Source organism: Ochotona princeps, chromosome Y, assembly GCF_030435755.1.
Source record: "Ochotona princeps isolate mOchPri1 chromosome Y, mOchPri1.hap1, whole genome shotgun sequence".
NCBI lineage: Eukaryota > Metazoa > Chordata > Mammalia > Lagomorpha > Ochotonidae > Ochotona > Ochotona princeps.
The window spans coordinates 33,435,101-33,505,956 of NC_080866.1; positions in this window are offsets into that span (position 1 = coordinate 33,435,101).

Sequence of the window (70,856 nt, forward strand, 5' to 3'; positions counted from 1 at the left end):
TGTGAGTGCCGAGTTCTGAATTTTGAGGTCTGAATCTTGAGTACTGTATTCTGAGTTCTGAGTTCAAATTTTTCAATTGCGTTCAGAATTCTGAGTTACAAATTCTGAGTTCACAGTTTCTAGTTCTGACTACTGAGTTCTGAATTTTGTGTTCTGCGTTCTGCGTTCTGAGTTCTGATAACTGAGTTCTGAATTCTTCGCTGTGAAATCTGAGTTCTGAGTTCTCATTTCCCAGTTCTGAATACTGAGTTATGAATTCTCAACTCTTAGCTCTTAGATCTGAGTTCGGAGTCTAAATTCTACAGTCTGTATTCTGATTTCAGAGTTGTGAATTCTGTGACCAGAATTCAGAGTGGTGATTTCTGAGTTCTGAGTACTGAGTACTGAATTTTGAGTTCTGAGTCCCGAATTCTGTGTTCCGGTTCTGAATTCGGACTTGTGAATTCTGAATTTTGAATTCTGAGATCTGTATCTCAGTTCTGATTTCTGAGTCGCCGATTCTGAGTTAGTATTGTGAGGAATTTATTCTGAGTTCTGACTTCAAAGTTCTCAAATGCGTTCTGAATTCTGAGTTGTGATTTCACAATTCTGAGTTACAGTTCTGATTTCTGCGTTTTGAGTTCTGAATTGTGTGTTCTGAATTCTGAGTGCTGAGAACTGAGTTCTTTGTTATGAGTCTTGAGTTCTGATGTCTGAGTTCTTTGTTCTGAATTCTAAGTTATGAAGTCCGTATTCTAAGTTCCAAATACTCATTTCCCAGTTCTGATATTCGAGTTTGAATTCTGAGTTCAGAATTCGAAGGTGAGAATTCTGGGTTATGAATTCTGGGTTCTGAATACTGAGTTGTGATTTCTGAGTTCTGAATTCCAAGTTCTGAGTCATCATTTCTGAATTCTGAGTTCTGAGTTATGAATTCTCAACTCTTAGTTCTGAGATCTGAGTTCGGAGTTGTAAACTGCAGCCTGTATTCTGAATTCAGAGTTGTGGATTCTGAGATCAGAATTCAGAGTTGTGAGTTCTGAATTCTGAGTACTGAATTTTGAGTTCTGAGTTCCGAATTCTGTGTTCTGGGTTCTGAATTTGGATTTCTGAATTCTGATTTGTGAATTTTGAGAACTGAGCCTCATTTATGAATTCCTAGTCACAAATTCTGTGTTGCGAATTGTGACTTCTGAGTTCTGAAATTTCAACTCTGACTTCTTTGTCTGAGTTAGGAGTCCGAATATCTGAGTGCTCTATTTTGAAGTCTAAATATCGAGTTCTGAGTTCTGAGTTTTGAGTTCTGAATTCTGAGTTCTGACTTCTGAGTCTTGTGTTCTGAGTTATGAAATTGAGTTCTGAAATTAGAGTTCTGAATTCAGGGTTGTAAACTCTGAGTTCTGGTTCCTGAGGTCTGCATTCTGAGTTCTGAGTGCTGAGTTCTGAATTGTGAGTTTGAGTTCTGCGTGCTGAATTCTGAATACTGATCACTGTATTGTGTGTTCTGATTTCTAAGTTGTCAATTCTGTGTGCTGAACTGCGAGATCTGAATACTGAGTTGTCATGCTGAGTTCTCAACTCTGAGTTCTGAATTCTGAGTTCGGAGTTCTGAGATATGAATCTAATTTCTGAATTCTGAGTTCTGAGTCCTGCGTTCTGAGGAATGAGTTCTCAATCCAAGGTGCTATACTCTGAGATCTGAATTTGAATTCCGAGTGGTTAGTTCTATTTTCTGAGTTTTGAATTCTGAGATTTGAGATTTTGTTGTGAATTACATTTTGTGAGTGCCGAGTTCTGAATTTTGAGGTCTGAATCTTGAGTACTGTATTCTGAGTTCTGAGTTCAAATTTTTCAATTGCGTTCAGAATTCTGAGTTACAAATTCTGAGTTCACAGTTTCTAGTTCTGACTACTGAGTTCTGAATTTTGTGTTCTGCGTTCTGCGTTCTGAGTTCTGATAACTGAGTTCTGAATTCTTCGCTGTGAAATCTGAGTTCTGAGTTCTCATTTCCCAGTTCTGAATACTGAGTTATGAATTCTCAACTCTTAGCTCTTAGATCTGAGTTCGGAGTCTAAATTCTACAGTCTGTATTCTGATTTCAGAGTTGTGAATTCTGTGACCAGAATTCAGAGTGGTGATTTCTGAGTTCTGAGTACTGAGTACTGAATTTTGAGTTCTGAGTCCCGAATTCTGTGTTCCGGTTCTGAATTCGGACTTGTGAATTCTGAATTTTGAATTCTGAGATCTGTATCTCAGTTCTGATTTCTGAGTCGCCGATTCTGAGTTAGTATTGTGAGGAATTTATTCTGAGTTCTGACTTCAAAGTTCTCAAATGCGTTCTGAATTCTGAGTTGTGATTTCACAATTCTGAGTTACAGTTCTGATTTCTGCGTTTTGAGTTCTGAATTGTGTGTTCTGAATTCTGAGTGCTGAGAACTGAGTTCTTTGTTATGAGTCTTGAGTTCTGATGTCTGAGTTCTTTGTTCTGAATTCTAAGTTATGAAGTCCGTATTCTAAGTTCCAAATACTCATTTCCCAGTTCTGATATTCGAGTTTGAATTCTGAGTTCAGAATTCGAAGGTGAGAATTCTGGGTTATGAATTCTGGGTTCTGAATACTGAGTTGTGATTTCTGAGTTCTGAATTCCAAGTTCTGAGTCATCATTTCTGAATTCTGAGTTCTGAGTTATGAATTCTCAACTCTTAGTTCTGAGATCTGAGTTCGGAGTTGTAAACTGCAGCCTGTATTCTGAATTCAGAGTTGTGGATTCTGAGATCAGAATTCAGAGTTGTGAGTTGTGAGTTCTGAATTCTGAGTACTGAATTTTGAGTTCTGAGTTCCGAATTCTGTGTTCTGGGTTCTGAATTTGGATTTCTGAATTCTGATTTGTGAATTTTGAGAACTGAGCCTCATTTATGAATTCCTAGTCACAAATTCTGTGTTGCGAATTGTGACTTCTGAGTTCTGAAATTTCAACTCTGACTTCTTTGTCTGAGTTAGGAGTCCGAATATCTGAGTGCTCTATTTTGAAGTCTAAATATCGAGTTCTGAGTTCTGAGTTTTGAGTTCTGAATTCTGAGTTCTGACTTCTGAGTCTTGTGTTCTGAGTTATGAAATTGAGTTCTGAAATTAGAGTTCTGAATTCAGGGTTGTAAACTCTGAGTTCTGGTTCCTGAGGTCTGCATTCTGAGTTCTGAGTGCTGAGTTCTGAATTGTGAGTTTGAGTTCTGCGTGCTGAATTCTGAATACTGATCACTGTATTGTGTGTTCTGATTTCTAAGTTGTCAGTTCTGTGTGCTGAACTGCGAGATCTGAATACTGAGTTGTCATGCTGAGTTCTCAACTCTGAGTTCTGAATTCTGAGTTCTGAGTTCTGAGATATGAATCTAATTTCTGAATTCTGAGTTCTGAGTCCTGCGTTCTGAGGAATGAGTTCTCAATCCAAGGTGCTATACTCTGAGATCTGAATTTGAATTCCGAGTGGTTAGTTCTATTTTCTGAGTTTTGAATTCTGAGATTTGAGATTTTGTTGTGAATTACATTTTGTGAGTGCCGAGTTCTGAATTTTGAGGTCTGAATCTTGAGTACTGTATTCTGAGTTCTGAGTTCAAATTTTTCAATTGCGTTCAGAATTCTGAGTTACAAATTCTGAGTTCACAGTTTCTAGTTCTGACTACTGAGTTCTGAATTTTGTGTTCTGCGTTCTGCGTTCTGAGTTCTGATAACTGAGTTCTGAATTCTTCGCTGTGAAATCTGAGTTCTGAGTTCTCATTTCCCAGTTCTGAATACTGAGTTATGAATTCTCAACTCTTAGCTCTTAGATCTGAGTTCGGAGTCTAAATTCTACAGTCTGTATTCTGATTTCAGAGTTGTGAATTCTGTGACCAGAATTCAGAGTGGTGATTTCTGAGTTCTGAGTACTGAGTACTGAATTTTGAGTTCTGAGTCCCGAATTCTGTGTTCCGGTTCTGAATTCGGACTTGTGAATTCTGAATTTTGAATTCTGAGATCTGTATCTCAGTTCTGATTTCTGAGTCGCCGATTCTGAGTTAGTATTGTGAGGAATTTATTCTGAGTTCTGACTTCAAAGTTCTCAAATGCGTTCTGAATTCTGAGTTCTGATTTCACAATTCTGAGTTACAGTTCTGATTCCTGCGTTTTGAGTTCTGAATTGTGTGTTCTGAATTCTGAGTGCTGAAAACTGAGTTCTTTGTTATGAGTCTTGAGTTCTGATGTCTGAGTTCTTTGTTCTGAATTGTAAGTTATGAAGTCCGTATTCTGAGTTCCAAATACTCATTTCCCAGTTCTGATATTCGAGTTTGAATTCTGAGTTCAGAATTCGAAGGTGAGAATTCTGGGTTATGAATTCTGGGTTCTGAATACTGAGTTGTGATTTCTGAGTTCTGAATTCCAAGTTCTGAGTCATCATTTCTGAATTCTGAGTTCTGAGTTATGAATTCTCAACTCTTAGTTCTGAGATCTGAGTTCGGAGTTGTAAACTGCAGCCTGTATTCTGAATTCAGAGTTGTGGATTCTGAGATCAGAATTCAGAGTTGTGAGTTCTGAATTCTGAGTACTGAATTTTGAGTTCTGAGTTCCGAATTCTGTGTTCTGGGTTCTGAATTTGGATTTCTGAATTCTGATTTGTGAATTTTGAGAACTGAGCCTCATTTATGAATTCCTAGTCACAAATTCTGTGTTGCGAATTGTGACTTCTGAGTTCTGAAATTTCAACTCTGACTTCTTTGTCTGAGTTAGGAGTCCGAATATCTGAGTGCTCTATTTTGAAGTCTAAATATCGAGTTCTGAGTTCTGAGTTTTGAGTTCTGAATTCTGAGTTCTGACTTCTGAGTCTTGTGTTCTGAGTTATGAAATTGAGTTCTGAAATTAGAGTTCTGAATTCAGGGTTGTAAACTCTGAGTTCTGGTTCCTGAGGTCTGCATTCTGAGTTCTGAGTGCTGAGTTCTGAATTGTGAGTTTGAGTTCTGCGTGCTGAATTCTGAATACTGATCACTGTATTGTGTGTTCTGATTTCTAAGTTGTCAATTCTGTGTGCTGAACTGCGAGATCTGAATACTGAGTTGTCATGCTGAGTTCTCAACTCTGAGTTCTGAATTCTGAGTTCGGAGTTCTGAGATATGAATCTAATTTCTGAATTCTGAGTTCTGAGTCCTGCGTTCTGAGGAATGAGTTCTCAATCCAAGGTGCTATACTCTGAGATCTGAATTTGAATTCCGAGTGGTTAGTTCTATTTTCTGAGTTTTGAATTCTGAGATTTGAGATTTTGTTGTGAATTACATTTTGTGAGTGCCGAGTTCTGAATTTTGAGGTCTGAATCTTGAGTACTGTATTCTGAGTTCTGAGTTCAAATTTTTCAATTGCGTTCAGAATTCTGAGTTACAAATTCTGAGTTCACAGTTTCTAGTTCTGACTACTGAGTTCTGAATTTTGTGTTCTGCGTTCTGCGTTCTGAGTTCTGATAACTGAGTTCTGAATTCTTCGCTGTGAAATCTGAGTTCTGAGTTCTCATTTCCCAGTTCTGAATACTGAGTTATGAATTCTCAACTCTTAGCTCTTAGATCTGAGTTCGGAGTCTAAATTCTACAGTCTGTATTCTGATTTCAGAGTTGTGAATTCTGTGACCAGAATTCAGAGTGGTGATTTCTGAGTTCTGAGTACTGAGTACTGAATTTTGAGTTCTGAGTCCCGAATTCTGTGTTCCGGTTCTGAATTCGGACTTGTGAATTCTGAATTTTGAATTCTGAGATCTGTATCTCAGTTCTGATTTCTGAGTCGCCGATTCTGAGTTAGTATTGTGAGGAATTTATTCTGAGTTCTGACTTCAAAGTTCTCAAATGCGTTCTGAATTCTGAGTTCTGATTTCACAATTCTGAGTTACAGTTCTGATTCCTGCGTTTTGAGTTCTGAATTGTGTGTTCTGAATTCTGAGTGCTGAGAACTGAGTTCTTTGTTATGAGTCTTGAGTTCTGATGTCTGAGTTCTTTGTTCTGAATTCTAAGTTATGAAGTCCGTATTCTGAGTTCCAAATACTCATTTCCCAGTTCTGATATTCGAGTTTGAATTCTGAGTTCAGAATTCGAAGGTGAGAATTCTGCGTTATGAATTCTGGGTTCTGAATACTGAGTTGTGATTTCTGAGTTCTGAATTCCAAGTTCTGAGTCATCATTTCTGAATTCTGAGTTCTGAGTTATGAATTCTCAACTCTTAGTTCTGAGATCTGAGTTCGGAGTTGTAAACTGCAGCCTGTATTCTGAATTCAGAGTTGTGGATTCTGAGATCAGAATTCAGAGTTGTGAGTTCTGAATTCTGAGTACTGAATTTTGAGTTCTGAGTTCCGAATTCTGTGTTCTGGGTTCTGAATTTGGATTTCTGAATTCTGATTTGTGAATTTTGAGAACTGAGCCTCATTTATGAATTCCTAGTCACAAATTCTGTGTTGCGAATTGTGACTTCTGAGTTCTGAAATTTCAACTCTGACTTCTTTGTCTGAGTTAGGAGTCCGAATATCTGAGTGCTCTATTTTGAAGTCTAAATATCGAGTTCTGAGTTCTGAGTTTTGAGTTCTGAATTCTGAGTTCTGACTTCTGAGTCTTGTGTTCTGAGTTATGAAATTGAGTTCTGAAATTAGAGTTCTGAATTCAGGGTTGTAAACTCTGAGTTCTGGTTCCTGAGGTCTGCATTCTGAGTTCTGAGTGCTGAGTTCTGAATTGTGAGTTTGAGTTCTGCGTGCTGAATTCTGAATACTGATCACTGTATTGTGTGTTCTGATTTCTAAGTTGTCAATTCTGTGTGCTGAACTGCGAGATCTGAATACTGAGTTGTCATGCTGAGTTCTCAACTCTGAGTTCTGAATTCTGAGTTCTGAGTTCTGAGATATGAATCTAATTTCTGAATTCTGAGTTCTGAGTCCTGCGTTCTGAGGAATGAGTTCTCAATCCAAAGTGCTACACTCTGAGATCTGAATTTGAATTCCGAGTGGTTAGTTCTATTTTCTGAGTTTTGAATTCTGAGATTTGAGATTTTGTTGTGAATTACATTTTGTGAGTGCCGAGTTCTGAATTTTGAGGTCTGAATCTTGAGTACTGTATTCTGAGTTCTGAGTTCAAATTTTTCAATTGCGTTCAGAATTCTGAGTTACAAATTCTGAGTTCACAGTTTCTAGTTCTGACTACTGAGTTCTGAATTTTGTGTTCTGCGTTCTGAGTTCTGAATTCTGAATTCTGAGTTCTGATAACTGAGTTCTGAATTCTTAGCTGTGAAATCTGAGTTCTGAGTTCTCATTTCCCAGTTCTGAATACTGAGTTATGAATTCTCAACTCTTAGCTCTTAGATCTGAGTTCGGAGTCTAAATTCTACAGTCTGTATTCTGATTTCAGAGTTGTGAATTCTGTGACCAGAATTCAGAGTGGTGATTTCTGAGTTCTGAGTACTGAGTACTGAATTTTGAGTTCTGAGTCCCGAATTCTGTGTTCCGGTTCTGAATTCGGACTTGTGAATTCTGAATTTTGAATTCTGAGATCTGTATCTCAGTTCTGATTTCTGAGTCGCCGATTCTGAGTTAGTATTGTGAGGAATTTATTCTGAGTTCTGACTTCAAAGTTCTCAAATGCGTTCTGAATTCTGAGTTGTGATTTCACAATTCTGAGTTACAGTTCTGATTCCTGCGTTTTGAGTTCTGAATTGTGTGTTCTGAATTCTGAGTGCTGAGAACTGAGTTCTTTGTTATGAGTCTTGAGTTCTGATGTCTGAGTTCTTTGTTCTGAATTCTAAGTTATGAAGTCCGTATTCTGAGTTCCAAATACTCATTTCCCAGTTCTGATATTCGAGTTTGAATTCTGAGTTCAGAATTCGAAGGTGAGAATTCTGCGTTATGAATTCTGGGTTCTGAATACTGAGTTGTGATTTCTGAGTTCTGAATTCCAAGTTCTGAGTCATCATTTCTGAATTCTGAGTTCTGAGTTATGAATTCTCAACTCTTAGTTCTGAGATCTGAGTTCGGAGTTGTAAACTGCAGCCTGTATTCTGAATTCAGAGTTGTGGATTCTGAGATCAGAATTCAGAGTTGTGAGTTCTGAAATCTGAGTACTGAATTTTGAGTTCTGAGTTCCGAATTCTGTGTTCTGGGTTCTGAATTTGGATTTCTGAATTCTGATTTGTGAATTTTGAGAACTGAGCCTCATTTATGAATTCCTAGTCACAAATTCTGTGTTGCGAATTGTGACTTCTGAGTTCTGAAATTTCAACTCTGACTTCTTTGTCTGAGTTAGGAGTCCGAATATCTGAGTGCTCTATTTTGAAGTCTAAATATCGAGTTCTGAGTTCTGAGTTTTGAGTTCTGAATTCTGAGTTCTGACTTCTGAGTCTTGTGTTCTGAGTTATGAAATTGAGTTCTGAAATTAGAGTTCTGAATTCAGGGTTGTAAACTCTGAGTTCTGGTTCCTGAGGTCTGCATTCTGAGTTCTGAGTGCTGAGTTCTGAATTGTGAGTTTGAGTTCTGCGTGCTGAATTCTGAATACTGATCACTGTATTGTGTGTTCTGATTTCTAAGTTGTCAATTCTGTGTGCTGAACTGCGAGATCTGAATACTGAGTTGTCATGCTGAGTTCTCAACTCTGAGTTCTGAATTCTGAGTTCGGAGTTCTGAGATATGAATCTAATTTCTGAATTCTGAGTTCTGAGTCCTGCGTTCTGAGGAATGAGTTCTCAATCCAAGGTGCTATACTCTGAGATCTGAATTTGAATTCCGAGTGGTTAGTTCTATTTTCTGAGTTTTGAATTCTGAGATTTGAGATTTTGTTGTGAATTACATTTTGTGAGTGCCGAGTTCTGAATTTTGAGGTCTGAATCTTGAGTACTGTATTCTGAGTTCTGAGTTCAAATTTTTCAATTGCGTTCAGAATTCTGAGTTACAAATTCTGAGTTCACAGTTTCTAGTTCTGACTACTGAGTTCTGAATTTTGTGTTCTGCGTTCTGCGTTCTGAGTTCTGATAACTGAGTTCTGAATTCTTCGCTGTGAAATCTGAGTTCTGAGTTCTCATTTCCCAGTTCTGAATACTGAGTTATGAATTCTCAACTCTTAGCTCTTAGATCTGAGTTCGGAGTCTAAATTCTACAGTCTGTATTCTGATTTCAGAGTTGTGAATTCTGTGACCAGAATTCAGAGTGGTGATTTCTGAGTTCTGAGTACTGAGTACTGAATTTTGAGTTCTGAGTCCCGAATTCTGTGTTCCGGTTCTGAATTCGGACTTGTGAATTCTGAATTTTGAATTCTGAGATCTGTATCTCAGTTCTGATTTCTGAGTCGCCGATTCTGAGTTAGTATTGTGAGGAATTTATTCTGAGTTCTGACTTCAAAGTTCTCAATTGCGTTCTGAATTCTGAGTTGTGATTTCACAATTCTGAGTTACAGTTCTGATTTCTGCGTTTTGAGTTCTGAATTGTGTGTTCTGAATTCTGAGTGCTGAGAACTGAGTTCTTTGTTATGAGTCTTGAGTTCTGATGTCTGAGTTCTTTGTTCTGAATTCTAAGTTATGAAGTCCGTATTCTAAGTTCCAAATACTCATTTCCCAGTTCTGATATTCGAGTTTGAATTCTGAGTTCAGAATTCGAAGGTGAGAATTCTGGGTTATGAATTCTGGGTTCTGAATACTGAGTTGTGATTTCTGAGTTCTGAATTCCAAGTTCTGAGTCATCATTTCTGAATTCTGAGTTCTGAGTTATGAATTCTCAACTCTTAGTTCTGAGATCTGAGTTCGGAGTTGTAAACTGCAGCCTGTATTCTGAATTCAGAGTTGTGGATTCTGAGATCAGAATTCAGAGTTGTGAGTTGTGAGTTCTGAATTCTGAGTACTGAATTTTGAGTTCTGAGTTCCGAATTCTGTTTTCTGGGTTCTGAATTTGGATTTCTGAATTCTGATTTGTGAATTTTGAGAACTGAGCCTCATTTATGAATTCCTAGTCACAAATTCTGTGTTGCGAATTGTGACTTCTGAGTTCTGAAATTTCAACTCTGACTTCTTTGTCTGAGTTAGGAGTCCGAATATCTGAGTGCTCTATTTTGAAGTCTAAATATCGAGTTCTGAGTTCTGAGTTTTGAGTTCTGAATTCTGAGTTCTGACTTCTGAGTCTTGTGTTCTGAGTTATGAAATTGAGTTCTGAAATTAGAGTTCTGAATTCAGGGTTGTAAACTCTGAGTTCTGGTTCCTGAGGTCTGCATTCTGAGTTCTGAGTGCTGAGTTCTGAATTGTGAGTTTGAGTTCTGCGTGCTGAATTCTGAATACTGATCACTGTATTGTGTGTTCTGATTTCTAAGTTGTCAGTTCTGTGTGCTGAACTGCGAGATCTGAATACTGAGTTGTCATGCTGAGTTCTCAACTCTGAGTTCTGAATTCTGAGTTCTGAGTTCTGAGATATGAATCTAATTTCTGAATTCTGAGTTCTGAGTCCTGCGTTCTGAGGAATGAGTTCTCAATCCAAGGTGCTATACTCTGAGATCTGAATTTGAATTCCGAGTGGTTAGTTCTATTTTCTGAGTTTTGAATTCTGAGATTTGAGATTTTGTTGTGAATTACATTTTGTGAGTGCCGAGTTCTGAATTTTGAGGTCTGAATCTTGAGTACTGTATTCTGAGTTCTGAGTTCAAATTTTTCAATTGCGTTCAGAATTCTGAGTTACAAATTCTGAGTTCACAGTTTCTAGTTCTGACTACTGAGTTCTGAATTTTGTGTTCTGCGTTCTGCGTTCTGAGTTCTGATAACTGAGTTCTGAATTCTTCGCTGTGAAATCTGAGTTCTGAGTTCTCATTTCCCAGTTCTGAATACTGAGTTATGAATTCTCAACTCTTAGCTCTTAGATCTGAGTTCGGAGTCTAAATTCTACAGTCTGTATTCTGATTTCAGAGTTGTGAATTCTGTGACCAGAATTCAGAGTGGTGATTTCTGAGTTCTGAGTACTGAGTACTGAATTTTGAGTTCTGAGTCCCGAATTCTGTGTTCCGGTTCTGAATTCGGACTTGTGAATTCTGAATTTTGAATTCTGAGATCTGTATCTCAGTTCTGATTTCTGAGTCGCCGATTCTGAGTTAGTATTGTGAGGAATTTATTCTGAGTTCTGACTTCAAAGTTCTCAAATGCGTTCTGAATTCTGAGTTCTGATTTCACAATTCTGAGTTACAGTTCTGATTCCTGCGTTTTGAGTTCTGAATTGTGTGTTCTGAATTCTGAGTGCTGAAAACTGAGTTCTTTGTTATGAGTCTTGAGTTCTGATGTCTGAGTTCTTTGTTCTGAATTCTAAGTTATGAAGTCCGTATTCTGAGTTCCAAATACTCATTTCCCAGTTCTGATATTCGAGTTTGAATTCTGAGTTCAGAATTCGAAGGTGAGAATTCTGGGTTATGAATTCTGGGTTCTGAATACTGAGTTGTGATTTCTGAGTTCTGAATTCCAAGTTCTGAGTCATCATTTCTGAATTCTGAGTTCTGAGTTATGAATTCTCAACTCTTAGTTCTGAGATCTGAGTTCGGAGTTGTAAACTGCAGCCTGTATTCTGAATTCAGAGTTGTGGATTCTGAGATCAGAATTCAGAGTTGTGAGTTGTGAGTTCTGAATTCTGAGTACTGAATTTTGAGTTCTGAGTTCCGAATTCTGTGTTCTGGGTTCTGAATTTGGATTTCTGAATTCTGATTTGTGAATTTTGAGAACTGAGCCTCATTTATGAATTCCTAGTCACAAATTCTGTGTTGCGAATTGTGACTTCTGAGTTCTGAAATTTCAACTCTGACTTCTTTGTCTGAGTTAGGAGTCCGAATATCTGAGTGCTCTATTTTGAAGTCTAAATATCGAGTTCTGAGTTCTGAGTTTTGAGTTCTGAATTCTGAGTTCTGACTTCTGAGTCTTGTGTTCTGAGTTATGAAATTGAGTTCTGAAATTAGAGTTCTGAATTCAGGGTTGTAAACTCTGAGTTCTGGTTCCTGAGGTCTGCATTCTGAGTTCTGAGTGCTGAGTTCTGAATTGTGAGTTTGAGTTCTGCGTGCTGAATTCTGAATACTGATCACTGTATTGTGTGTTCTGATTTCTAAGTTGTCAATTCTGTGTGCTGAACTGCGAGATCTGAATACTGAGTTGTCATGCTGAGTTCTCAACTCTGAGTTCTGAATTCTGAGTTCGGAGTTCTGAGATATGAATCTAATTTCTGAATTCTGAGTTCTGAGTCCTGCGTTCTGAGGAATGAGTTCTCAATCCAAGGTGCTATACTCTGAGATCTGAATTTGAATTCCGAGTGGTTAGTTCTATTTTCTGAGTTTTGAATTCTGAGATTTGAGATTTTGTTGTGAATTACATTTTGTGAGTGCCGAGTTCTGAATTTTGAGGTCTGAATCTTGAGTACTGTATTCTGAGTTCTGAGTTCAAATTTTTCAATTGCGTTCAGAATTCTGAGTTACAAATTCTGAGTTCACAGTTTCTAGTTCTGACTACTGAGTTCTGAATTTTGTGTTCTGCGTTCTGCGTTCTGAGTTCTGATAACTGAGTTCTGAATTCTTAGCTGTGAAATCTGAGTTCTGAGTTCTCATTTCCCAGTTCTGAATACTGAGTTATGAATTCTCAACTCTTAGCTCTTAGATCTGAGTTCGGAGTCTAAATTCTACAGTCTGTATTCTGATTTCAGAGTTGTGAATTCTGTGACCAGAATTCAGAGTGGTGATTTCTGAGTTCTGAGTACTGAGTACTGAATTTTGAGTTCTGAGTCCCGAATTCTGTGTTCCGGTTCTGAATTCGGACTTCTGAATTCTGAATTTTGAATTCTGAGATCTGTATCTCAGTTCTGATTTCTGAGTCGCCGATTCTGAGTTAGTATTGTGAGGAATTTATTCTGAGTTCTGACTTCAAAGTTCTCAAATGCGTTCTGAATTCTGAGTTGTGATTTCACAATTCTGAGTTACAGTTCTGATTCCTGCGTTTTGAGTTCTGAATTGTGTGTTCTGAATTCTGAGTGCTGAGAACTGAGTTCTTTGTTATGAGTCTTGAGTTCTGATGTCTGAGTTCTTTGTTCTGAATTCTAAGTTATGAAGTCCGTATTCTGAGTTCCAAATACTCATTTCCCAGTTCTGATATTCGAGTTTGAATTCTGAGTTCAGAATTCGAAGGTGAGAATTCTGGGTTATGAATTCTGGGTTCTGAATACTGAGTTGTGATTTCTGAGTTCTGAATTCCAAGTTCTGAGTCATCATTTCTGAATTCTGAGTTCTGAGTTATGAATTCTCAACTCTTAGTTCTGAGATCTGAGTTCGGAGTTGTAAACTGCAGCCTGTATTCTGAATTCAGAGTTGTGGATTCTGAGATCAGAATTCAGACTTGTGAGTTGTGAGTTCTGAATTCTGAGTACTGAATTTTGAGTTCTGAGTTCCGAATTCTGTGTTCTGGGTTCTGAATTTGGATTTCTGAATTCTGATTTGTGAATTTTGAGAACTGAGCCTCATTTATGAATTCCTAGTCACAAATTCTGTGTTGCGAATTGTGACTTCTGAGTTCTGAAATTTCAACTCTGACTTCTTTGTCTGAGTTAGGAGTCCGAATATCTGAGTGCTCTATTTTGAAGTCTAAATATCGAGTTCTGAGTTCTGAGTTTTGAGTTCTGAATTCTGAGTTCTGACTTCTGAGTCTTGTGTTCTGAGTTATGAAATTGAGTTCTGAAATTAGAGTTCTGAATTCAGGGTTGTAAACTCTGAGTTCTGGTTCCTGAGGTCTGCATTCTGAGTTCTGAGTGCTGAGTTCTGAATTGTGAGTTTGAGTTCTGCGTGCTGAATTCTGAATACTGATCACTGTATTGTGTGTTCTGATTTCTAAGTTGTCAATTCTGTGTGCTGAACTGCGAGATCTGAATACTGAGTTGTCATGCTGAGTTCTCAACTCTGAGTTCTGAATTCTGAGTTCGGAGTTCTGAGATATGAATCTAATTTCTGAATTCTGAGTTCTGAGTCCTGCGTTCTGAGGAATGAGTTCTCAATCCAAAGTGCTACACTCTGAGATCTGAATTTGAATTCCGAGTGGTTAGTTCTATTTTCTGAGTTTTGAATTCTGAGATTTGAGATTTTGTTGTGAATTACATTTTGTGAGTGCCGAGTTCTGAATTTTGAGGTCTGAATCTTGAGTACTGTATTCTGAGTTCTGAGTTCAAATTTTTCAATTGCGTTCAGAATTCTGAGTTACAAATTCTGAGTTCACAGTTTCTAGTTCTGACTACTGAGTTCTGAATTTTGTGTTCTGCGTTCTGAGTTCTGAATTCTGAATTCTGAGTTCTGATAACTGAGTTCTGAATTCTTAGCTGTGAAATCTGAGTTCTGAGTTCTCATTTCCCAGTTCTGAATACTGAGTTATGAATTCTCAACTCTTAGCTCTTAGATCTGAGTTCGGAGTCTAAATTCTACAGTCTGTATTCTGATTTCAGAGTTGTGAATTCTGTGACCAGAATTCAGAGTGGTGATTTCTGAGTTCTGAGTACTGAGTACTGAATTTTGAGTTCTGAGTCCCGAATTCTGTGTTCCGGTTCTGAATTCGGACTTCTGAATTCTGAATTTTGAATTCTGAGATCTGTATCTCAGTTCTGATTTCTGAGTCGCCGATTCTGAGTTAGTATTGTGAGGAATTTATTCTGAGTTCTGACTTCAAAGTTCTCAATTGCGTTCTGAATTCTGAGTTCTGATTTCACAATTCTGAGTTACAGTTCTGATTCCTGCGTTTTGAGTTCTGAATTGTGTGTTCTGAATTCTGAGTGCTGAGAACTGAGTTCTTTGTTATGAGTCTTGAGTTCTGATGTCTGAGTTCTTTGTTCTGAATTCTAAGTTATGAAGTCCGTATTCTGAGTTCCAAATACTCATTTCCCAGTTCTGATATTCGAGTTTGAATTCTGAGTTCAGAATTCGAAGGTGAGAATTCTGGGTTATGAATTCTGGGTTCTGAATACTGAGTTGTGATTTCTGAGTTCTGAATTCCAAGTTCTGAGTCATCATTTCTGAATTCTGAGTTCTGAGTTATGAATTCTCAACTCTTAGTTCTGAGATCTGAGTTCGGAGTTGTAAACTGCAGCCTGTATTCTGAATTCAGAGTTGTGGATTCTGAGATCAGAATTCAGAGTTGTGAGTTCTGAATTCTGAGTACTGAATTTTGAGTTCTGAGTTCCGAATTCTGTGTTCTGGGTTCTGAATTTGGATTTCTGAATTCTGATTTGTGAATTTTGAGAACTGAGCCTCATTTATGAATTCCTAGTCACAAATTCTGTGTTGCGAATTGTGATTTCTGAGTTCTGAAATTTCAACTCTGACTTCTTTGTCTGAGTTAGGAGTCCGAATATCTGAGTGCTCTATTTTGAAGTCTAAATATCGAGTTCTGAGTTCTGAGTTTTGAGTTCTGAATTCTGAGTTCTGACTTCTGAGTCTTGTGTTCTGAGTTATGAAATTGAGTTCTGAAATTAGAGTTCTGAATTCAGGGTTGTAAACTCTGAGCTCTGGTTCCTGAGGTCTGCATTCTGAGTTCTGAGTGCTGAGTTCTGAATTGTGAGTTTGAGTTCTGCGTGCTGAATTCTGAATACTGATCACTGTATTGTGTGTTCTGATTTCTAAGTTGTCAATTCTGTGTGCTGAACTGCGAGATCTGAATACTGAGTTGTCATGCTGAGTTCTCAACTCTGAGTTCTGAATTCTGAGTTCGGAGTTCTGAGATATGAATCTAATTTCTGAATTCTGAGTTCTGAGTCCTGCGTTCTGAGGAATGAGTTCTCAATCCAAAGTGCTACACTCTGAGATCTGAATTTGAATTCCGAGTGGTTAGTTCTATTTTCTGAGTTTTGAATTCTGAGATTTGAGATTTTGTTGTGAATTACATTTTGTGAGTGCCGAGTTCTGAATTTTGAGGTCTGAATCTTGAGTACTGTATTCTGAATTCTGAGTTCAAATTTTTCAATTGCGTTCAGAATTCTGAGTTACAAATTCTGAGTTCACAGTTTCTAGTTCTGGCTACTGAGTTCTGAATTTTGTGTTCTGCGTTCTGAGTTCTGCGTTCTGAATTCTGAGTTCTGATAAGTGAGTTCTGAATTCTTCGCTATGAAATCTGAGTTCTGAGTTCTCATTTCCCAGTTCTGAATACTGAGTTATGAATTCTCAACTCTTAGCTCTTAGATCTGAGTTCGGAGTCTAAATTCTACAGTCTGTATTCTGATTTCAGAGTTGTGAATTCTGTGACCAGAATTCAGAGTGGTGATTTCTGAGTTCTGAGTACTGAGTACTGAATTTTGAGTTCTGAGTCCCGAATTCTGTGTTCCGGTACTGAATTCGAACTTCTGAATTCTGAATTTTGAATTCTGAGATCTGTATCTCAGTTCTGATTTATGAGTCGCCGATTCTGAGTTAGTATTGTGAGGAATTTATTCTGAGTTCTGACTTCAAAGTTCTCAATTGCGTTCTGAATTCTGAGTTCTGATTTCACAATTCTGAGTTACAGTTCTGATTCCTGCGTTTTGAGTTCTGAATTGTGTGTTCTGAATTCTGAGTGCTGAGAACTGAGTTCTTTGTTATGAGTCTTGAGTTCTGATGTCTGAGTTCTTTGTTCTGAATTCTAAGTTATGAAGTCCGTATTCTGAGTTCCAAATACTCATTTCCCAGTTCTGATATTCGAGTTTGAATTCTGAGTTCAGAATTCGAAGGTGAGAATTCTGGGTTATGAATTCTGGGTTCTGAATACTGAGTTGTGATTTCTGAGTTCTGAATTCCAAGTTCTGAGTCATCATTTCTGAATTCTGAGTTCTGAGTTATGAATTCTCAACTCTTAGTTCTGAGATCTGAGTTCGGAGTTGTAAACTGCAGCCTGTATTCTGAATTCAGAGTTGTGGATTCTGAGATCAGAATTCAGAGTTGTGAGTTGTGAGTTCTGAATTCTGAGTACTGAATTTTGAGTTCTGAGTTCCGAATTCTGTGTTCTGGGTTCTGAATTTGGATTTCTGAATTCTGATTTGTGAATTTTGAGAACTGAGCCTCATTTATGAATTCCTAGTCACAAATTCTGTGTTGCGAATTGTGACTTCTGAGTTCTGAAATTTCAACTCTGACTTCTTTGTCTGAGTTAGGAGTCCGAATATCTGAGTGCTCTATTTTGAAGTCTAAATATCGAGTTCTGAGTTCTGAGTTTTGAGTTCTGAATTCTGAGTTCTGACTTCTGAGTCTTGTGTTCTGAGTTATGAAATTGAGTTCTGAAATTAGAGTTCTGAATTCAGGGTTGTAAACTCTGAGTTCTGGTTCCTGAGGTCTGCATTCTGAGTTCTGAGTGCTGAGTTCTGAATTGTGAGTTTGAGTTCTGCGTGCTGAATTCTGAATACTGATCACTGTATTGTGTGTTCTGATTTCTAAGTTGTCAATTCTGTGTGCTGAACTGCGAGATCTGAATACTGAGTTGTCATGCTGAGTTCTCAACTCTGAGTTCTGAATTCTGAGTTCGGAGTTCTGAGATATGAATCTAATTTCTGAATTCTGAGTTCTGAGTCCTGCGTTCTGAGGAATGAGTTCTCAATCCAAAGTGCTACACTCTGAGATCTGAATTTGAATTCCGAGTGGTTAGTTCTATTTTCTGAGTTTTGAATTCTGAGATTTGAGATTTTGTTGTGAATTACATTTTGTGAGTGCCGAGTTCTGAATTTTGAGGTCTGAATCTTGAGTACTGTATTCTGAGTTCTGAGTTCAAATTTTTCAATTGCGTTCAGAATTCTGAGTTACAAATTCTGAGTTCACAGTTTCTAGTTCTGACTACTGAGTTCTGAATTTTGTGTTCTGCGTTCTGAGTTCTGAATTCTGAATTCTGAGTTCTGATAACTGAGTTCTGAATTCTTAGCTCTTAGACTGAGTTCTGAGTTCTCATTTCCCAGTTCTGAATACTGAGTTATGAATTCTCAACTCTTAGCTCTTAGATCTGAGTTCGGAGTCTAAATTCTACAGTCTGTATTCTGATTTCAGAGTTGTGAATTCTGTGACCAGAATTCAGAGTGGTGATTTCTGAGTTCTGAGTACTGAGTACTGAATTTTGAGTTCTGAGTCCCGAATTCTGTGTTCCGGTTCTGAATTCGGACTTCTGAATTCTGAATTTTGAATTCTGAGATCTGTATCTCAGTTCTGATTTCTGAGTCGCCGATTCTGAGTTAGTATTGTGAGGAATTTATTCTGAGTTCTGACTTCAAAGTTCTCAATTGCGTTCTGAATTCTGAGTTCTGATTTCACAATTCTGAGTTACAGTTCTGATTCCTGCGTTTTGAGTTCTGAATTGTGTGTTCTGAATTCTGAGTGCTGAGAACTGAGTTCTTTGTTATGAGTCTTGAGTTCTGATGTCTGAGTTCTTTGTTCTGAATTCTAAGTTATGAAGTCCGTATTCTGAGTTCCAAATACTCATTTCCCAGTTCTGATATTCGAGTTTGAATTCTGAGTTCAGAATTCGAAGGTGAGAATTCTGCGTTATGAATTCTGGGTTCTGAATACTGAGTTGTGATTTCTGAGTTCTGAATTCCAAGTTCTGAGTCATCATTTCTGAATTCTGAGTTCTGAGTTATGAATTCTCAACTCTTAGTTCTGAGATCTGAGTTCGGAGTTGTAAACTGCAGCCTGTATTCTGAATTCAGAGTTGTGGATTCTGAGATCAGAATTCAGAGTTGTGAGTTGTGAGTTGTGAATTCTGAGTACTGAATTTTGAGTTCTGAGTTCCGAATTCTGTGTTCTGGGTTCTGAATTTGGATTTCTGAATTCTGATTTGTGAATTTTGAGAACTGAGCCTCATTTATGAATTCCTAGTCACAAATTCTGTGTTGCGAATTGTGACTTCTGAGTTCTGAAATTTCAACTCTGACTTCTTTGTCTGAGTTAGGAGTCCGAATATCTGAGTGCTCTATTTTGAAGTCTAAATATCGAATTCTGAGTTCTGAGTTTTGAGATCTGAATTCTGAGTTCTGACTTCTGAGTCTTGTGTTCTGAGTTATGAAATTGAGTTCTGAAATTAGAGTTCTGAATTCAGGGTTGTAAACTCTGAGTTCTGGTTCCTGAGGTCTGCATTCTGAGTTCTGAGTGCTGAGTTCTGAATTGTGAGTTTGAGTTCTGCGTGCTGAATTCTGAATACTGATCACTGTATTGTGTGTTCTGATTTCTAAGTTGTCAATTCTGTGTGCTGAACTGCGAGATCTGAATACTGAGTTGTCATGCTGAGTTCTCAACTCTGAGTTCTGAATTCTGAGTTCGGAGTTCTGAGATATGAATCTAATTTCTGAATTCTGAGTTCTGAGTCCTGCGTTCTGAGGAATGAGTTCTCAATCCAAAGTGCTACACTCTGAGATCTGAATTTGAATTCCGAGTGGTTAGTTCTATTTTCTGAGTTTTGAATTCTGAGATTTGAGATTTTGTTGTGAATTACATTTTGTGAGTGCCGAGTTCTGAATTTTGAGGTCTGAATCTTGAGTACTGTATTCTGAGTTCTGAGTTCAAATTTTTCAATTGCGTTCAGAATTCTGAGTTACAAATTCTGAGTTCACAGTTTCTAGTTCTGGCTACTGAGTTCTGAATTTTGTGTTCTGCGTTCTGAGTTCTGAATTCTGAATTCTGAGTTCTGATAACTGAGTTCTGAATTCTTAGCTCTTAGATCTGAGTTCTGAGTTCTCATTTCCCAGTTCTGAATACTGAGTTATGAATTCTCAACTCTTAGCTCTTAGATCTGAGTTTGGAGTCTAAATTCTACAGTCTGTATTCTGATTTCAGAGTTGTGAATTCTGTGACCAGAATTCAGAGTGGTGATTTCTGAGTTCTGAGTACTGAGTACTGAATTTTGAGTTCTGAGTCCCGAATTCTGTGTTCCGGTTCTGAATTCGGACTTCTGAATTCTGAATTTTGAATTCTGAGATCTGTATCTCAGTTCTGATTTCTGAGTCGCCGATTCTGAGCTAGTATTGTGAGGAATTTATTCTGAGTTCTGACTTCAAAGTTCTCAAATGCGTTCTGAATTCTGAGTTGTGATTTCACAATTCTGAGTTACAGTTCTGATTTCTGCGTTTTGACTTCTGAATTGTGTGTTCTGAATTCTGAGTGCTGAGAACTGAGTTCTTTGTTATGAGTCTTGAGTTCTGATGTCTGAGTTCTTTGTTCTGAATTCTAAGTTATGAAGTCCGTATTCTGAGTTCCAAATACTCATTTCCCAGTTCTGATATTCGAGTTTGAATTCTGAGTTCAGAATTCGAAGGTGAGAATTCTGGGTTATGAATTCTGGGTTCTGAATACTGAGTTGTGATTTCTGAGTTCTGAATTCCAAGTTCTGAGTCATCATTTCTGAATTCTGAGTTCTGAGTTATGAATTCTCAACTCTTAGTTCTGAGATCTGAGTTCGGAGTTGTAAACTGCAGCCTGTATTCTGAATTCAGAGTTGTGGATTCTGAGATCAGAATTCAGAGATGTGAGTTGTGAGTTCTGAATTCTGAGTACTGAATTTTGAGTTCTGAGTTCCGAATTCTGTGTTCTGGGTTCTGAATTTGGATTTCTGAATTCTGATTTGTGAATTTTGAGAACTGAGCCTCATTTATGAATTCCTAGTCACAAATTCTGTGTTGCGAATTGTGACTTCTGAGTTCTGAAATTTCAACTCTGACTTCTTTGTCTGAGTTAGGAGTCCGAATATCTGAGTGCTCTATTTTGAAGTCTAAATATCGAGTTCTGAGTTCTGAGTTTTGAGTTCTGAATTCTGAGTTCTGACTTCTGAGTCTTGTGTTCTGAGTTATGAAATTGAGTTCTGAAATTAGAGTTCTGAATTCAGGGTTGTAAACTCTGAGTTCTGGTTCCTGAGGTCTGCATTCTGAGTTCTGAGTGCTGAGTTCTGAATTGTGAGTTTGAGTTCTGCGTGCTGAATTCTGAATACTGATCACTGTATTGTGTGTTCTGATTTCTAAGTTGTCAATTCTGTGTGCTGAACTGCGAGATCTGAATACTGAGTTGTCATGCTGAGTTCTCAACTCTGAGTTCTGAATTCTGAGTTCGGAGTTCTGAGATATGAATCTAATTTCTGAATTCTGAGTTCTGAGTCCTGCGTTCTGAGGAATGAGTTCTCAATCCAAAGTGCTACACTCTGAGATCTGAATTTGAATTCCGAGTGGTTAGTTCTATTTTCTGAGTTTTGAATTCTGAGATTTGAGATTTTGTTGTGAATTACATTTTGTGAGTGCCGAGTTCTGAATTTTGAGGTCTGAATCTTGAGTACTGTATTCTGAATTCTGAGTTCAAATTTTTCAATTGCGTTCAGAATTCTGAGTTACAAATTCTGAGTTCACAGTTTCTAGTTCTGGCTACTGAGTTCTGAATTTTGTGTTCTGCGTTCTGAGTTCTGCGTTCTGAATTCTGAGTTCTGATAAGTGAGTTCTGAATTCTTCGCTGTGAAATCTGAGTTCTGAGTTCTCATTTCCCAGTTCTGAATACTGAGTTATGAATTCTCAACTCTTAGCTCTTAGATCTGAGTTCGGAGTCTAAATTCTACAGTCTGTATTCTGATTTCAGAGTTGTGAATTCTGTGACCAGAATTCAGAGTGGTGATTTCTGAGTTCTGAGTACTGAGTACTGAATTTTGAGTTCTGAGTCCCGAATTCTGTGTTCCGGTACTGAATTCGAACTTCTGAATTCTGAATTTTGAATTCTGAGATCTGTATCTCAGTTCTGATTTATGAGTCGCCGATTCTGAGTTAGTATTGTGAGGAATTTATTCTGAGTTCTGACTTCAAAGTTCTCAATTGCGTTCTGAATTCTGAGTTCTGATTTCACAATTCTGAGTTACAGTTCTGATTCCTGCGTTTTGAGTTCTGAATTGTGTGTTCTGAATTCTGAGTGCTGAGAACTGAGTTCTTTGTTATGAGTCTTGAGTTCTGATGTCTGAGTTCTTTGTTCTGAATTCTAAGTTATGAAGTCCGTATTCTGAGTTCCAAATACTCATTTCCCAGTTCTGATATTCGAGTTTGAATTCTGAGTTCAGAATTCGAAGGTGAGAATTCTGGGTTATGAATTCTGGGTTCTGAATACTGAGTTGTGATTTCTGAGTTCTGAATTCCAAGTTCTGAGTCATCATTTCTGAATTCTGAGTTCTGAGTTATGAATTCTCAACTCTTAGTTCTGAGATCTGAGTTCGGAGTTGTAAACTGCAGCCTGTATTCTGAATTCAGAGTTGTGGATTCTGAGATCAGAATTCAGAGTTGTGAGTTGTGAGTTCTGAATTCTGAGTACTGAATTTTGAGTTCTGAGTTCCGAATTCTGTGTTCTGGGTTCTGAATTTGGATTTCTGAATTCTGATTTGTGAATTTTGAGAACTGAGCCTCATTTATGAATTCCTAGTCACAAATTCTGTGTTGTGAATTGTGACTTCTGAGTTCTGAAATTTCAACTCTGACTTCTTTGTCTGAGTTAGGAGTCCGAATATCTGAGTGCTCTATTTTGAAGTCTAAATATCGAGTTCTGAGTTCTGAGTTTTGAGTTCTGAATTCTGAGTTCTGACTTCTGAGTCTTGTGTTCTGAGTTATGAAATTGAGTTCTGAAATTAGAGTTCTGAATTCAGGGTTGTAAACTCTGAGTTCTGGTTCCTGAGGTCTGCATTCTGAGTTCTGAGTGCTGAGTTCTGAATTGTGAGTTTGAGTTCTGCGTGCTGAATTCTGAATACTGATCACTGTATTGTGTGTTCTGATTTCTAAGTTGTCAATTCTGTGTGCTGAACTGCGAGATCTGAATACTGAGTTGTCATGCTGAGTTCTCAACTCTGAGTTCTGAATTCTGAGTTCTGAGTTCTGAGATATGAATCTAATTTCTGAATTCTGAGTTCTGAGTCCTGCGTTCTGAGGAATGAGTTCTCAATCCAAAGTGCTACACTCTGAGATCTGAATTTGAATTCCGAGTGGTTAGTTCTATTTTCTGAGTTTTGAATTCTGAGATTTGAGATTTTGTTGTGAATTACATTTTGTGAGTGCCGAGTTCTGAATTTTGAGGTCTGAATCTTGAGTACTGTATTCTGAGTTCTGAGTTCAAATTTTTCAATTGCGTTCAGAATTCTGAGTTACAAATTCTGAGTTCACAGTTTCTAGTTCTGACTACTGAGTTCTGAATTTTGTGTTCTGCGTTCTGAGTTCTGAGTTCTGATAACTGAGTTCTGAATTCTTAGCTGTGAAATCTGAGTTCTGAGTTCTCATTTCCCAGTTCTGAATACTGAGTTATGAATTCTCAACTCTTAGCTCTTAGATCTGAGTTCGGAGTCTAAATTCTACAGTCTGTATTCTGATTTCAGAGTTGTGAATTCTGTGACCAGAATTCAGAGTGGTGATTTCTGAGTTCTGAGTACTGAGTACTGAATTTTGAGTTCTGAGTCCCGAATTCTGTGTTCCGGTTCTGAATTCGGACTTCTGAATTCTGAATTTTGAATTCTGAGATCTGTATCTCAGTTCTGATTTCTGAGTCGCCGATTCTGAGTTAGTATTGTGAGGAATTTATTCTGAGTTCTGACTTCAAAGTTCTCAATTGCGTTCTGAATTCTGAGTTCTGATTTCACAATTCTGAGTTACAGTTCTGATTCCTGCGTTTTGAGTTCTGAATTGTGTGTTCTGAATTCTGAGTGCTGAGAACTGAGTTCTTTGTTATGAGTCTTGAGTTCTGATGTCTGAGTTCTTTGTTCTGAATTCTAAGTTATGAAGTCCGTATTCTGAGTTCCAAATACTCATTTCCCAGTTCTGATATTCGAGTTTGAATTCTGAGTTCAGAATTCGAAGGTGAGAATTCTGGGTTATGAATTCTGGGTTCTGAATACTGAGTTGTGATTTCTGAGTTCTGAATTCCAAGTTCTGAGTCATCATTTCTGAATTCTGAGTTCTGAGTTATGAATTCTCAACTCTTAGTTCTGAGATCTGAGTTCGGAGTTGTAAACTGCAGCCTGTATTCTGAATTCAGAGTTGTGGATTCTGAGATCAGAATTCAGAGTTGTGAGTTGTGAGTTGTGAATTCTGAGTACTGAATTTTGAGTTCTGAGTTCCGAATTCTGTGTTCTGGGTTCTGAATTTGGATTTCTGAATTCTGATTTGTGAATTTTGAGAACTGAGCCTCATTTATGAATTCCTAGTCACAAATTCTGTGTTGCGAATTGTGACTTCTGAGTTCTGAAATTTCAACTCTGACTTCTTTGTCTGAGTTAGGAGTCCGAATATCTGAGTGCTCTATTTTGAAGTCTAAATATCGAGTTCTGAGTTCTGAGTTTTGAGTTCTGAATTCTGAGTTCTGACTTCTGAGTCTTGTGTTCTGAGTTATGAAATTGAGTTCTGAAATTAGAGTTCTGAATTCAGGGTTGTAAACTCTGAGTTCTGGTTCCTGAGGTCTGCATTCTGAGTTCTGAGTGCTGAGTTCTGAATTGTGAGTTTGAGTTCTGCGTGCTGAATTCTGAATACTGATCACTGTATTGTGTGTTCTGATTTCTAAGTTGTCAATTCTGTGTGCTGAACTGCGAGATCTGAATACTGAGTTGTCATGCTGAGTTCTCAACTCTGAGTTCTGAATTCTGAGTTCTGAGTTCTGAGATATGAATCTAATTTCTGAATTCTGAGTTCTGAGTCCTGCGTTCTGAGGAATGAGTTCTCAATCCAAAGTGCTACACTCTGAGATCTGAATTTGAATTCCGAGTGGTTAGTTCTATTTTCTGAGTTTTGAATTCTGAGATTTGAGATTTTGTTGTGAATTACATTTTGTGAGTGCCGAGTTCTGAATTTTGAGGTCTGAATCTTGAGTACTGTATTCTGAGTTCTGAGTTCAAATTTTTCAATTGCGTTCAGAATTCTGAGTTACAAATTCTGAGTTCACAGTTTCTAGTTCTGACTACTGAGTTCTGAATTTTGTGTTCTGCGTTCTGAGTTCTGAGTTCTGATAACTGAGTTCTGAATTCTTAGCTCTTAGACTGAGTTCTGAGTTCTCATTTCCCAGTTCTGAATACTGAGTTATGAATTCTCAACTCTTAGCTCTTAGATCTGAGTTCGGAGTCTAAATTCTACAGTCTGTATTCTGATTTCAGAGTTGTGAATTCTGTGACCAGAATTCAGAGTGGTGATTTCTGAGTTCTGAGTACTGAGTACTGAATTTTGAGTTCTGAGTCCCGAATTCTGTGTTCCGGTTCTGAATTTGGACTTCTGAATTCTGAATTTTGAATTCTGAGATCTGTATCTCAGTTCTGATTTCTGAGTCGCCGATTCTGAGTTAGTATTGTGAGGAATTTATTCTGAGTTCTGACTTCAAAGTTCTCAATTGCGTTCTGAATTCTGAGTTCTGATTTCACAATTCTGAGTTACAGTTCTGATTCCTGCGTTTTGAGTTCTGAATTGTGTGTTCTGAATTCTGAGTGCTGAGAACTGAGTTCTTTGTTATGAGTCTTGAGTTCTGATGTCTGAGTTCTTTGTTCTGAATTCTAAGTTATGAAGTCCGTATTCTGAGTTCCAAATACTCATTTCCCAGTTCTGATATTCGAGTTTGAATTCTGAGTTCAGAATTCGAAGGTGAGAATTCTGGGTTCTGAATACTGAGTTGTGATTTCTGAGTTCTGAATTCCAAGTTCTGAGTCATCATTTCTGAATTCTGAGTTCTGAGTTATGAATTCTCAACTCTTAGTTCTGAGATCTGAGTTCGGAGTTGTAAACTGCAGCCTGTATTCTGAATTCAGAGTTGTGGATTCTGAGATCAGAATTCAGAGTTGTGAGTTGTGAGTTCTGAATTCTGAGTACTGAATTTTGAGTTCTGAGTTCCGAATTCTGTGTTCTGGGTTCTGAATTTGGATTTCTGAATTCTGATTTGTGAATTTTGAGAACTGAGCCTCATTTATGAATTCCTAGTCACAAATTCTGTGTTGCGAATTGTGACTTCTGAGTTCTGAAATTTCAACTCTGACTTCTTTGTCTGAGTTAGGAGTCCGAATATCTGAGTGCTCTATTTTGAAGTCTAAATATCGAGTTCTGAGTTCTGAGTTTTGAGTTCTGAATTCTGAGTTCTGACTTCTGAGTCTTGTGTTCTGAGTTATGAAATTGAGTTCTGAAATTAGAGTTCTGAATTCAGGGTTGTAAACTCTGAGTTCTGGTTCCTGAGGTCTGCATTCTGAGTTCTGAGTGCTGAGTTCTGAATTGTGAGTTTGAGTTCTGCGTGCTGAATTCTGAATACTGATCACTGTATTGTGTGTTCTGATTTCTAAGTTGTCAATTCTGTGTGCTGAACTGCGAGATCTGAATACTGAGTTGTCATGCTGAGTTCTCAACTCTGAGTTCTGAATTCTGAGTTCGGAGTTCTGAGATATGAATCTAATTTCTGAATTCTGAGTTCTGAGTCCTGCGTTCTGAGGAATGAGTTCTCAATCCAAAGTGCTACACTCTGAGATCTGAATTTGAATTCCGAGTGGTTAGTTCTATTTTCTGAGTTTTGAATTCTGAGATTTGAGATTTTGTTGTGAATTACATTTTGTGAGTGCCGAGTTCTGAATTTTGAGGTCTGAATCTTGAGTACTGTATTCCGAGTTCTGAGTTCAAATTTTTCAATTGCGTTCAGAATTCTGAGTTACAAATTCTGAGTTCACAGTTTCTAGTTCTGACTACTGAGTTCTGAATTTTGTGTTCTGCGTTCTGAATTCTGAATTCTGAATTCTGAGTTCTGAATTCTTCGCTGTGAAATCTGAGTTCTGAGTTCTCATTTCCCAGCTCTGAATACTGAGTTATGAATTCTCAACTCTTAGCTCTTAGATCTGAGTTCGGAGTCTAAATTCTACAGTCTGTATTCTGATTTCAGAGTTGTGAATTCTGTGACCAGAATTCAGAGTGGTGATTTCTGAGTTCTGAGTACTGAGTACTGAATTTTGAGTTCTGAGTCCCGAATTCTGTGTTCCGGTTCTGAATTCGGACTTCTGAATTCTGAATTTTGAATTCTGAGATCTGTATCTCAGTTCTGATTTCTGAGTCGCCGATTCTGAGTTAGTATTGTGAGGAATTTATTCTGAGTTCTGACTTCAAAGTTCTCAATTGCGTTCTGAATTCTGAGTTCTGATTTCACAATTCTGAGTTACAGTTCTGATTCCTGCGTTTTGAGTTCTGAATTGTGTGTTCTGAATTCTGAGTGCTGAGAACTGAGTTCTTTGTTATGAGTCTTGAGTTCTGATGTCTGAGTTCTTTGTTCTGAATTCTAAGTTATGAAGTCCGTATTCTGAGTTCCAAATACTCATTTCCCAGTTCTGATATTCGAGTTTGAATTCTGAGTTCAGAATTCGAAGGTGAGAATTCTGGGTTCTGAATACTGAGTTGTGATTTCTGAGTTCTGAATTCCAAGTTCTGAGTCATCATTTCTGAATTCTGAGTTCTGAGTTATGAATTCTCAACTCTTAGTTCTGAGATCAGAGTTCGGAGTTGTAAACTGCAGCCTGTATTCTGAATTCAGAGTTGTGGATTCTGAGATCAGAGTTGTGAGTTGTGAGTTGTGAATTCTGAGTACTGAATTTTGAGTTCTGAGTTCCGAATTCTGTGTTCTGGGTTCTGAATTTGGATTTCTGAATTCTGATTTGTGAATTTTGAGAACTGAGCCTCATTTATGAATTCCTAGTCACAAATTCTGTGTTGCGAATTGTGACTTCTGAGTTCTGAAATTTCAACTCTGACTTCTTTGTCTGAGTTAGGAGTCCGAATATCTGAGTGCTCTATTTTGAAGTCTAAATATCGAGTTCTGAGTTCTGAGTTTTGAGTTCTGAATTCTGAGTTCTGACTTCTGAGTCTTGTGTTCTGAGTTATGAAATTGAGTTCTGAAATTAGAGTTCTGAATTCAGGGTTGTAAACTCTGAGTTCTGGTTCCTGAGGTCTGCATTCTGAGTTCTGAGTGCTGAGTTCTGAATTGTGAGTTTGAGTTCTGCGTGCTGAATTCTGAATACTGATCACTGTATTGTGTGTTCTGATTTCTAAGTTGTCAATTCTGTGTGCTGAACTGCGAGATCTGAATACTGAGTTGTCATGCTGAGTTCTCAACTCTGAGTTCTGAATTCTGAGTTCTGAGTTCTGAGATATGAATCTAATTTCTGAATTCTGAGTTCTGAGTCCTGCGTTCTGAGGAATGAGTTCTCAATCCAAAGTGCTACACTCTGAGATCTGAATTTGAATTCCGAGTGGTTAGTTCTATTTTCTGAGTTTTGAATTCTGAGATTTGAGATTTTGTTGTGAATTACATTTTGTGAGTGCCGAGTTCTGAATTTTGAGGTCTGAATCTTGAGTACTGTATTCTGAGTTCTGAGTTCAAATTTTTCAATTGCGTTCAGAATTCTGAGTTACAAATTCTGAGTTCACAGTTTCTAGTTCTGACTACTGAGTTCTGAATTTTGTGTTCTGCGTTCTGAGTTCTGAGTTCTGATAACTGAGTTCTGAATTCTTAGCTGTGAAATCTGAGTTCTGAGTTCTCATTTCCCAGTTCTGAATACTGAGTTATGAATTCTCAACTCTTAGCTCTTAGATCTGAGTTCGGAGTCTAAATTCTACAGTCTGTATTCTGATTTCAGAGTTGTGAATTCTGTGACCAGAATTCAGAGTGGTGATTTCTGAGTTCTGAGTACTGAGTACTGAATTTTGAGTTCTGAGTCCCGAATTCTGTGTTCCGGTTCTGAATTCGGACTTCTGAATTCTGAATTTTGAATTCTGAGATCTGTATCTCAGTTCTGATTTCTGAGTCGCCGATTCTGAGTTAGTATTGTGAGGAATTTATTCTGAGTTCTGACTTCAAAGTTCTCAATTGCGTTCTGAATTCTGAGTTCTGATTTCACAATTCTGAGTTACAGTTCTGATTCCTGCGTTTTGAGTTCTGAATTGTGTGTTCTGAATTCTGAGTGCTGAGAACTGAGTTCTTTGTTATGAGTCTTGAGTTCTGATGTCTGAGTTCTTTGTTCTGAATTCTAAGTTATGAAGTCCGTATTCTGAGTTCCAAATACTCATTTCCCAGTTCTGATATTCGAGTTTGAATTCTGAGTTCAGAATTCGAAGGTGAGAATTCTGGGTTATGAATTCTGGGTTCTGAATACTGAGTTGTGATTTCTGAGTTCTGAATTCCAAGTTCTGAGTCATCATTTCTGAATTCTGAGTTCTGAGTTATGAATTCTCAACTCTTAGTTCTGAGATCTGAGTTCGGAGTTGTAAACTGCAGCCTGTATTCTGAATTCAGAGTTGTGGATTCTGAGATCAGAATTCAGAGTTGTGAGTTGTGAGTTGTGAATTCTGAGTACTGAATTTTGAGTTCTGAGTTCCGAATTCTGTGTTCTGGGTTCTGAATTTGGATTTCTGAATTCTGATTTGTGAATTTTGAGAACTGAGCCTCATTTATGAATTCCTAGTCACAAATTCTGTGTTGCGAATTGTGACTTCTGAGTTCTGAAATTTCAACTCTGACTTCTTTGTCTGAGTTAGGAGTCCGAATATCTGAGTGCTCTATTTTGAAGTCTAAATATCGAGTTCTGAGTTCTGAGTTTTGAGTTCTGAATTCTGAGTTCTGACTTCTGAGTCTTGTGTTCTGAGTTATGAAATTGAGTTCTGAAATTAGAGTTCTGAATTCAGGGTTGTAAACTCTGAGTTCTGGTTCCTGAGGTCTGCATTCTGAGTTCTGAGTGCTGAGTTCTGAATTGTGAGTTTGAGTTCTGCGTGCTGAATTCTGAATACTGATCACTGTATTGTGTGTTCTGATTTCTAAGTTGTCAATTCTGTGTGCTGAACTGCGAGATCTGAATACTGAGTTGTCATGCTGAGTTCTCAACTCTGAGTTCTGAATTCTGAGTTCGGAGTTCTGAGATATGAATCTAATTTCTGAATTCTGAGTTCTGAGTCCTGCGTTCTGAGGAATGAGTTCTCAATCCAAAGTGCTACACTCTGAGATCTGAATTTGAATTCCGAGTGGTTAGTTCTATTTTCTGAGTTTTGAATTCTGAGATTTGAGATTTTGTTGTGAATTACATTTTGTGAGTGCCGAGTTCTGAATTTTGAGGTCTGAATCTTGAGTACTGTATTCTGAGTTCTGAGTTCAAATTTTTCAATTGCGTTCAGAATTCTGAGTTACAAATTCTGAGTTCACAGTTTCTAGTTCTGACTACTGAGTTCTGAATTTTGTGTTCTGCGTTCTGAGTTCTGAGTTCTGATAACTGAGTTCTGAATTCTTAGCTCTTAGACTGAGTTCTGAGTTCTCATTTCCCAGTTCTGAATACTGAGTTATGAATTCTCAACTCTTAGCTCTTAGATCTGAGTTCGGAGTCTAAATTCTACAGTCTGTATTCTGATTTCAGAGTTGTGAATTCTGTGACCAGAATTCAGAGTGGTGATTTCTGAGTTCTGAGTACTGAGTACTGAATTTTGAGTTCTGAGTCCCGAATTCTGTGTTCCGGTTCTGAATTCGGACTTCTGAATTCTGAATTTTGAATTCTGAGATCTGTATCTCAGTTCTGATTTCTGAGTCGCCGATTCTGAGTTAGTATTGTGAGGAATTTATTCTGAGTTCTGACTTCAAAGTTCTCAATTGCGTTCTGAATTCTGAGTTCTGATTTCACAATTCTGAGTTACAGTTCTGATTCCTGCGTTTTGAGTTCTGAATTGTGTGTTCTGAATTCTGAGTGCTGAGAACTGAGTTCTTTGTTATGAGTCTTGAGTTCTGATGTCTGAGTTCTTTGTTCTGAATTCTAAGTTATGAAGTCCGTATTCTGAGTTCCAAATACTCATTTCCCAGTTCTGATATTCGAGTTTGAATTCTGAGTTCAGAATTCGAAGGTGAGAATTCTGGGTTCTGAATACTGAGTTGTGATTTCTGAGTTCTGAATTCCAAGTTCTGAGTCATCATTTCTGAATTCTGAGTTCTGAGTTATGAATTCTCAACTCTTAGTTCTGAGATCAGAGTTCGGAGTTGTAAACTGCAGCCTGTATTCTGAATTCAGAGTTGTGGATTCTGAGATCAGAGTTGTGAGTTGTGAGTTGTGAATTCTGAGTACTGAATTTTGAGTTCTGAGTTCCGAATTCTGTGTTCTGGGTTCTGAATTTGGATTTCTGAATTCTGATTTGTGAATTTTGAGAACTGAGCCTCATTTATGAATTCCTAGTCACAAATTCTGTGTTGCGAATTGTGACTTCTGAGTTCTGAAATTTCAACTCTGACTTCTTTGTCTGAGTTAGGAGTCCGAATATCTGAGTGCTCTATTTTGAAGTCTAAATATCGAGTTCTGAGTTCTGAGTTTTGAGTTCTGAATTCTGAGTTCTGACTTCTGAGTCTTGTGTTCTGAGTTATGAAATTGAGTTCTGAAATTAGAGTTCTGAATTCAGGGTTGTAAACTCTGAGTTCTGGTTCCTGAGGTCTGCATTCTGAGTTCTGAGTGCTGAGTTCTGAATTGTGAGTTTGAGTTCTGCGTGCTGAATTCTGAATACTGATCACTGTATTGTGTGTTCTGATTTCTAAGTTGTCAATTCTGTGTGCTGAACTGCGAGATCTGAATACTGAGTTGTCATGCTGAGTTCTCAACTCTGAGTTCTGAATTCTGAGTTCGGAGTTCTGAGATATGAATCTAATTTCTGAATTCTGAGTTCTGAGTCCTGCGTTCTGAGGAATGAGTTCTCAATCCAAAGTGCTACACTCTGAGATCTGAATTTGAATTCCGAGTGGTTAGTTCTATTTTCTGAGTTTTGAATTCTGAGATTTGAGATTTTGTTGTGAATTACATTTTGTGAGTGCCGAGTTCTGAATTTTGAGGTCTGAATCTTGAGTACTGTATTCTGAGTTCTGAGTTCAAATTTTTCAATTGCGTTCAGAATTCTGAGTTACAAATTCTGAGTTCACAGTTTCTAGTTCTGACTACTGAGTTCTGAATTTTGTGTTCTGCGTTCTGAGTTCTGAGTTCTGATAACTGAGTTCTGAATTCTTAGCTGTGAAATCTGAGTTCTGAGTTCTCATTTCCCAGTTCTGAATACTGAGTTATGAATTCTCAACTCTTAGCTCTTAGATCTGAGTTCGGAGTCTAAATTCTACAGTCTGTATTCTGATTTCAGAGTTGTGAATTCTGTGACCAGAATTCAGAGTGGTGATTTCTGAGTTCTGAGTACTGAGTACTGAATTTTGAGTTCTGAGTCCCGAATTCTGTGTTCCGGTTCTGAATTCGGACTTCTGAATTCTGAATTTTGAATTCTGAGATCTGTATCTCAGTTCTGATTTCTGAGTCGCCGATTCTGAGTTAGTATTGTGAGGAATTTATTCTGAGTTCTGACTTCAAAGTTCTCAATTGCGTTCTGAATTCTGAGTTCTGATTTCACAATTCTGAGTTACAGTTCTGATTCCTGCGTTTTGAGTTCTGAATTGTGTGTTCTGAATTCTGAGTGCTGAGAACTGAGTTCTTTGTTATGAGTCTTGAGTTCTGATGTCTGAGTTCTTTGTTCTGAATTCTAAGTTATGAAGTCCGTATTCTGAGTTCCAAATACTCATTTCCCAGTTCTGATATTCGAGTTTGAATTCTGAGTTCAGAATTCGAAGGTGAGAATTCTGGGTTATGAATTCTGGGTTCTGAATACTGAGTTGTGATTTCTGAGTTCTGAATTCCAAGTTCTGAGTCATCATTTCTGAATTCTGAGTTCTGAGTTATGAATTCTCAACTCTTAGTTCTGAGATCTGAGTTCGGAGTTGTAAACTGCAGCCTGTATTCTGAATTCAGAGTTGTGGATTCTGAGATCAGAATTCAGAGTTGTGAGTTGTGAGTTGTGAATTCTGAGTACTGAATTTTGAGTTCTGAGTTCCGAATTCTGTGTTCTGGGTTCTGAATTTGGATTTCTGAATTCTGATTTGTGAATTTTGAGAACTGAGCCTCATTTATGAATTCCTAGTCACAAATTCTGTGTTGCGAATTGTGACTTCTGAGTTCTGAAATTTCAACTCTGACTTCTTTGTCTGAGTTAGGAGTCCGAATATCTGAGTGCTCTATTTTGAAGTCTAAATATCGAGTTCTGAGTTCTGAGTTTTGAGTTCTGAATTCTGAGTTCTGACTTCTGAGTCTTGTGTTCTGAGTTATGAAATTGAGTTCTGAAATTAGAGTTCTGAATTCAGGGTTGTAAACTCTGAGTTCTGGTTCCTGAGGTCTGCATTCTGAGTTCTGAGTGCTGAGTTCTGAATTGTGAGTTTGAGTTCTGCGTGCTGAATTCTGAATACTGATCACTGTATTGTGTGTTCTGATTTCTAAGTTGTCAATTCTGTGTGCTGAACTGCGAGATCTGAATACTGAGTTGTCATGCTGAGTTCTCAACTCTGAGTTCTGAATTCTGAGTTCGGAGTTCTGAGATATGAATCTAATTTCTGAATTCTGAGTTCTGAGTCCTGCGTTCTGAGGAATGAGTTCTCAATCCAAAGTGCTACACTCTGAGATCTGAATTTGAATTCCGAGTGGTTAGTTCTATTTTCTGAGTTTTGAATTCTGAGATTTGAGATTTTGTTGTGAATTACATTTTGTGAGTGCCGAGTTCTGAATTTTGAGGTCTGAATCTTGAGTACTGTATTCTGAGTTCTGAGTTCAAATTTTTCAATTGCGTTCAGAATTCTGAGTTACAAATTCTGAGTTCACAGTTTCTAGTTCTGACTACTGAGTTCTGAATTTTGTGTTCTGCGTTCTGAGTTCTGAGTTCTGATAACTGAGTTCTGAATTCTTAGCTCTTAGACTGAGTTCTGAGTTCTCATTTCCCAGTTCTGAATACTGAGTTATGAATTCTCAACTCTTAGCTCTTAGATCTGAGTTCGGAGTCTAAATTCTACAGTCTGTATTCTGATTTCAGAGTTGTGAATTCTGTGACCAGAATTCAGAGTGGTGATTTCTGAGTTCTGAGTACTGAGTACTGAATTTTGAGTTCTGAGTCCCGAATTCTGTGTTCCGGTTCTGAATTCGGACTTCTGAATTCTGAATTTTGAATTCTGAGATCTGTATCTCAGTTCTGATTTCTGAGTCGCCGATTCTGAGTTAGTATTGTGAGGAATTTATTCTGAGTTCTGACTTCAAAGTTCTCAATTGCGTTCTGAATTCTGAGTTCTGATTTCACAATTCTGAGTTACAGTTCTGATTCCTGCGTTTTGAGTTCTGAATTGTGTGTTCTGAATTCTGAGTGCTGAGAACTGAGTTCTTTGTTATGAGTCTTGAGTTCTGATGTCTGAGTTCTTTGTTCTGAATTCTAAGTTATGAAGTCCGTATTCTGAGTTCCAAATACTCATTTCCCAGTTCTGATATTCGAGTTTGAATTCTGAGTTCAGAATTCGAAGGTGAGAATTCTGGGTTCTGAATACTGAGTTGTGATTTCTGAGTTCTGAATTCCAAGTTCTGAGTCATCATTTCTGAATTCTGAGTTCTGAGTTATGAATTCTCAACTCTTAGTTCTGAGATCAGAGTTCGGAGTTGTAAACTGCAGCCTGTATTCTGAATTCAGAGTTGTGGATTCTGAGATCAGAGTTGTGAGTTGTGAGTTGTGAATTCTGAGTACTGAATTTTGAGTTCTGAGTTCCGAATTCTGTGTTCTGGGTTCTGAATTTGGATTTCTGAATTCTGATTTGTGAATTTTGAGAACTGAGCCTCATTTATGAATTCCTAGTCACAAATTCTGTGTTGCGAATTGTGACTTCTGAGTTCTGAAATTTCAACTCTGACTTCTTTGTCTGAGTTAGGAGTCCGAATATCTGAGTGCTCTATTTTGAAGTCTAAATATCGAGTTCTGAGTTCTGAGTTTTGAGTTCTGAATTCTGAGTTCTGACTTCTGAGTCTTGTGTTCTGAGTTATGAAATTGAGTTCTGAAATTAGAGTTCTGAATTCAGGGTTGTAAACTCTGAGTTCTGGTTCCTGAGGTCTGCATTCTGAGTTCTGAGTGCTGAGTTCTGAATTGTGAGTTTGAGTTCTGCGTGCTGAATTCTGAATACTGATCACTGTATTGTGTGTTCTGATTTCTAAGTTGTCAATTCTGTGTGCTGAACTGCGAGATCTGAATACTGAGTTGTCATGCTGAGTTCTCAACTCTGAGTTCTGAATTCTGAGTTCTGAGTTCTGAGATATGAATCTAATTTCTGAATTCTGAGTTCTGAGTCCTGCGTTCTGAGGAATGAGTTCTCAATCCAAAGTGCTACACTCTGAGATCTGAATTTGAATTCCGAGTGGTTAGTTCTATTTTCTGAGTTTTGAATTCTGAGATTTGAGATTTTGTTGTGAATTACATTTTGTGAGTGCCGAGTTCTGAATTTTGAGGTCTGAATCTTGAGTACTGTATTCTGAGTTCTGAGTTCAAATTTTTCAATTGCGTTCAGAATTCTGAGTTACAAATTCTGAGTTCACAGTTTCTAGTTCTGACTACTGAGTTCTGAATTTTGTGTTCTGCGTTCTGAGTTCTGAGTTCTGATAACTGAGTTCTGAATTCTTAGCTCTTAGACTGAGTTCTGAGTTCTCATTTCCCAGTTCTGAATACTGAGTTATGAATTCTCAACTCTTAGCTCTTAGATCTGAGTTCGGAGTCTAAATTCTACAGTCTGTATTCTGATTTCAGAGTTGTGAATTCTGTGACCAGAATTCAGAGTGGTGATTTCTGAGTTCTGAGTACTGAGTACTGAATTTTGAGTTCTGAGTCCCGAATTCTGTGTTCCGGTTCTGAATTCGGACTTCTGAATTCTGAATTTTGAATTCTGAGATCTGTATCTCAGTTCTGATTTCTGAGTCGCCGATTCTGAGTTAGTATTGTGAGGAATTTATTCTGAGTTCTGACTTCAAAGTTCTCAATTGCGTTCTGAATTCTGAGTTCTGATTTCACAATTCTGAGTTACAGTTCTGATTCCTGCGTTTTGAGTTCTGAATTGTGTGTTCTGAATTCTGAGTGCTGAGAACTGAGTTCTTTGTTATGAGTCTTGAGTTCTGATGTCTGAGTTCTTTGTTCTGAATTCTAAGTTATGAAGTCCGTATTCTGAGTTCCAAATACTCATTTCCCAGTTCTGATATTCGAGTTTGAATTCTGAGTTCAGAATTCGAAGGTGAGAATTCTGGGTTATGAATTCTGGGTTCTGAATACTGAGTTGTGATTTCTGAGTTCTGAATTCCAAGTTCTGAGTCATCATTTCTGAATTCTGAGTTCTGAGTTATGAATTCTCAACTCTTAGTTCTGAGATCTGAGTTCGGAGTTGTAAACTGCAGCCTGTATTCTGAATTCAGAGTTGTGGATTCTGAGATCAGAATTCAGAGTTGTGAGTTGTGAGTTGTGAATTCTGAGTACTGAATTTTGAGTTCTGAGTTCCGAATTCTGTGTTCTGGGTTCTGAATTTGGATTTCTGAATTCTGATTTGTGAATTTTGAGAACTGAGCCTCATTTATGAATTCCTAGTCACAAATTCTGTGTTGCGAATTGTGACTTCTGAGTTCTGAAATTTCAACTCTGACTTCTTTGTCTGAGTTAGGAGTCCGAATATCTGAGTGCTCTATTTTGAAGTCTAAATATCGAGTTCTGAGTTCTGAGTTTTGAGTTCTGAATTCTGAGTTCTGACTTCTGAGTCTTGTGTTCTGAGTTATGAAATTGAGTTCTGAAATTAGAGTTCTGAATTCAGGGTTGTAAACTCTGAGTTCTGGTTCCTGAGGTCTGCATTCTGAGTTCTGAGTGCTGAGTTCTGAATTGTGAGTTTGAGTTCTGCGTGCTGAATTCTGAATACTGATCACTGTATTGTGTGTTCTGATTTCTAAGTTGTCAATTCTGTGTGCTGAACTGCGAGATCTGAATACTGAGTTGTCATGCTGAGTTCTCAACTCTGAGTTCTGAATTCTGAGTTCGGAGTTCTGAGATATGAATCTAATTTCTGAATTCTGAGTTCTGAGTCCTGCGTTCTGAGGAATGAGTTCTCAATCCAAAGTGCTACACTCTGAGATCTGAATTTGAATTCCGAGTGGTTAGTTCTATTTTCTGAGTTTTGAATTCTGAGATTTGAGATTTTGTTGTGAATTACATTTTGTGAGTGCCGAGTTCTGAATTTTGAGGTCTGAATCTTGAGTACTGTATTCTGAGTTCTGAGTTCAAATTTTTCAATTGCGTTCAGAATTCTGAGTTACAAATTCTGAGTTCACAGTTTCTAGTTCTGACTACTGAGTTCTGAATTTTGTGTTCTGCGTTCTGAGTTCTGAGTTCTGATAACTGAGTTCTGAATTCTCAACTCTTAGACTGAGTTCTGAGTTCTCATTTCCCAGTTCTGAATACTGAGTTATGAATTCTCAACTCTTAGCTCTTAGATCTGAGTTCGGAGTCTAAATTCTACAGTCTGTATTCTGATTTCAGAGTTGTGAATTCTGTGACCAGAATTCAGAGTGGTGATTTCTGAGTTCTGAGTACTGAGTACTGAATTTTGAGTTCTGAGTCCCGAATTCTGTGTTCCGGTTCTGAATTTGGACTTCTGAATTCTGAATTTTGAATTCTGAGATCTGTATCTCAGTTCTGATTTCTGAGTCGCCGATTCTGAGTTAGTATTGTGAGGAATTTATTCTGAGTTCTGACTTCAAAGTTCTCAATTGCGTTCTGAATTCTGAGTTCTGATTTCACAATTCTGAGTTACAGTTCTGATTCCTGCGTTTTGAGTTCTGAATTGTGTGTTCTGAATTCTGAGTGCTGAGAACTGAGTTCTTTGTTATGAGTCTTGAGTTCTGATGTCTGAGTTCTTTGTTCTGAATTCTAAGTTATGAAGTCCGTATTCTGAGTTCCAAATACTCATTTCCCAGTTCTGATATTCGAGTTTGAATTCTGAGTTCAGAATTCGAAGGTGAGAATTCTGGGTTCTGAATACTGAGTTGTGATTTCTGAGTTCTGAATTCCAAGTTCTGAGTCATCATTTCTGAATTCTGAGTTCTGAGTTATGAATTCTCAACTCTTAGTTCTGAGATCTGAGTTCGGAGTTGTAAACTGCAGCCTGTATTCTGAATTCAGAGTTGTGGATTCTGAGATCAGAATTCAGAGTTGTGAGTTGTGAGTTCTGAATTCTGAGTACTGAATTTTGAGTTCTGAGTTCCGAATTCTGTGTTCTGGGTTCTGAATTTGGATTTCTGAATTCTGATTTGTGAATTTTGAGAACTGAGCCTCATTTATGAATTCCTAGTCACAAATTCTGTGTTGCGAATTGTGACTTCTGAGTTCTGAAATTTCAACTCTGACTTCTTTGTCTGAGTTAGGAGTCCGAATATCTGAGTGCTCTATTTTGAAGTCTAAATATCGAGTTCTGAGTTCTGAGTTTTGAGTTCTGAATTCTGAGTTCTGACTTCTGAGTCTTGTGTTCTGAGTTATGAAATTGAGTTCTGAAATTAGAGTTCTGAATTCAGGGTTGTAAACTCTGAGTTCTGGTTCCTGAGGTCTGCATTCTGAGTTCTGAGTGCTGAGTTCTGAATTGTGAGTTTGAGTTCTGCGTGCTGAATTCTGAATACTGATCACTGTATTGTGTGTTCTGATTTCTAAGTTGTCAATTCTGTGTGCTGAACTGCGAGATCTGAATACTGAGTTGTCATGCTGAGTTCTCAACTCTGAGTTCTGAATTCTGAGTTCGGAGTTCTGAGATATGAATCTAATTTCTGAATTCTGAGTTCTGAGTCCTGCGTTCTGAGGAATGAGTTCTCAATCCAAAGTGCTACACTCTGAGATCTGAATTTGAATTCCGAGTGGTTAGTTCTATTTTCTGAGTTTTGAATTCTGAGATTTGAGATTTTGTTGTGAATTACATTTTGTGAGTGCCGAGTTCTGAATTTTGAGGTCTGAATCTTGAGTACTGTATTCTGAGTTCTGAGTTCAAATTTTTCAATTGCGTTCAGAATTCTGAGTTACAAATTCTGAGTTCACAGTTTCTAGTTCTGACTACTGAGTTCTGAATTTTGTGTTCTGCGTTCTGAATTCTGAATTCTGAATTCTGAGTTCTGAATTCTTCGCTGTGAAATCTGAGTTCTGAGTTCTCATTTCCCAGCTCTGAATACTGAGTTATGAATTCTCAACTCTTAGCTCTTAGATCTGAGTTCGGAGTCTAAATTCTACAGTCTGTATTCTGATTTCAGAGTTGTGAATTCTGTGACCAGAATTCAGAGTGGTGATTTCTGAGTTCTGAGTACTGAGTACTGAATTTTGAGTTCTGAGTCCCGAATTCTGTGTTCCGGTTCTGAATTCGGACTTCTGAATTCTGAATTTTGAATTCTGAGATCTGTATCTCAGTTCTGATTTCTGAGTCGCCGATTCTGAGTTAGTATTGTGAGGAATTTATTCTGAGTTCTGACTTCAAAGTTCTCAATTGCGTTCTGAATTCTGAGTTCTGATTTCACAATTCTGAGTTACAGTTCTGATTCCTGCGTTTTGAGTTCTGAATTGTGTGTTCTGAATTCTGAGTGCTGAGAACTGAGTTCTTTGTTATGAGTCTTGAGTTCTGATGTCTGAGTTCTTTGTTCTGAATTCTAAGTTATGAAGTCCGTATTCTGAGTTCCAAATACTCATTTCCCAGTTCTGATATTCGAGTTTGAATTCTGAGTTCAGAATTCGAAGGTGAGAATTCTGGGTTCTGAATACTGAGTTGTGATTTCTGAGTTCTGAATTCCAAGTTCTGAGTCATCATTTCTGAATTCTGAGTTCTGAGTTATGAATTCTCAACTCTTAGTTCTGAGATCTGAGTTCGGAGTTGTAAACTGCAGCCTGTATTCTGAATTCAGAGTTGTGGATTCTGAGATCAGAATTCAGAGTTGTGAGTTCTGAATTCTGAGTACTGAATTTTGAGTTCTGAGTTCCGAATTCTGTGTTCTGGGTTCTGAATTTGGATTTCTGAATTCTGATTTGTGAATTTTGAGAACTGAGCCTCATTTATGAATTCCTAGTCACAAATTCTGTGTTGCGAATTGTGACTTCTGAGTTCTGAAATTTCAACTCTGACTTCTTTGTCTGAGTTAGGAGTCCGAATATCTGAGTGCTCTATTTTGAAGTCTAAATATCGAGTTCTGAGTTCTGAGTTTTGAGTTCTGAATTCTGAGTTCTGACTTCTGAGTCTTGTGTTCTGAGTTATGAAATTGAGTTCTGAAATTAGAGTTCTGAATTCAGGGTTGTAAACTCTGAGTTCTGGTTCCTGAGGTCTGCATTCTGAGTTCTGAGTGCTGAGTTCTGAATTGTGAGTTTGAGTTCTGCGTGCTGAATTCTGAATACTGATCACTGTATTGTGTGTTCTGATTTCTAAGTTGTCAATTCTGTGTGCTGAACTGCGAGATCTGAATACTGAGTTGTCATGCTGAGTTCTCAACTCTGAGTTCTGAATTCTGAGTTCTGAGTTCTGAGATATGAATCTAATTTCTGAATTCTGAGTTCTGAGTCCTGCGTTCTGAGGAATGAGTTCTCAATCCAAAGTGCTACACTCTGAGATCTGAATTTGAATTCCGAGTGGTTAGTTCTATTTTCTGAGTTTTGAATTCTGAGATTTGAGATTTTGTTGTGAATTACATTTTGTGAGTGCCGAGTTCTGAATTTTGAGGTCTGAATCTTGAGTACTGTATTCTGAGTTCTGAGTTCAAATTTTTCAATTGCGTTCAGAATTCTGAGTTACAAATTCTGAGTTCACAGTTTCTAGTTCTGACTACTGAGTTCTGAATTTTGTGTTCTGCGTTCTGAGTTCTGAGTTCTGATAACTGAGTTCTGAATTCTTAGCTGTGAAATCTGAGTTCTGAGTTCTCATTTCCCAGTTCTGAATACTGAGTTATGAATTCTCAACTCTTAGCTCTTAGATCTGAGTTTGGAGTCTAAATTCTACAGTCTGTATTCTGATTTCAGAGTTGTGAATTCTGTGACCAGAATTCAGAGTGGTGATTTCTGAGTTCTGAGTTCTGAGTACTGAGTTTTGAGTTCTGAGTCCCGAATTCTGTGTTCCGGTTCTGAATTCGGACTTGTGAATTCTGAATTTTGAATTCTGAGATCTGTATCTCAGTTCTGATTTCTGAGTCGCCGATTCTGAGTTAGTATTGTGAGGAATTTATTCTGAGTTCTGACTTCAAAGTTCTCAATTGCGTTCTGAATTCTGAGTTCTGATTTCACAATTCTGAGTTACAGTTCTGATTCCTGCGTTTTGAGTTCTGAATTGTGTGTTCTGAATTCTGAGTGCTGAGAACTGAGTTCTTTGTTATGAGTCTTGAGTTCTGATGTCTGAGTTCTTTGTTCTGAATTCTAAGTTATGAAGTCCGTATTCTGAGTTCCAAATACTCATTTCCCAGTTCTGATATTCGAGTTTGAATTCTGAGTTCAGAATTCGAAGGTGAGAATTCTGCGTTATGAATTCTGGGTTCTGAATACTGAGTTGTGATTTCTGAGTTCTGAATTCCAAGTTCTGAGTCATCATTTCTGAATTCTGAGTTCTGAGTTATGAATTCTCAACTCTTAGTTCTGAGATCTGAGTTCGGAGTTGTAAACTGCAGCCTGTATTCTGAATTCAGAGTTGTGGATTCTGAGATCAGAATTCAGAGTTGTGAGTTGTGAGTTCTGAATTCTGAGTACTGAATTTTGAGTTCTGAGTTCCGAATTCTGTGTTCTGGGTTCTGAATTTGGATTTCTGAATTCTGATTTGTGAATTTTGAGAACTGAGCCTCATTTATGAATTCCTAGTCACAAATTCTGTGTTGCGAATTGTGACTTCTGAGTTCTGAAATTTCAACTCTGACTTCTTTGTCTGAGTTAGGAGTCCGAATATCTGAGTGCTCTATTTTGAAGTCTAAATATCGAGTTCTGAGTTCTGAGTTTTGAGTTCTGAATTCTGAGTTCTGACTTCTGAGTCTTGTGTTCTGAGTTATGAAATTGAGTTCTGAAATTAGAGTTCTGAATTCAGGGTTGTAAACTCTGAGTTCTGGTTCCTGAGGTCTGCATTCTGAGTTCTGAGTGCTGAGTTCTGAATTGTGAGTTTGAGTTCTGCGTGCTGAATTCTGAATACTGATCACTGTATTGTGTGTTCTGATTTCTAAGTTGTCAATTCTGTGTGCTGAACTGCGAGATCTGAATACTGAGTTGTCATGCTGAGTTCTCAACTCTGAGTTCTGAATTCTGAGTTCGGAGTTCTGAGATATGAATCTAATTTCTGAATTCTGAGTTCTGAGTCCTGCGTTCTGAGGAATGAGTTCTCAATCCAAAGTGCTACACTCTGAGATCTGAATTTGAATTCCGAGTGGTTAGTTCTATTTTCTGAGTTTTGAATTCTGAGATTTGAGATTTTGTTGTGAATTACATTTTGTGAGTGCCGAGTTCTGAATTTTGAGGTCTGAATCTTGAGTACTGTATTCTGAGTTCTGAGTTCAAATTTTTCAATTGCGTTCAGAATTCTGAGTTACAAATTCTGAGTTCACAGTTTCTAGTTCTGACTACTGAGTTCTGAATTTTGTGTTCTGCGTTCTGAGTTCTGAGTTCTGATAACTGAGTTCTGAATTCTTAGCTCTTAGACTGAGTTCTGAGTTCTCATTTCCCAGTTCTGAATACTGAGTTATGAATTCTCAACTCTTAGCTCTTAGATCTGAGTTCGGAGTCTAAATTCTACAGTCTGTATTCTGATTTCAGAGTTGTGAATTCTGTGACCAGAATTCAGAGTGGTGATTTCTGAGTTCTGAGTACTGAGTACTGAATTTTGAGTTCTGAGTCCCGAATTCTGTGTTCCGGTTCTGAATTTGGACTTCTGAATTCTGAATTTTGAATTCTGAGATCTGTATCTCAGTTCTGATTTCTGAGTCGCCGATTCTGAGTTAGTATTGTGAGGAATTTATTCTGAGTTCTGACTTCAAAGTTCTCAATTGCGTTCTGAATTCTGAGTTGTGATTTCACAATTCTGAGTTACAGTTCTGATTCCTGCGTTTTGAGTTCTGAATTGTGTGTTCTGAATTCTGAGTGCTGAGAACTGAGTTCTTTGTTATGAGTCTTGAGTTCTGATGTCTGAGTTCTTTGTTCTGAATTCTAAGTTATGAAGTCCGTATTCTGAGTTCCAAATACTCATTTCCCAGTTCTGATATTCGAGTTTGAATTCTGAGTTCAGAATTCGAAGGTGAGAATTCTGGGTTATGAATTCTGGGTTCTGAATACTGAGTTGTGATTTCTGAGTTCTGAATTCCAAGTTCTGAGTCATCATTTCTGAATTCTGAGTTCTGAGTTATGAATTCTCAACTCTTAGTTCTGAGATCTGAGTTCGGAGTTGTAAACTGCAGCCTGTATTCTGAATTCAGAGTTGTGGATTCTGAGATCAGAATTCAGAGTTGTGAGTTGTGAGTTGTGAATTCTGAGTACTGAATTTTGAGTTCTGAGTTCCGAATTCTGTGTTCTGGGTTCTGAATTTGGATTTCTGAATTCTGATTTGTGAATTTTGAGAACTGAGCCTCATTTATGAATTCCTAGTCACAAATTCTGTGTTGCGAATTGTGACTTCTGAGTTCTGAAATTTCAACTCTGACTTCTTTGTCTGAGTTAGGAGTCCGAATATCTGAGTGCTCTATTTTGAAGTCTAAATATCGAGTTCTGAGTTCTGAGTTTTGAGTTCTGAATTCTGAGTTCTGACTTCTGAGTCTTGTGTTCTGAGTTATGAAATTGAGTTCTGAAATTAGAGTTCTGAATTCAGGGTTGTAAACTCTGAGTTCTGGTTCCTGAGGTCTGCATTCTGAGTTCTGAGTGCTGAGTTCTGAATTGTGAGTTTGAGTTCTGCGTGCTGAATTCTGAATACTGATCACTGTATTGTGTGTTCTGATTTCTAAGTTGTCAATTCTGTGTGCTGAACTGCGAGATCTGAATACTGAGTTGTCATGCTGAGTTCTCAACTCTGAGTTCTGAATTCTGAGTTCGGAGTTCTGAGATATGAATCTAATTTCTGAATTCTGAGTTCTGAGTCCTGCGTTCTGAGGAATGAGTTCTCAATCCAAAGTGCTACACTCTGAGATCTGAATTTGAATTCCGAGTGGTTAGTTCTATTTTCTGAGTTTTGAATTCTGAGATTTGAGATTTTGTTGTGAATTACATTTTGTGAGTGCCGAGTTCTGAATTTTGAGGTCTGAATCTTGAGTACTGTATTCTGAGTTCTGAGTTCAAATTTTTCAATTGCGTTCAGAATTCTGAGTTACAAATTCTGAGTTCACAGTTTCTAGTTCTGACTACTGAGTTCTGAATTTTGTGTTCTGCGTTCTGAGTTCTGAGTTCTGATAACTGAGTTCTGAATTCTTAGCTCTTAGACTGAGTTCTGAGTTCTCATTTCCCAGTTCTGAATACTGAGTTATGAATTCTCAACTCTTAGCTCTTAGATCTGAGTTCGGAGTCTAAATTCTACAGTCTGTATTCTGATTTCAGAGTTGTGAATTCTGTGACCAGAATTCAGAGTGGTGATTTCTGAGTTCTGAGTACTGAGTACTGAATTTTGAGTTCTGAGTCCCGAATTCTGTGTTCCGGTTCTGAATTTGGACTTCTGAATTCTGAATTTTGAATTCTGAGATCTGTATCTCAGTTCTGATTTCTGAGTCGCCGATTCTGAGTTAGTATTGTGAGGAATTTATTCTGAGTTCTGACTTCAAAGTTCTCAATTGCGTTCTGAATTCTGAGTTGTGATTTCACAATTCTGAGTTACAGTTCTGATTCCTGCGTTTTGAGTTCTGAATTGTGTGTTCTGAATTCTGAGTGCTGAGAACTGAGTTCTTTGTTATGAGTCTTGAGTTCTGATGTCTGAGTTCTTTGTTCTGAATTCTAAGTTATGAAGTCCGTATTCTGAGTTCCAAATACTCATTTCCCAGTTCTGATATTCGAGTTTGAATTCTGAGTTCAGAATTCGAAGGTGAGAATTCTGGGTTCTGAATACTGAGTTGTGATTTCTGAGTTCTGAATTCCAAGTTCTGAGTCATCATTTCTGAATTCTGAGTTCTGAGTTATGAATTCTCAACTCTTAGTTCTGAGATCTGAGTTCGGAGTTGTAAACTGCAGCCTGTATTCTGAATTCAGAGTTGTGGATTCTGAGATCAGAATTCAGAGTTGTGAGTTGTGAGTTCTGAATTCTGAGTACTGAATTTTGAGTTCTGAGTTCCGAATTCTGTGTTCTGGGTTCTGAATTTGGATTTCTGAATTCTGATTTGTGAATTTTGAGAACTGAGCCTCATTTATGAATTCCTAGTCACAAATTCTGTGTTGCGAATTGTGACTTCTGAGTTCTGAAATTTCAACTCTGACTTCTTTGTCTGAGTTAGGAGTCCGAATATCTGAGTGCTCTATTTTGAAGTCTAAATATCGAGTTCTGAGTTCTGAGTTTTGAGTTCTGAATTCTGAGTTCTGACTTCTGAGTCTTGTGTTCTGAGTTATGAAATTGAGTTCTGAAATTAGAGTTCTGAATTCAGGGTTGTAAACTCTGAGTTCTGGTTCCTGAGGTCTGCATTCTGAGTTCTGAGTGCTGAGTTCTGAATTGTGAGTTTGAGTTCTGCGTGCTGAATTCTGAATACTGATCACTGTATTGTGTGTTCTGATTTCTAAGTTGTCAATTCTGTGTGCTGAACTGCGAGATCTGAATACTGAGTTGTCATGCTGAGTTCTCAACTCTGAGTTCTGAATTCTGAGTTCGGAGTTCTGAGATATGAATCTAATTTCTGAATTCTGAGTTCTGAGTCCTGCGTTCTGAGGAATGAGTTCTCAATCCAAAGTGCTACACTCTGAGATCTGAATTTGAATTCCGAGTGGTTAGTTCTATTTTCTGAGTTTTGAATTCTGAGATTTGAGATTTTGTTGTGAATTACATTTTGTGAGTGCCGAGTTCTGAATTTTGAGGTCTGAATCTTGAGTACTGTATTCTGAGTTCTGAGTTCAAATTTTTCAATTGCGTTCAGAATTCTGAGTTACAAATTCTGAGTTCACAGTTTCTAGTTCTGACTACTGAGTTCTGAATTTTGTGTTCTGCGTTCTGAATTCTGAATTCTGAATTCTGAGTTCTGAATTCTTCGCTGTGAAATCTGAGTTCTGAGTTCTCATTTCCCAGCTCTGAATACTGAGTTATGAATTCTCAACTCTTAGCTCTTAGATCTGAGTTCGGAGTCTAAATTCTACAGTCTGTATTCTGATTTCAGAGTTGTGAATTCTGTGACCAGAATTCAGAGTGGTGATTTCTGAGTTCTGAGTACTGAGTACTGAATTTTGAGTTCTGAGTCCCGAATTCTGTGTTCCGGTTCTGAATTCGGACTTCTGAATTCTGAATTTTGAATTCTGAGATCTGTATCTCAGTTCTGATTTCTGAGTCGCCGATTCTGAGTTAGTATTGTGAGGAATTTATTCTGAGTTCTGACTTCAAAGTTCTCAATTGCGTTCTGAATTCTGAGTTCTGATTTCACAATTCTGAGTTACAGTTCTGATTCCTGCGTTTTGAGTTCTGAATTGTGTGTTCTGAATTCTGAGTGCTGAGAACTGAGTTCTTTGTTATGAGTCTTGAGTTCTGATGTCTGAGTTCTTTGTTCTGAATTCTAAGTTATGAAGTCCGTATTCTGAGTTCCAAATACTCATTTCCCAGTTCTGATATTCGAGTTTGAATTCTGAGTTCAGAATTCGAAGGTGAGAATTCTGGGTTCTGAATACTGAGTTGTGATTTCTGAGTTCTGAATTCCAAGTTCTGAGTCATCATTTCTGAATTCTGAGTTCTGAGTTATGAATTCTCAACTCTTAGTTCTGAGATCTGAGTTCGGAGTTGTAAACTGCAGCCTGTATTCTGAATTCAGAGTTGTGGATTCTGAGATCAGAATTCAGAGTTGTGAGTTCTGAATTCTGAGTACTGAATTTTGAGTTCTGAGTTCCGAATTCTGTGTTCTGGGTTCTGAATTTGGATTTCTGAATTCTGATTTGTGAATTTTGAGAACTGAGCCTCATTTATGAATTCCTAGTCACAAATTCTGTGTTGCGAATTGTGACTTCTGAGTTCTGAAATTTCAACTCTGACTTCTTTGTCTGAGTTAGGAGTCCGAATATCTGAGTGCTCTATTTTGAAGTCTAAATATCGAGTTCTGAGTTCTGAGTTTTGAGTTCTGAATTCTGAGTTCTGACTTCTGAGTCTTGTGTTCTGAGTTATGAAATTGAGTTCTGAAATTAGAGTTCTGAATTCAGGGTTGTAAACTCTGAGTTCTGGTTCCTGAGGTCTGCATTCTGAGTTCTGAGTGCTGAGTTCTGAATTGTGAGTTTGAGTTCTGCGTGCTGAATTCTGAATACTGATCACTGTATTGTGTGTTCTGATTTCTAAGTTGTCAATTCTGTGTGCTGAACTGCGAGATCTGAATACTGAGTTGTCATGCTGAGTTCTCAACTCTGAGTTCTGAATTCTGAGTTCTGAGTTCTGAGATATGAATCTAATTTCTGAATTCTGAGTTCTGAGTCCTGCGTTCTGAGGAATGAGTTCTCAATCCAAAGTGCTACACTCTGAGATCTGAATTTGAATTCCGAGTGGTTAGTTCTATTTTCTGAGTTTTGAATTCTGAGATTTGAGATTTTGTTGTGAATTACATTTTGTGAGTGCCGAGTTCTGAATTTTGAGGTCTGAATCTTGAGTACTGTATTCTGAGTTCTGAGTTCAAATTTTTCAATTGCGTTCAGAATTCTGAGTTACAAATTCTGAGTTCACAGTTTCTAGTTCTGACTACTGAGTTCTGAATTTTGTGTTCTGCGTTCTGAGTTTTGAGTTCTGATAACTGAGTTCTGAATTCTTAGCTGTGAAATCTGAGTTCTGAGTTCTCATTTCCCAGTTCTGAATACTGAGTTATGAATTCTCAACTCTTAGCTCTTAGATCTGAGTTTGGAGTCTAAATTCTACAGTCTGTATTCTGATTTCAGAGTTGTGAATTCTGTGACCAGAATTCAGAGTGGTGATTTCTGAGTTCTGAGTTCTGAGTACTGAGTTTTGAGTTCTGAGTCCCGAATTCTGTGTTCCGGTTCTGAATTCGGACTTGTGAATTCTGAATTTTGAATTCTGAGATCTGTATCTCAGTTCTGATTTCTGAGTCGCCGATTCTGAGTTAGTATTGTGAGGAATTTATTCTGAGTTCTGACTTCAAAGTTCTCAATTGCGTTCTGAATTCTGAGTTCTGATTTCACAATTCTGAGTTACAGTTCTGATTCCTGCGTTTTGAGTTCTGAATTGTGTGTTCTGAATTCTGAGTGCTGAGAACTGAGTTCTTTGTTATGAGTCTTGAGTTCTGATGTCTGAGTTCTTTGTTCTGAATTCTAAGTTATGAAGTCCGTATTCTGAGTTCCAAATACTCATTTCCCAGTTCTGATATTCGAGTTTGAATTCTGAGTTCAGAATTCGAAGGTGAGAATTCTGCGTTATGAATTCTGGGTTCTGAATACTGAGTTGTGATTTCTGAGTTCTGAATTCCAAGTTCTGAGTCATCATTTCTGAATTCTGAGTTCTGAGTTATGAATTCTCAACTCTTAGTTCTGAGATCTGAGTTCGGAGTTGTAAACTGCAGCCTGTATTCTGAATTCAGAGTTGTGGATTCTGAGATCAGAATTCAGAGTTGTGAGTTCTGAAATCTGAGTACTGAATTTTGAGTTCTGAGTTCCGAATTCTGTGTTCTGGGTTCTGAATTTGGATTTCTGAATTCTGATTTGTGAATTTTGAGAACTGAGCCTCATTTATGAATTCCTAGTCACAAATTCTGTGTTGCGAATTGTGACTTCTGAGTTCTGAAATTTCAACTCTGACTTCTTTGTCTGAGTTAGGAGTCCGAATATCTGAGTGCTCTATTTTGAAGTCTAAATATCGAGTTCTGAGTTCTGAGTTTTGAGTTCTGAATTCTGAGTTCTGACTTCTGAGTCTTGTGTTCTGAGTTATGAAATTGAGTTCTGAAATTAGAGTTCTGAATTCAGGGTTGTAAACTCTGAGTTCTGGTTCCTGAGGTCTGCATTCTGAGTTCTGAGTGCTGAGTTCTGAATTGTGAGTTTGAGTTCTGCGTGCTGAATTCTGAATACTGATCACTGTATTGTGTGTTCTGATTTCTAAGTTGTCAATTCTGTGTGCTGAACTGCGAGATCTGAATACTGAGTTGTCATGCTGAGTTCTCAACTCTGAGTTCTGAATTCTGAGTTCGGAGTTCTGAGATATGAATCTAATTTCTGAATTCTGAGTTCTGAGTCCTGCGTTCTGAGGAATGAGTTCTCAATCCAAGGTGCTATACTCTGAGATCTGAATTTGAATTCCGAGTGGTTAGTTCTATTTTCTGAGTTTTGAATTCTGAGATTTGAGATTTTGTTGTGAATTACATTTTGTGAGTGCCGAGTTCTGAATTTTGAGGTCTGAATCTTGAGTACTGTATTCTGAGTTCTGAGTTCAAATTTTTCAATTGCGTTCAGAATTCTGAGTTACAAATTCTGAGTTCACAGTTTCTAGTTCTGACTACTGAGTTCTGAATTTTGTGTTCTGCGTTCTGCGTTCTGAGTTCTGATAACTGAGTTCTGAATTCTTAGCTCTTAGACTGAGTTCTGAGTTCTCATTTCCCAGTTCTGAATACTGAGTTATGAATTCTCAACTCTTAGCTCTTAGATCTGAGTTCGGAGTCTAAATTCTACAGTCTGTATTCTGATTTCAGAGTTGTGAATTCTGTGACCAGAATTCAGAGTGGTGATTTCTGAGTTCTGAGTACTGAGTACTGAATTTTGAGTTCTGAGTCCCGAATTCTGTGTTCCGGTTCTGAATTCGGACTTGTGAATTCTGAATTTTGAATTCTGAGATCTGTATCTCAGTTCTGATTTCTGAGTCGCCGATTCTGAGTTAGTATTGTGAGGAATTTATTCTGAGTTCTGACTTCAAAGTTCTCAATTGCGTTCTGAATTCTGAGTTCTGATTTCACAATTCTGAGTTACAGTTCTGATTCCTGCGTTTTGAGTTCTGAATTGTGTGTTCTGAATTCTGAGTGCTGAGAACTGAGTTCTTTGTTATGAGTCTTGAGTTCTGATGTCTGAGTTCTTTGTTCTGAATTCTAAGTTATGAAGTCCGTATTCTGAGTTCCAAATACTCATTTCCCAGTTCTGATATTCGAGTTTGAATTCTGAGTTCAGAATTCGAAGGTGAGAATTCTGGGTTATGAATTCTGGGTTCTGAATACTGAGTTGTGATTTCTGAGTTCTGAATTCCAAGTTCTGAGTCATCATTTCTGAATTCTGAGTTCTGAGTTATGAATTCTCAACTCTTAGTTCTGAGATCTGAGTTCGGAGTTGTAAACTGCAGCCTGTATTCTGAATTCAGAGTTGTGGATTCTGAGATCAGAATTCAGAGTTGTGAGTTCTGAATTCTGAGTACTGAATTTTGAGTTCTGAGTTCCGAATTCTGTGTTCTGGGTTCTGAATTTGGATTTCTGAATTCTGATTTGTGAATTTTGAGAACTGAGCCTCATTTATGAATTCCTAGTCACAAATTCTGTGTTGCGAATTGTGACTTCTGAGTTCTGAAATTTCAACTCTGACTTCTTTGTCTGAGTTAGGAGTCCGAATATCTGAGTGCTCTATTTTGAAGTCTAAATATCGAGTTCTGAGTTCTGAGTTTTGAGTTCTGAATTCTGAGTTCTGACTTCTGAGTCTTGTGTTCTGAGTTATGAAATTGAGTTCTGAAATTAGAGTTCTGAATTCAGGGTTGTAAACTCTGAGTTCTGGTTCCTGAGGTCTGCATTCTGAGTTCTGAGTGCTGAGTTCTGAATTGTGAGTTTGAGTTCTGCGTGCTGAATTCTGAATACTGATCACTGTATTGTGTGTTCTGATTTCTAAGTTGTCAATTCTGTGTGCTGAACTGCGAGATCTGAATACTGAGTTGTCATGCTGAGTTCTCAACTCTGAGTTCTGAATTCTGAGTTCGGAGTTCTGAGATATGAATCTAATTTCTGAATTCTGAGTTCTGAGTCCTGCGTTCTGAGGAATGAGTTCTCAATCCAAGGTGCTATACTCTGAGATCTGAATTTGAATTCCGAGTGGTTAGTTCTATTTTCTGAGTTTTGAATTCTGAGATTTGAGATTTTGTTGTGAATTACATTTTGTGAGTGCCGAGTTCTGAATTTTGAGGTCTGAATCTTGAGTACTGTATTCTGAGTTCTGAGTTCAAATTTTTCAATTGCGTTCAGAATTCTGAGTTACAAATTCTGAGTTCACAGTTTCTAGTTCTGACTACTGAGTTCTGAATTTTGTGTTCTGCGTTCTGCGTTCTGAGTTCTGATAACTGAGTTCTGAATTCTTCGCTGTGAAATCTGAGTTCTGAGTTCTCATTTCCCAGTTCTGAATACTGAGTTATGAATTCTCAACTCTTAGCTCTTAGATCTGAGTTTGGAGTCTAAATTCTACAGTCTGTATTCTGATTTCAGAGTTGTGAATTCTGTGACCAGAATTCAGAGTGGTGATTTCTGAGTTCTGAGTACTGAGTACTGAATTTTGAGTTCTGAGTCCCGAATTCTGTGTTCCGGTTCTGAATTCGGACTTGTGAATTCTGAATTTTGAATTCTGAGATCTGTATCTCAGTTCTGATTTCTGAGTCGCCGATTCTGAGTTAGTATTGTGAGGAATTTATTCTGAGTTCTGACTTCAAAGTTCTCAATTGCGTTCTGAATTCTGAGTTCTGATTTCACAATTCTGAGTTACAGTTCTGATTCCTGCGTTTTGAGTTCTGAATTGTGTGTTCTGAATTCTGAGTGCTGAGAACTGAGTTCTTTGTTATGAGTCTTGAGTTCTGATGTCTGAGTTCTTTGTTCTGAATTCTAAGTTATGAAGTCCGTATTCTGAGTTCCAAATACTCATTTCCCAGTTCTGATATTCGAGTTTGAATTCTGAGTTCAGAATTCGAAGGTGAGAATTCTGGGTTATGAATTCTGGGTTCTGAATACTGAGTTGTGATTTCTGAGTTCTGAATTCCAAGTTCTGAGTCATCATTTCTGAATTCTGAGTTCTGAGTTATGAATTCTCAACTCTTAGTTCTGAGATCTGAGTTCGGAGTTGTAAACTGCAGCCTGTATTCTGAATTCAGAGTTGTGGATTCTGAGATCAGAATTCAGAGTTGTGAGTTGTGAGTTGTGAATTCTGAGTACTGAATTTTGAGTTCTGAGTTCCGAATTCTGTGTTCTGGGTTCTGAATTTGGATTTCTGAATTCTGATTTGTGAATTTTGAGAACTGAGCCTCATTTATGAATTCCTAGTCACAAATTCTGTGTTGCGAATTGTGACTTCTGAGTTCTGAAATTTCAACTCTGACTTCTTTGTCTGAGTTAGGAGTCCGAATATCTGAGTGCTCTATTTTGAAGTCTAAATATCGAGTTCTGAGTTCTGAGTTTTGAGTTCTGAATTCTGAGTTCTGACTTCTGAGTCTTGTGTTCTGAGTTATGAAATTGAGTTCTGAAATTAGAGTTCTGAATTCAGGGTTGTAAACTCTGAGTTCTGGTTCCTGAGGTCTGCATTCTGAGTTCTGAGTGCTGAGTTCTGAATTGTGAGTTTGAGTTCTGCGTGCTGAATTCTGAATACTGATCACTGTATTGTGTGTTCTGATTTCTAAGTTGTCAATTCTGTGTGCTGAACTGCGAGATCTGAATACTGAGTTGTCATGCTGAGTTCTCAACTCTGAGTTCTGAATTCTGAGTTCGGAGTTCTGAGATATGAATCTAATTTCTGAATTCTGAGTTCTGAGTCCTGCGTTCTGAGGAATGAGTTCTCAATCCAAAGTGCTACACTCTGAGATCTGAATTTGAATTCCGAGTGGTTAGTTCTATTTTCTGAGTTTTGAATTCTGAGATTTGAGATTTTGTTGTGAATTACATTTTGTGAGTGCCGAGTTCTGAATTTTGAGGTCTGAATCTTGAGTACTGTATTCTGAGTTCTGAGTTCAAATTTTTCAATTGCGTTCAGAATTCTGAGTTACAAATTCTGAGTTCACAGTTTCTAGTTCTGACTACTGAGTTCTGAATTTTGTGTTCTGCGTTCTGCGTTCTGAGTTCTGATAACTGAGTTCTGAATTCTTAGCTCTTAGACTGAGTTCTGAGTTCTCATTTCCCAGTTCTGAATACTGAGTTATGAATTCTCAACTCTTAGCTCTTAGATCTGAGTTTGGAGTCTAAATTCTACAGTCTGTATTCTGATTTCAGAGTTGTGAATTCTGTGACCAGAATTCAGAGTGGTGATTTCTGAGTTCTGAGTACTGAGTACTGAATTTTGAGTTCTGAGTCCCGAATTCTGTGTTCCGGTTCTGAATTCGGACTTCTGAATTCTGAATTTTGAATTCTGAGATCTGTATCTCAGTTCTGATTTCTGAGTCGCCGATTCTGAGTTAGTATTGTGAGGAATTTATTCTGAGTTCTGACTTCAAAGTTCTCAAATGCGTTCTGAATTCTGAGTTGTGATTTCACAATTCTGAGTTACAGTTCTGATTCCTGCGTTTTGAGTTCTGAATTGTGTGTTCTGAATTCTGAGTGCTGAGAACTGAGTTCTTTGTTATGAGTCTTGAGTTCTGATGTCTGAGTTCTTTGTTCTGAATTCTAAGTTATGAAGTCCGTATTCTGAGTTCCAAATACTCATTTCCCAGTTCTGATATTCGAGTTTGAATTCTGAGTTCAGAATTCGAAGGTGAGAATTCTGGGTTATGAATTCTGGGTTCTGAATACTGAGTTGTGATTTCTGAGTTCTGAATTCCAAGTTCTGAGTCATCATTTCTGAATTCTGAGTTCTGAGTTATGAATTCTCAACTCTTAGTTCTGAGATCTGAGTTCGGAGTTGTAAACTGCAGCCTGTATTCTGAATTCAGAGTTGTGGATTCTGAGATCAGAATTCAGAGTTGTGAGTTGTGAGTTCTGAATTCTGAGTACTGAATTTTGAGTTCTGAGTTCCGAATTCTGTGTTCTGGGTTCTGAATTTGGATTTCTGAATTCTGATTTGTGAATTTTGAGAACTGAGCCTCATTTATGAATTCCTAGTCACAAATTCTGTGTTGCGAATTGTGACTTCTGAGTTCTGAAATTTCAACTCTGACTTCTTTGTCTGAGTTAGGAGTCCGAATATCTGAGTGCTCTATTTTGAAGTCTAAATATCGAGTTCTGAGTTCTGAGTTTTGAGTTCTGAATTCTGAGTTCTGACTTCTGAGTCTTGTGTTCTGAGTTATGAAATTGAGTTCTGAAATTAGAGTTCTGAATTCAGGGTTGTAAACTCTGAGTTCTGGTTCCTGAGGTCTGCATTCTGAGTTCTGAGTGCTGAGTTCTGAATTGTGAGTTTGAGTTCTGCGTGCTGAATTCTGAATACTGATCACTGTATTGTGTGTTCTGATTTCTAAGTTGTCAATTCTGTGTGCTGAACTGCGAGATCTGAATACTCAGTTGTCATGCTGAGTTCTCAACTCTGAGTTCTGAATTCTGAGTTCTGAGTTCTGAGATATGAATCTAATTTCTGAATTCTGAGTTCTGAGTCCTGCGTTCTGAGGAATGAGTTCTCAATCCAAAGTGCTACACTCTGAGATCTGAATTTGAATTCCGAGTGGTTAGTTCTATTTTCTGAGTTTTGAATTCTGAGATTTGAGATTTTGTTGTGAATTACATTTTGTGAGTGCCGAGTTCTGAATTTTGAGGTCTGAATCTTGAGTACTGTATTCTGAGTTCTGAGTTCAAATTTTTCAATTGCGTTCAGAATTCTGAGTTACAAATTCTGAGTTCACAGTTTCTAGTTCTGACTACTGAGTTCTGAATTTTGTGTTCTGCGTTCTGCGTTCTGAGTTCTGATAACTGAGTTCTGAATTCTTAGCTCTTAGATCTGAGTTCTGAGTTCTCATTTCCCAGTTCTGAATACTGAGTTATGAATTCTCAACTCTTAGCTCTTAGATCTGAGTTTGGAGTCTAAATTCTACAGTCTGTATTCTGATTTCAGAGTTGTGAATTCTGTGACCAGAATTCAGAGTGGTGATTTCTGAGTTCTGAGTACTGAGTACTGAATTTTGAGTTCTGAGTCCCGAATTCTGTGTTCCGGTTCTGAATTCGGACTTCTGAATTCTGAATTTTGAATTCTGAGATCTGTATCTCAGTTCTGATTTCTGAGTCGCCAATTCTGAGCTAGTATTGTGAGGAATTTATTCTGAGTTCTGACTTCAAAGTTCTCAAATGCGTTCTGAATTCTGAGTTATGATTTCACAATTCTGAGTTACAGTTCTGATTCCTGCGTTTTGAGTTCTGAATTGTGTGTTCTGAATTCTGAGTGCTGAGAACTGAGTTCTTTGTTATGAGTCTTGAGTTCTGATGTCTGAGTTCTTTGTTCTGAATTCTAAGTTATGAAGTCCGTATTCTGAGTTCCAAATACTCATTTCCCAGTTCTGATATTCGAGTTTGAATTCTGAGTTCAGAATTCGAAGGTGAGAATTCTGCGTTATGAATTCTGGGTTCTGAATACTGAGTTGTGATTTCTGAGTTCTGAATTCCAAGTTCTGAGTCATCATTTCTGAATTCTGAGTTCTGAGTTATGAATTCTCAACTCTTAGTTCTGAGATCTGAGTTCGGAGTTGTAAACTGCAGCCTGTATTCTGAATTCAGAGTTGTGGATTCTGAGATCAGAATTCAGAGTTGTGAGTTGTGAGTTCTGAATTCTGAGTACTGAATTTTGAGTTCTGAGTTCCGAATTCTGTGTTCTGGGTTCTGAATTTGGATTTCTGAATTCTGATTTGTGAATTTTGAGAACTGAGCCTCATTTATGAATTCCTAGTCACAAATTCTGTGTTGCAAATTGTGACTTCTGAATTCTGAAATTTCAACTCTGACTTCTTTGTCTGAGTTAGGAGTCCGAATATCTGAGTGCTCTATTTTGAAGTCTAAATATCGAGTTCTGAGTTCTGAGTTTTGAGTTCTGAATTCTGAGTTCTGACTTCTGAGTCTTGTGTTCTGAGTTATGAAATTGAGTTCTGAAATTAGAGTTCTGAATTCAGGGTTGTAAACTCTGAGTTCTGGTTCCTGAGGTCTGCATTCTGAGTTCTGAGTGCTGAGTTCTGAATTGTGAGTTTGAGTTCTGCGTGCTGAATTCTGAATACTGATCACTGTATTGTGTGTTCTGATTTCTAAGTTGTCAATTCTGTGTGCTGAACTGCGAGATCTGAATACTGAGTTGTCATGCTGAGTTCTCAACTCTGAGTTCTGAATTCTGAGTTCTGAGTTCTGAGATATGAATCTAATTTCTGAATTCTGAGTTCTGAGTCCTGCGTTCTGAGGAATGAGTTCTCAATCCAAAGTGCTACACTCTGAGATCTGAATTTGAATTCCGAGTGGTTAGTTCTATTTTCTGAGTTTTGAATTCTGAGATTTGAGATTTTGTTGTGAATTACATTTTGTGAGTGCCGAGTTCTGAATTTTGAGGTCTGAATCTTGAGTACTGTATTCTGAGTTCTGAGTTCAAATTTTTCAATTGCGTTCAGAATTCTGAGTTACAAATTCTGAGTTCACAGTTTCTAGTTCTGACTACTGAGTTCTGAATTTTGTGTTCTGCGTTCTGCGTTCTGAGTTCTGATAACTGAGTTCTGAATTCTTAGCTGTGAAATCTGAGTTCTGAGTTCTCATTTCCCAGTTCTGAATACTGAGTTATGAATTCTCAACTCTTAGCTCTTAGATCTGAGTTTGGAGTCTAAATTCTACAGTCTGTATTCTGATTTCAGAGTTGTGAATTCTGTGACCAGAATTCAGAGTGGTGATTTCTGAGTTCTGAGTACTGAGTACTGAATTTTGAGTTCTGAGCCCCGAATTCTGTGTTCCGGTTCTGAATTCGGACTTGTGAATTCTGAATTTTGAATTCTGAGATCTGTATCTCAGTTCTGATTTCTGAGTCGCCGATTCTGAGTTAGTATTGTGAGGAATTTATTCTGAGTTCTGACTTCAAAGTTCTCAATTGCGTTCTGAATTCTGAGTTCTGATTTCACAATTCTGAGTTACAGTTCTGATTCCTGCGTTTTGAGTTCTGAATTGTGTGTTCTGAATTCTGAGTGCTGAGAACTGAGTTCTTTGTTATGAGTCTTGAGTTCTGATGTCTGAGTTCTTTGTTCTGAATTCTAAGTTATGAAGTCCGTATTCTGAGTTCCAAATACTCATTTCCCAGTTCTGATATTCGAGTTTGAATTCTGAGTTCAGAATTCGAAGGTGAGAATTCTGGGTTATGAATTCTGGGTTCTGAATACTGAGTTGTGATTTCTGAGTTCTGAATTCCAAGTTCTGAGTCATCATTTCTGAATTCTGAGTTCTGAGTTATGAATTCTCAACTCTTAGTTCTGAGATCTGAGTTCGGAGTTGTAAACTGCAGCCTGTATTCTGAATTCAGAGTTGTGGATTCTGAGATCAGAATTCAGAGTTGTGAGTTGTGAGTTCTGAATTCTGAGTACTGAATTTTGAGTTCTGAGTTCCGAATTCTGTGTTCTGGGTTCTGAATTTGGATTTCTGAATTCTGATTTGTGAATTTTGAGAACTGAGCCTCATTTATGAATTCCTAGTCACAAATTCTGTGTTGCGAATTGTGACTTCTGAGTTCTGAAATTTCAACTCTGACTTCTTTGTCTGAGTTAGGAGTCCGAATATCTGAGTGCTCTATTTTGAAGTCTAAATATCGAGTTCTGAGTTCTGAGTTTTGAGTTCTGAATTCTGAGTTCTGACTTCTGAGTCTTGTGTTCTGAGTTATGAAATTGAGTTCTGAAATTAGAGTTCTGAATTCAGGGTTGTAAACTCTGAGTTCTGGTTCCTGAGGTCTGCATTCTGAGTTCTGAGTGCTGAGTTCTGAATTGTGAGTTTGAGTTCTGCGTGCTGAATTCTGAATACTGATCACTGTATTGTGTGTTGTGATTTCTAAGTTGTCAATTCTGTGTGCTGAACTGCGAGATCTGAATACTCAGTTGTCATGCTGAGTTCTCAACTCTGAGTTCTGAATTCTGAGTTCTGAGTTCTGAGATATGAATCTAATTTCTGAATTCTGAGTTCTGAGTCCTGCGTTCTGAGGAATGAGTTCTCAATCCAAAGTGCTACACTCTGAGATCTGAATTTGAATTCCGAGTGGTTAGTTCTATTTTCTGAGTTTTGAATTCTGAGATTTGAGATTTTGTTGTGAATTACATTTTGTGAGTGCCGAGTTCTGAATTTTGAGGTCTGAATCTTGAGTACTGTATTCTGAGTTCTGAGTTCAAATTTTTCAATTGCGTTCAGAATTCTGAGTTACAAATTCTGAGTTCACAGTTTCTAGTTCTGACTACTGAGTTCTGAATTTTGTGTTCTGCGTTCTGCGTTCTGAGTTCTGATAACTGAGTTCTGAATTCTTAGCTCTTAGATCTGAGTTCTGAGTTCTCATTTCCCAGTTCTGAATACTGAGTTATGAATTCTCAACTCTTAGCTCTTAGATCTGAGTTTGGAGTCTAAATTCTACAGTCTGTATTCTGATTTCAGAGTTGTGAATTCTGTGACCAGAATTCAGAGTGGTGATTTCTGAGTTCTGAGTACTGAGTACTGAATTTTGAGTTCTGAGTCCCGAATTCTGTGTTCCGGTTCTGAATTCGGACTTGTGAATTCTGAATTTTGAATTCTGAGATCTGTATCTCAGTTCTGATTTCTGAGTCGCCGATTCTGAGTTAGTATTGTGAGGAATTTATTCTGAGTTCTGACTTCAAAGTTCTCAAATGCGTTCTGAATTCTGAGTTGTGATTTCACAATTCTGAGTTACAGTTCTGATTCCTGCGTTTTGAGTTCTGAATTGTGTGTTCTGAATTCTGAGTGCTGAGAACTGAGTTCTTTGTTATGAGTCTTGAGTTCTGATGTCTGAGTTCTTTGTTCTGAATTCTAAGTTATGAAGTCCGTATTCTGAGTTCCAAATACTCATTTCCCAGTTCTGATATTCGAGTTTGAATTCTGAGTTCAGAATTCGAAGGTGAGAATTCTGCGTTATGAATTCTGGGTTCTGAATACTGAGTTGTGATTTCTGAGTTCTGAATTCCAAGTTCTGAGTCATCATTTCTGAATTCTGAGTTCTGAGTTATGAATTCTCAACTCTTAGTTCTGAGATCTGAGTTCGGAGTTGTAAACTGCAGCCTGTATTCTGAATTCAGAGTTGTGGATTCTGAGATCAGAATTCAGAGTTGTGAGTTGTGAGTTCTGAATTCTGAGTACTGAATTTTGAGTTCTGAGTTCCGAATTCTGTGTTCTGGGTTCTGAATTTGGATTTCTGAATTCTGATTTGTGAATTTTGAGAACTGAGCCTCATTTATGAATTCCTAGTCACAAATTCTGTGTTGCGAATTGTGACTTCTGAGTTCTGAAATTTCAACTCTGACTTCTTTGTCTGAGTTAGGAGTCCGAATATCTGAGTGCTCTATTTTGAAGTCTAAATATCGAGTTCTGAGTTCTGAGTTTTGAGTTCTGAATTCTGAGTTCTGACTTCTGAGTCTTGTGTTCTGAGTTATGAAATTGAGTTCTGAAATTAGAGTTCTGAATTCAGGGTTGTAAACTCTGAGTTCTGGTTCCTGAGGTCTGCATTCTGAGTTCTGAGTGCTGAGTTCTGAATTGTGAGTTTGAGTTCTGCGTGCTGAATTCTGAATACTGATCACTGTATTGTGTGTTCTGATTTCTAAGTTGTCAATTCTGTGTGCTGAACTGCGAGATCTGAATACTGAGTTGTCATGCTGAGTTCTCAACTCTGAGTTCTGAATTCTGAGTTCGGAGTTCTGAGATATGAATCTAATTTCTGAATTCTGAGTTCTGAGTCCTGCGTTCTGAGGAATGAGTTCTCAATCCAAAGTGCTACACTCTGAGATCTGAATTTGAATTCCGAGTGGTTAGTTCTATTTTCTGAGTTTTGAATTCTGAGATTTGAGATTTTGTTGTGAATTACATTTTGTGAGTGCCGAGTTCTGAATTTTGAGGTCTGAATCTTGAGTACTGTATTCTGAGTTCTGAGTTCAAATTTTTCAATTGTGTTCAGAATTCTGAGTTACAAATTCTGAGTTCACAGTTTCTAGTTCTGACTACTGAGTTCTGAATTTTGTGTTCTGCGTTCTGCGTTCTGAGTTCTGATAAGTGAGTTCTGAATTCTTAGCTCTTAGATCTGAGTTCTGAGTTCTCATTTCCCAGTTCTGAATACTGAGTTATGAATTCTCAACTCTTAGCTCTTAGATCTGAGTTTGGAGTCTAAATTCTACAGTCTGTATTCTGATTTCAGAGTTGTGAATTCTGTGACCAGAATTCAGAGTGGTGATTTCTGAGTTCTGAGTACTGAGTACTGAATTTTGAGTTCTGAGTCCCGAATTCTGTGTTCCGGTTCTGAATTCGGACTTGTGAATTCTGAATTTTGAATTCTGAGATCTGTATCTCAGTTCTGATTTCTGAGTCGCCGATTCTGAGTTAGTATTGTGAGGAATTTATTCTGAGTTCTGACTTCAAAGTTCTCAAATGCGTTCTGAATTCTGAGTTGTGATTTCACAATTCTGAGTTACAGTTCTGATTCCTGCGTTTTGAGTTCTGAATTGTGTGTTCTGAATTCTGAGTGCTGAGAACTGAGTTCTTTGTTATGAGTCTTGAGTTCTGATGTCTGAGTTCTTTGTTCTGAATTCTAAGTTATGAAGTCCGTATTCTGAGTTCCAAATACTCATTTCCCAGTTCTGATATTCGAGTTTGAATTCTGAGTTCAGAATTCGAAGGTGAGAATTCTGGGTTATGAATTCTGGGTTCTGAATACTGAGTTGTGATTTCTGAGTTCTGAATTCCAAGTTCTGAGTCATCATTTCTGAATTCTGAGTTCTGAGTTATGAATTCTCAACTCTTAGTTCTGAGATCTGAGTTCGGAGTTGTAAACTGCAGCCTGTATTCTGAATTCAGAGTTGTGGATTCTGAGATCAGAATTCAGAGTTGTGAGTTGTGAGTTCTGAATTCTGAGTACTGAATTTTGAGTTCTGAGTTCCGAATTCTGTGTTCTGGGTTCTGAATTTGGATTTCTGAATTCTGATTTGTGAATTTTGAGAACTGAGCCTCATTTATGAATTCCTAGTCACAAATTCTGTGTTGCGAATTGTGACTTCTGAGTTCTGAAATTTCAACTCTGACTTCTTTGTCTGAGTTAGGAGTCCGAATATCTGAGTGCTCTATTTTGAAGTCTAAATATCGAGTTCTGAGTTCTGAGTTTTGAGTTCTGAATTCTGAGTTCTGACTTCTGAGTCTTGTGTTCTGAGTTATGAAATTGAGTTCTGAAATTAGAGTTCTGAATTCAGGGTTGTAAACTCTGAGTTCTAGTTCCTGAGGTCTGCATTCTGAGTTCTGAGTGCTGAGTTCTGAATTGTGAGTTTGAGTTCTGCGTGCTGAATTCTGAATACTGATCACTGTATTGTGTGTTCTGATTTCTAAGTTGTCAATTCTGTGTGCTGAACTGCGAGATCTGAATACTGAGTTGTCATGCTGAGTTCTCAACTCTGAGTTCTGAATTCTGAGTTCGGAGTTCTGAGATATGAATCTAATTTCTGAATTCTGAGTTCTGAGTCCTGCGTTCTGAGGAATGAGTTCTCAATCCAAAGTGCTACACTCTGAGATCTGAATTTGAATTCCGAGTGGTTAGTTCTATTTTCTGAGTTTTGAATTCTGAGATTTGAGATTTTGTTGTGAATTACATTTTGTGAGTGCCGAGTTCTGAATTTTGAGGTCTGAATCTTGAGTACTGTATTCTGAGTTCTGAGTTCAAATTTTTCAATTGCGTTCAGAATTCTGAGTTACAAATTCTGAGTTCACAGTTTCTAGTTCTGACTACTGAGTTCTGAATTTTGTGTTCTGCGTTCTGCGTTCTGAGTTCTGATAAGTGAGTTCTGAATTCTTAGCTCTTAGATCTGAGTTCTGAGTTCTCATTTCCCAGTTCTGAATACTGAGTTATGAATTCTCAACTCTTAGCTCTTAGATCTGAGTTCGGAGTCTAAATTCTACAGTCTGTATTCTGATTTCAGAGTTGTGAATTCTGTGACCAGAATTCAGAGTGGTGATTTCTGAGTTCTGAGTACTGAGTACTGAATTTTGAGTTCTGAGTCCCGAATTCTGTGTTCCGGTTCTGAATTCGGACTTCTGAATTCTGAATTTTGAATTCTGAGATCTGTATCTCAGTTCTGATTTCTGAGTCGCCGATTCTGAGCTAGTATTGTGAGGAATTTATTCTGAGTTCTGACTTCAAAGTTCTCAATTGCGTTCTGAATTCTGAGTTGTGATTTCACAATTCTGAGTTACAGTTCTGATTCCTGCGTTTTGAGTTCTGAATTGTGTGTTCTGAATTCTGAGTGCTGAGAACTGAGTTCTTTGTTATGAGTCTTGAGTTCTGATGTCTGAGTTCTTTGTTCTGAATTCTAAGTTATGAAGTCCGTATTCTGAGTTCCAAATACTCATTTCCCAGTTCTGATATTCGAGTTTGAATTCTGAGTTCAGAATTCGAAGGTGAGAATTCTGGGTTATGAATTCTGGGTTCTGAATACTGAGTTGTGATTTCTGAGTTCTGAATTCCAAGTTCTGAGTCATCATTTCTGAATTCTGAGTTCTGAGTTATGAATTCTCAACTCTTAGTTCTGAGATCTGAGTTCGGAGTTGTAAACTGCAGCCTGTATTCTGAATTCAGAGTTGTGGATTCTGAGATCAGAATTCAGAGTTGTGAGTTGTGAGTTCTGAATTCTGAGTACTGAATTTTGAGTTCTGAGTTCCGAATTCTGTGTTCTGGGTTCTGAATTTGGATTTCTGAATTCTGATTTGTGAATTTTGAGAACTGAGCCTCATTTATGAATTCCTAGTCACAAATTCTGTGTTGCAAATTGTGACTTCTGAATTCTGAAATTTCAACTCTGACTTCTTTGTCTGAGTTAGGAGTCCGAATATCTGAGTGCTCTATTTTGAAGTCTAAATATCGAGTTCTGAGTTCTGAGTTTTGAGTTCTGAATTCTGAGTTCTGACTTCTGAGTCTTGTGTTCTGAGTTATGAAATTGAGTTCTGAAATTAGAGTTCTGAATTCAGGGTTGTAAACTCTGAGTTCTGGTTCCTGAGGTCTGCATTCTGAGTTCTGAGTGCTGAGTTCTGAATTGTGAGTTTGAGTTCTGCGTGCTGAATTCTGAATACTGATCACTGTATTGTGTGTTCTGATTTCTAAGTTGTCAATTCTGTGTGCTGAACTGCGAGATCTGAATACTGAGTTGTCATGCTGAGTTCTCAACTCTGAGTTCTGAATTCTGAGTTCTGAGTTCTGAGATATGAATCTAATTTCTGAATTCTGAGTTCTGAGTCCTGCGTTCTGAGGAATGAGTTCTCAATCCAAAGTGCTACACTCTGAGATCTGAATTTGAATTCCGAGTGGTTAGTTCTATTTTCTGAGTTTTGAATTCTGAGATTTGAGATTTTGTTGTGAATTACATTTTGTGAGTGCCGAGTTCTGAATTTTGAGGTCTGAATCTTGAGTACTGTATTCTGAGTTCTGAGTTCAAATTTTTCAATTGCGTTCAGAATTCTGAGTTACAAATTCTGAGTTCACAGTTTCTAGTTCTGACTACTGAGTTCTGAATTTTGTGTTCTGCGTTCTGCGTTCTGAGTTCTGATAACTGAGTTCTGAATTCTTAGCTGTGAAATCTGAGTTCTGAGTTCTCATTTCCCAGTTCTGAATACTGAGTTATGAATTCTCAACTCTTAGCTCTTAGATCTGAGTTTGGAGTCTAAATTCTACAGTCTGTATTCTGATTTCAGAGTTGTGAATTCTGTGACCAGAATTCAGAGTGGTGATTTCTGAGTTCTGAGTACTGAGTACTGAATTTTGAGTTCTGAGCCCCGAATTCTGTGTTCCGGTTCTGAATTCGGACTTGTGAATTCTGAATTTTGAATTCTGAGATCTGTATCTCAGTTCTGATTTCTGAGTCGCCGATTCTGAGTTAGTATTGTGAGGAATTTATTCTGAGTTCTGACTTCAAAGTTCTCAATTGCGTTCTGAATTCTGAGTTCTGATTTCACAATTCTGAGTTACAGTTCTGATTCCTGCGTTTTGAGTTCTGAATTGTGTGTTCTGAATTCTGAGTGCTGAGAACTGAGTTCTTTGTTATGAGTCTTGAGTTCTGATGTCTGAGTTCTTTGTTCTGAATTCTAAGTTATGAAGTCCGTATTCTGAGTTCCAAATACTCATTTCCCAGTTCTGATATTCGAGTTTGAATTCTGAGTTCAGAATTCGAAGGTGAGAATTCTGGGTTATGAATTCTGGGTTCTGAATACTGAGTTGTGATTTCTGAGTTCTGAATTCCAAGTTCTGAGTCATCATTTCTGAATTCTGAGTTCTGAGTTATGAATTCTCAACTCTTAGTTCTGAGATCTGAGTTCGGAGTTGTAAACTGCAGCCTGTATTCTGAATTCAGAGTTGTGGATTCTGAGATCAGAATTCAGAGTTGTGAGTTGTGAGTTCTGAATTCTGAGTACTGAATTTTGAGTTCTGAGTTCCGAATTCTGTGTTCTGGGTTCTGAATTTGGATTTCTGAATTCTGATTTGTGAATTTTGAGAACTGAGCCTCATTTATGAATTCCTAGTCACAAATTCTGTGTTGCGAATTGTGACTTCTGAGTTCTGAAATTTCAACTCTGACTTCTTTGTCTGAGTTAGGAGTCCGAATATCTGAGTGCTCTATTTTGAAGTCTAAATATCGAGTTCTGAGTTCTGAGTTTTGAGTTCTGAATTCTGAGTTCTGACTTCTGAGTCTTGTGTTCTGAGTTATGAAATTGAGTTCTGAAATTAGAGTTCTGAATTCAGGGTTGTAAACTCTGAGTTCTGGTTCCTGAGGTCTGCATTCTGAGTTCTGAGTGCTGAGTTCTGAATTGTGAGTTTGAGTTCTGCGTGCTGAATTCTGAATACTGATCACTGTATTGTGTGTTGTGATTTCTAAGTTGTCAATTCTGTGTGCTGAACTGCGAGATCTGAATACTCAGTTGTCATGCTGAGTTCTCAACTCTGAGTTCTGAATTCTGAGTTCTGAGTTCTGAGATATGAATCTAATTTCTGAATTCTGAGTTCTGAGTCCTGCGTTCTGAGGAATGAGTTCTCAATCCAAAGTGCTACACTCTGAGATCTGAATTTGAATTCCGAGTGGTTAGTTCTATTTTCTGAGTTTTGAATTCTGAGATTTGAGATTTTGTTGTGAATTACATTTTGTGAGTGCCGAGTTCTGAATTTTGAGGTCTGAATCTTGAGTACTGTATTCTGAGTTCTGAGTTCAAATTTTTCAATTGCGTTCAGAATTCTGAGTTACAAATTCTGAGTTCACAGTTTCTAGTTCTGACTACTGAGTTCTGAATTTTGTGTTCTGCGTTCTGCGTTCTGAGTTCTGATAACTGAGTTCTGAATTCTTAGCTCTTAGATCTGAGTTCTGAGTTCTCATTTCCCAGTTCTGAATACTGAGTTATGAATTCTCAACTCTTAGCTCTTAGATCTGAGTTTGGAGTCTAAATTCTACAGTCTGTATTCTGATTTCAGAGTTGTGAATTCTGTGACCAGAATTCAGAGTGGTGATTTCTGAGTTCTGAGTACTGAGTACTGAATTTTGAGTTCTGAGTCCCGAATTCTGTGTTCCGGTTCTGAATTCGGACTTGTGAATTCTGAATTTTGAATTCTGAGATCTGTATCTCAGTTCTGATTTCTGAGTCGCCGATTCTGAGTTAGTATTGTGAGGAATTTATTCTGAGTTCTGACTTCAAAGTTCTCAAATGCGTTCTGAATTCTGAGTTGTGATTTCACAATTCTGAGTTACAGTTCTGATTCCTGCGTTTTGAGTTCTGAATTGTGTGTTCTGAATTCTGAGTGCTGAGAACTGAGTTCTTTGTTATGAGTCTTGAGTTCTGATGTCTGAGTTCTTTGTTCTGAATTCTAAGTTATGAAGTCCGTATTCTGAGTTCCAAATACTCATTTCCCAGTTCTGATATTCGAGTTTGAATTCTGAGTTCAGAATTCGAAGGTGAGAATTCTGCGTTATGAATTCTGGGTTCTGAATACTGAGTTGTGATTTCTGAGTTCTGAATTCCAAGTTCTGAGTCATCATTTCTGAATTCTGAGTTCTGAGTTATGAATTCTCAACTCTTAGTTCTGAGATCTGAGTTCGGAGTTGTAAACTGCAGCCTGTATTCTGAATTCAGAGTTGTGGATTCTGAGATCAGAATTCAGAGTTGTGAGTTGTGAGTTCTGAATTCTGAGTACTGAATTTTGAGTTCTGAGTTCCGAATTCTGTGTTCTGGGTTCTGAATTTGGATTTCTGAATTCTGATTTGTGAATTTTGAGAACTGAGCCTCATTTATGAATTCCTAGTCACAAATTCTGTGTTGCGAATTGTGACTTCTGAGTTCTGAAATTTCAACTCTGACTTCTTTGTCTGAGTTAGGAGTCCGAATATCTGAGTGCTCTATTTTGAAGTCTAAATATCGAGTTCTGAGTTCTGAGTTTTGAGTTCTGAATTCTGAGTTCTGACTTCTGAGTCTTGTGTTCTGAGTTATGAAATTGAGTTCTGAAATTAGAGTTCTGAATTCAGGGTTGTAAACTCTGAGTTCTGGTTCCTGAGGTCTGCATTCTGAGTTCTGAGTGCTGAGTTCTGAATTGTGAGTTTGAGTTCTGCGTGCTGAATTCTGAATACTGATCACTGTATTGTGTGTTCTGATTTCTAAGTTGTCAATTCTGTGTGCTGAACTGCGAGATCTGAATACTGAGTTGTCATGCTGAGTTCTCAACTCTGAGTTCTGAATTCTGAGTTCGGAGTTCTGAGATATGAATCTAATTTCTGAATTCTGAGTTCTGAGTCCTGCGTTCTGAGGAATGAGTTCTCAATCCAAAGTGCTACACTCTGAGATCTGAATTTGAATTCCGAGTGGTTAGTTCTATTTTCTGAGTTTTGAATTCTGAGATTTGAGATTTTGTTGTGAATTACATTTTGTGAGTGCCGAGTTCTGAATTTTGAGGTCTGAATCTTGAGTACTGTATTCTGAGTTCTGAGTTCAAATTTTTCAATTGCGTTCAGAATTCTGAGTTACAAATTCTGAGTTCACAGTTTCTAGTTCTGACTACTGAGTTCTGAATTTTGTGTTCTGCGTTCTGCGTTCTGAGTTCTGATAAGTGAGTTCTGAATTCTTAGCTCTTAGATCTGAGTTCTGAGTTCTCATTTCCCAGTTCTGAATACTGAGTTATGAATTCTCAACTCTTAGCTCTTAGATCTGAGTTTGGAGTCTAAATTCTACAGTCTGTATTCTGATTTCAGAGTTGTGAATTCTGTGACCAGAATTCAGAGTGGTGATTTCTGAGTTCTGAGTACTGAGTACTGAATTTTGAGTTCTGAGTCCCGAATTCTGTGTTCCGGTTCTGAATTCGGACTTGTGAATTCTGAATTTTGAATTCTGAGATCTGTATCTCAGTTCTGATTTCTGAGTCGCCGATTCTGAGTTAGTATTGTGAGGAATTTATTCTGAGTTCTGACTTCAAAGTTCTCAAATGCGTTCTGAATTCTGAGTTGTGATTTCACAATTCTGAGTTACAGTTCTGATTCCTGCGTTTTGAGTTCTGAATTGTGTGTTCTGAATTCTGAGTGCTGAGAACTGAGTTCTTTGTTATGAGTCTTGAGTTCTGATGTCTGAGTTCTTTGTTCTGAATTCTAAGTTATGAAGTCCGTATTCTGAGTTCCAAATACTCATTTCCCAGTTCTGATATTCGAGTTTGAATTCTGAGTTCAGAATTCGAAGGTGAGAATTCTGGGTTATGAATTCTGGGTTCTGAATACTGAGTTGTGATTTCTGAGTTCTGAATTCCAAGTTCTGAGTCATCATTTCTGAATTCTGAGTTCTGAGTTATGAATTCTCAACTCTTAGTTCTGAGATCTGAGTTCGGAGTTGTAAACTGCAGCCTGTATTCTGAATTCAGAGTTGTGGATTCTGAGATCAGAATTCAGAGTTGTGAGTTGTGAGTTCTGAATTCTGAGTACTGAATTTTGAGTTCTGAGTTCCGAATTCTGTGTTCTGGGTTCTGAATTTGGATTTCTGAATTCTGATTTGTGAATTTTGAGAACTGAGCCTCATTTATGAATTCCTAGTCACAAATTCTGTGTTGCGAATTGTGACTTCTGAGTTCTGAAATTTCAACTCTGACTTCTTTGTCTGAGTTAGGAGTCCGAATATCTGAGTGCTCTATTTTGAAGTCTAAATATCGAGTTCTGAGTTCTGAGTTTTGAGTTCTGAATTCTGAGTTCTGACTTCTGAGTCTTGTGTTCTGAGTTATGAAATTGAGTTCTGAAATTAGAGTTCTGAATTCAGGGTTGTAAACTCTGAGTTCTGGTTCCTGAGGTCTGCATTCTGAGTTCTGAGTGCTGAGTTCTGAATTGTGAGTTTGAGTTCTGCGTGCTGAATTCTGAATACTGATCACTGTATTGTGTGTTCTGATTTCTAAGTTGTCAATTCTGTGTGCTGAACTGCGAGATCTGAATACTGAGTTGTCATGCTGAGTTCTCAACTCTGAGTTCTGAATTCTGAGTTCGGAGTTCTGAGATATGAATCTAATTTCTGAATTCTGAGTTCTGAGTCCTGCGTTCTGAGGAATGAGTTCTCAATCCAAAGTGCTACACTCTGAGATCTGAATTTGAATTCCGAGTGGTTAGTTCTATTTTCTGAGTTTTGAATTCTGAGATTTGAGATTTTGTTGTGAATTACATTTTGTGAGTGCCGAGTTCTGAATTTTGAGGTCTGAATCTTGAGTACTGTATTCTGAGTTCTGAGTTCAAATTTTTCAATTGCGTTCAGAATTCTGAGTTACAAATTCTGAGTTCACAGTTTCTAGTTCTGACTACTGAGTTCTGAATTTTGTGTTCTGCGTTCTGCGTTCTGAGTTCTGATAAGTGAGTTCTGAATTCTTAGCTCTTAAATCTGAGTTCTGAGTTCTCATTTCCCAGTTCTGAATACTGAGTTATGAATTCTCAACTCTTAGCCCTTAGATCTGAGTTCGGAGTCTAAATTCTACAGTCTGTATTCTGATTTCAGAGTTGTGAATTCTGTGACCAGAATTCAGAGTGGTGATTTCTGAGTTCTGAGTACTGAGTACTGAATTTTGAGTTCTGAGTCCCGAATTCTGTGTTCCGGTTCTGAATTCGGACTTCTGAATTCTGAATTTTGAATTCTGAGATCTGTATCTCAGTTCTGATTTCTGAGTCGCCGATTCTGAGCTAGTATTGTGAGGAATTTATTCTGAGTTCTGACTTCAAAGTTCTCAATTGCGTTCTGAATTCTGAGTTGTGATTTCACAATTCTGAGTTACAGTTCTGATTCCTGCGTTTTGAGTTCTGAATTGTGTGTTCTGAATTCTGAGTGCTGAGAACTGAGTTCTTTGTTATGAGTCTTGAGTTCTGATGTCTGAGTTCTTTGTTCTGAATTCTAAGTTATGAAGTCCGTATTCTGAGTTCCAAATACTCATTTCCCAGTTCTGATATTCGAGTTTGAATTCTGAGTTCAGAATTCGAAGGTGAGAATTCTGGGTTATGAATTCTGGGTTCTGAATACTGAGTTGTGATTTCTGAGTTCTGAATTCCAAGTTCTGAGTCATCATTTCTGAATTCTGAGTTCTGAGTTATGAATTCTCAACTCTTAGTTCTGAGATCTGAGTTCGGAGTTGTAAACTGCAGCCTGTATTCTGAATTCAGAGTTGTGGATTCTGAGATCAGAATTCAGAGTTGTGAGTTGTGAGTTCTGAATTCTGAGTACTGAATTTTGAGTTCTGAGTTCCGAATTCTGTGTTCTGGGTTCTGAATTTGGATTTCTGAATTCTGATTTGTGAATTTTGAGAACTGAGCCTCATTTATGAATTCCTAGTCACAAATTCTGTGTTGCGAATTGTGACTTCTGAGTTCTGAAATTTCAACTCTGACTTCTTTGTCTGAGTTAGGAGTCCGAATATCTGAGTGCTCTATTTTGAAGTCTAAATATCGAGTTCTGAGTTCTGAGTTTTGAGTTCTGAATTCTGAGTTCTGACTTGTGAGTCTTGTGTTCTGAGTTATGAAATTGAGTTCTGAAATTAGAGTTCTGAATTCAGGGTTGTAAACTCTGAGTTCTGGTTCCTGAGGTCTGCATTCTGAGTTCTGAGTGCTGAGTTCTGAATTGTGAGTTTGAGTTCTGCGTGCTGAATTCTGAATACTGATCACTGTATTGTGTGTTCTGATTTCTAAGTTGTCAATTCTGTGTGCTGAACTGCGAGATCTGAATACTGAGTTGTCATGCTGAGTTCTCAACTCTGAGTTCTGAATTCTGAGTTCTGAGTTCTGAGATATGAATCTAATTTCTGAATTCTGAGTTCTGAGTCCTGCGTTCTGAGGAATGAGTTCTCAATCCAAAGTGCTACACTCTGAGATCTGAATTTGAATTCCGAGTGGTTAGTTCTATTTTCTGAGTTTTGAATTCTGAGATTTGAGATTTTGTTGTGAATTACATTTTGTGAGTGCCGAGTTCTGAATTTTGAGGTCTGAATCTTGAGTACTGTATTCTGAGTTCTGAGTTCAAATTTTTCAATTGCGTTCAGAATTCTGAGTTACAAATTCTGAGTTCACAGTTTCTAGTTCTGACTACTGAGTTCTGAATTTTGTGTTCTGCGTTCTGCATTCTGAGTTCTGATAACTGAGTTCTGAATTCTTAGCTGTGAAATCTGAGTTCTGAGTTCTCATTTCCCAGTTCTGAATACTGAGTTATGAATTCTCAACTCTTAGCTCTTAGATCTGAGTTTGGAGTCTAAATTCTACAGTCTGTATTCTGATTTCAGAGTTGTGAATTCTGTGACCAGAATTCAGAGTGGTGATTTCTGAGTTCTGAGTACT